At 35.1% G+C, this 71,177-nt stretch overlaps 7 protein-coding genes and 1 long non-coding RNA gene across 10 annotated transcripts in view; 4 read left to right on the top strand and 4 right to left on the bottom strand.

The window, feature by feature from the left end:
- LOC121244095 (ERAD-associated E3 ubiquitin-protein ligase component HRD3A-like) overlaps positions 1-123 on the top strand; it is a 14,956-nt gene extending 14,833 nt beyond the window's left edge. For all 3 annotated transcript variants that reach the window (XM_041142143.1, XM_041142142.1, XM_041142141.1), the window contains one exon: positions 1-123. This exon is cut by the window's left edge and continues 82 nt beyond it. In XM_041142143.1, coding sequence (XP_040998077.1) covers positions 1-110 — 110 coding nt within the window. In that variant the 3' untranslated portion in view covers positions 111-123.
- Positions 124-6,591: 6,468 nt separating this feature from the next.
- On the bottom strand, positions 6,592-11,929 carry LOC121244263. Its single transcript, XM_041142275.1, is given in 13 exon segments — positions 6,592-6,781; positions 7,441-7,557; positions 7,652-7,741; positions 7,860-7,976; positions 8,311-8,427; positions 8,604-8,696; positions 8,698-8,945; positions 9,142-9,259; positions 10,144-10,197; positions 10,317-10,413; positions 10,768-10,891; positions 11,306-11,724; positions 11,833-11,929. Coding segments are annotated over 13 exon segments (1,881 nt in total).
- A 4,749-nt stretch (positions 11,930-16,678) lies between these two features.
- Positions 16,679-20,162, bottom strand: LOC121244098 (zinc finger protein VAR3, chloroplastic-like). Its single transcript, XM_041142144.1, has 7 exons — positions 19,631-20,162; positions 18,629-18,746; positions 18,086-18,432; positions 17,797-17,910; positions 17,346-17,462; positions 17,130-17,227; positions 16,679-17,022 (listed from the first exon to the last, which is right to left on the bottom strand). The coding sequence occupies exons 1-7, from the start codon at positions 19,999-20,001 to the stop codon at positions 17,009-17,011; spliced, it is 1,179 nt and encodes a 392-aa protein (XP_040998078.1). The 5' UTR covers positions 20,002-20,162; the 3' UTR covers positions 16,679-17,008.
- Positions 20,163-27,357: 7,195 nt separating this feature from the next.
- On the bottom strand, positions 27,358-30,806 carry LOC121244683. Its single transcript, XR_005936480.1, has 3 exons — positions 30,550-30,806; positions 27,634-27,705; positions 27,358-27,555 (listed from the first exon to the last, which is right to left on the bottom strand). It is a non-coding gene; the product is annotated as an uncharacterized LOC121244683 (long non-coding RNA).
- A 922-nt stretch (positions 30,807-31,728) lies between these two features.
- LOC121244701 (translocon at the outer membrane of chloroplasts 64-like) lies at positions 31,729-43,809 on the top strand. The gene is made up of 13 exons (XM_041142878.1): positions 31,729-32,091; positions 32,990-33,142; positions 33,483-33,607; positions 35,882-36,007; positions 36,997-37,179; positions 37,344-37,488; positions 39,686-39,854; positions 40,262-40,396; positions 40,555-40,755; positions 41,177-41,304; positions 41,387-41,438; positions 42,414-42,483; positions 43,251-43,809. Exons 1-13 carry the CDS (start codon positions 31,889-31,891, stop codon positions 43,331-43,333), a joined length of 1,773 nt encoding a protein of 590 aa, XP_040998812.1. The 5' UTR covers positions 31,729-31,888; the 3' UTR covers positions 43,334-43,809.
- Positions 43,810-44,289: 480 nt separating this feature from the next.
- On the bottom strand, positions 44,290-47,354 carry LOC121243941. Its single transcript, XM_041142002.1, has 7 exons — positions 46,846-47,354; positions 46,688-46,755; positions 46,236-46,298; positions 46,019-46,120; positions 45,825-45,890; positions 45,145-45,220; positions 44,290-45,014 (listed from the first exon to the last, which is right to left on the bottom strand). The coding sequence occupies exons 1-7, from the start codon at positions 47,255-47,257 to the stop codon at positions 44,509-44,511; spliced, it is 1,293 nt and encodes a 430-aa protein (XP_040997936.1). The 5' UTR covers positions 47,258-47,354; the 3' UTR covers positions 44,290-44,508.
- A 2,329-nt stretch (positions 47,355-49,683) lies between these two features.
- Positions 49,684-52,919, top strand: LOC121244079 (protein C2-DOMAIN ABA-RELATED 4-like). Its single transcript, XM_041142121.1, has 3 exons — positions 49,684-50,215; positions 51,462-51,557; positions 52,380-52,919. Exons 1-3 carry the CDS (start codon positions 50,066-50,068, stop codon positions 52,677-52,679), a joined length of 546 nt encoding a protein of 181 aa, XP_040998055.1. The 5' UTR covers positions 49,684-50,065; the 3' UTR covers positions 52,680-52,919.
- An 8,519-nt stretch (positions 52,920-61,438) lies between these two features.
- LOC121244078 (probable auxin efflux carrier component 1c) lies at positions 61,439-65,504 on the top strand. Its single transcript, XM_041142120.1, has 6 exons — positions 61,439-63,289; positions 63,429-63,672; positions 63,804-63,889; positions 64,246-64,403; positions 64,816-64,892; positions 64,999-65,504. The coding sequence occupies exons 1-6, from the start codon at positions 62,107-62,109 to the stop codon at positions 65,063-65,065; spliced, it is 1,815 nt and encodes a 604-aa protein (XP_040998054.1). The 5' UTR covers positions 61,439-62,106; the 3' UTR covers positions 65,066-65,504.
- Positions 65,505-71,177: the final 5,673 nt, after the last annotated feature.

Below are 71,177 nucleotides of genomic sequence, written 5' to 3'. Positions count from 1 at the left end.
CAACCATTCTGACTCTTTTTGCTTGTTTACTTGCTGTCCTTTATCTTCGTGAGAGGCATCGTAGGCGTGCTGTTTCTGCCACTGCTCAGGTGGCTGTGCGACGATCCTAATGATCATATCATGGTGCACCTATACCCATTGAATTCATTTCACTGGTCTTAAAAAGACTTGCAAGGTCTTTTTGCTCTCTAGTAAACGTTTTTATTCTTTTGGCAATATGATGTACGGATATATGAAACACCATGGCAATGTTGGAAGATTCAAGCATCTAATCTGATCCTCCATTGAGTGTGATGGATTTTTCTATGTAATTTGTGCTCTCCTGATGATAACTTGCACGTGAGCACTAGGTTTAGGAGCCTTTTTTTCTGGCAGTTGCGCTTTTTATTGCTGTCGTTTAGGTGCTCACTCACCAATAAAAAATTCTATTCATCATCTCTATACACTATTTATCATTTTTTTTTTATTTTTTTCTCTAACCAAATATGTAATATATAAATTATGAATAGAAGAATTCAATTAGTTTAAAAAGAATAAAATTAAAAAAATTAAAAGTTAAAAAAGATATGGTGTGTGGGGATATGATGAGTAATATTTGAGTGGGGTCTAAATGTAACGTAGATCCCCACTTGAATCAGTAATATCTGATGAGAGAGAGGGAAGATAGAGAGAGAATGAGGAAGTTGAAAGGGATTTTCGAGATAAGAGAGTATGAGAAAGAGGGAGAGAGAAGCAAAGAATGAAGGATATCAGACAAAACCAATTCATGTAAAATGTTATTACAAAAATTTTTGAAAATCTTAACTCCAAAATTATGATAAATTTTAATAACGTTAAAACTTTAAAACTTTAAAACATCCCCGAAACAATAACATAACTGTTTAAAATCTTTTTTTTTTTTTTTTTTTTACTTTTGATGCTTGTAATATATAAGTACAAAGTATTTGCTTGTAGTTATAAATATGGTTGTGAAAGTCTGTATTACAGTTATGAATATTTTGCAAATAATATATGTGATATGTGTTGTAAGCAAGAAACAAATTCTTAAAATATAGATGAAATATGTCTATTTACAATTAAGAGCAGTGCTACTCTGCCGTCTGAGTAGCACCGCTCTAATTGACCGCTAAATCAAATTGACTTTTTTTATTATTTTTTTATTTATACTTTTTTATCATTTTAAAACATTTTTAAAAAATATAAAAAAAAATATTAATACATTAATAGTTACTTCATTAACTATAAAGTAAAAAAATTAAAAAATTAAAAAAAATAAAATAAAGGAGGTGCCAAAATAAGGTGTTAAATTTAGATGTCAAAATAGTATTTTCCTTGTAGTTAAACATTTAAGACAACAAAAATCATCAACTGGCCCCACATGCACGTGGTGCCTTACTAGTGTGTGTATATCGATTTGTTTCCTCAAATCAATTTCTTAGATAATACTAAAAATAAAAAGGATTTCTCTCTCCATCACTCATAAGTCAATAGATTTTGATTAGGTTTCTAATTGAACCAGTCTATTCGATAGCCTATTTAATATTCATTCAGTTAAACTCGAATCGAACTCGATTCGTGAAAAAAAAGTTCGTTCATGAAAACAGATACCTGCTCGATTTGTAAATGATACATACTCGACAAAACTCAACTCGACTAAGACTCGTTAGCTTAATTAGATTAAAACTCATTCATATATTGATAAATATATACATATATATGTATTAGCTAATAATATAAGCATACTACTTTTATAATTAAATATATAATATGTAATCTAATTACTTATGTCTATATAGTAAATATACTTCATAGGTATATTTTATAATTTGTATAATAATTAATCGATAAAATTTAATAATTGTGGAAACCATATATGAAATAGACATATGCTATCATATTAAATGTATGTATTAATAATATATGTACACATATAATATATTGTTATTTTGAGTAAATATCAACTAGTTAGATATTAATTATTTATAATTTTTAAAAAATTTTATAATTCAATAGAGGTTCTACTTGTTAGTTATATAAATTCAATATTAGATCTTTTATTTTTTTTATTTATTTAATTTATTAATTATTAAATTTTATTTAAAAAATAAAAAAATAAATAATTCAAACTTGAGTTCAAACTTGACTTGAGTCGAACTCGTTTGTGAGATAAGCTCGAACTAGCTTCGAGTCGAGTTTAAACAAAGAATAAAAAAAATATTAAGTCCAAGCTCGTACTTGAATATTTTGAATGGAGACAAACTCGATAGGCCAAAAACCGGCACTGGCTCTATTACAGCCCTGACTTTGACAAGAAGTCTATAATCCAAGTCCAAATAAATATAAATTCAAACCTTAACCAAAGATCACGTCCATCTCTTGTTTGCATTCTTCTTCTTCTTCTTCTTCTGCTACTCTACTCGTTCAACATCAAAATGATGCGTAGTGCAATCCTGAAGCTCTTAGTCCCTCTCATCGTTCTCTCTCTCACTTTCCTCTCTCTTTCACCGTCCAACCATACACCCTCATTCTCACTGGGGAAGACAACAAGCAGTCCTTCTCTTCCGACGACTTCCCCGACTAGGACGAGTTCGGCGACTCCGACTCACCCCACAAATCCGAGGATGAGCTTGACCACGGCTCTAGGCCTGCTGCCCAGGCCCAGACCAGTTCCCAGCCAAGGAGCCAAACAGCGTGGTTCGAGAAGTTTTTTTTTTTTGTTCCTTTCGGTTTCTTCTTCCTCCCCTCACTCCCGATTCCTTCTCCCCACGCCCAGATTTTTCTCCCCCATTTACCTCTTCCAAATTCCATCTAACACTTCTTGATAGTTTCAATTTGGTGTTTCTTCTCACATTCAGATTCCTCTCAAGCCGACGCTCCCTCTCACGTCTTCTCTCTCTCTCTCTCTCTCTCTCTCTCTCTCTCTCTCTCTCTCTCTCTCCGACAATTTTGCTGTGAAATTTCAGGTGGTGCCGCCGAGAACTTCCCACGCCGATCTCCCCCAATAGACGCTCACTCTCTCCCAGCTCTCTTGTTCTCTCACGTCTGCGAAGTGGTGTAATCCCGGTGTGGGTGTTTGATTTGGTGTCGCCGAGCCTTGCCGAACGAAGGTAAGATCCCCTTTTCACTTTCTGTTTCGCACTCACCTGCACACAAACTCTAAATTTTCTCCCTCTCACGTTCACTCTCTCACTCTCTTGCGATTTTAGTGTGGCTTTTGTGCTGCGATTTTGAAGGTGCAGTCCGTGGGTTTTTGGTGGATTTTCCCTACGATTTTGTGTTGTATTGGTACTGAGATCTCATTGTTCTCCTCAGAATCTTTGCAATCGTAGAGCCTCCATACCGGAAATGCCCCATCACTCTTTGTCGTGCATCACCGTTGGTCGAACGATCGACTACCAGCCCCCACTGCATAGGTAAACCTCTGTTGCTTCTATTTCGCTCAATGTTATTTTTCTCCTAATTTTATCTCAGTTTTGCACATCCTAGATTGTTGTGCAAATCCCTCACAACAATGGTCCTTTCAGATCTCCCTCACGCACTCTTTTTTTTAGTAAGCCTCCAAATTATTTTGGAATTAATTATTATTTGGGTTGTTTGAATACTAATCGTAGGGTAGTGATCTAGTCCTAGGCAGCGTTATATCCCTCACAAAACCAGCAGATCATCACTTCGGTATTGTGAAAGGTAATCAAGAACCCCAGTCTTGAAGCTATGATTTATATTAGAGATTATTTTATCTACGTCGATGAGAATTCTTGTGTTGTTATGATATTCATGGAAGAATTGTTGAATTATATGAAATGTGATGATGATGTTTGGTGGTTTGGAATCGTTGTCTGGTTGGAATTTTTGTGGCGGAGTGTATGGAGTTATTATGATTGGTTGTTTTGAGCTGGTTGTTTGTTAAAAATGAATATGGAGATTATTTCAATGTACTTTTGAGTTGTTTGGGTGGACTAGAGGAGTGGTTTTAAGTATGTTATGGGCTGCCCGGGTTAATAAGTGGCTGTTTGAGTTGCGTTAATTTGCTGAAATATGGTTTGGAATTATGCTTTTTTTTTTTTTTTTTAAAGATTTGGTGTGTTGTTGGCCATTAATGCTTAGTGTATATTTTATGAATAGACTAATGTAGGTCGAACTCAAGAATTTGACAATGCACTACGAGAGTCAGGTAAGCGGAATTTATATGTTAGGCTTTATACGAATTGTTTAGACTGAGATTGACTTTCTAAAAATTTTGCATGTTTTCTTATGAAATGAGAACTTAAGAAAAATACATCGGTCGTTTATTTGCATTTCTCTTGAAACCTATATGTAAGAGGGAAGATGTTTTCTAACATGCATTATGTAGACATGAGCTTTATTCTATCTTGCTGTCTCTAAAATGTAAAAAGAAAGAGCGATATTGAAAATCTGAAAATTTGTGCATTAATTAGAAAGATGCTCTAACTTTTGTTTTCAGTATGTGAGAATGATCTGAATATGTTTCGATACTCTGTTTTGTTTTGATATGACATCTTACAACCTTTGGCATGGTGTATTGATTTGGTATCTAACTTTGACTCTGTTCTGCTTGGGTTGGTACCAACTTTTCTGTCTCTGAATGCACCCACTTTAGAAACAAAGTAGTTTTATGTGATCTTTCATGTGTGCACACTCGGGGTTCCGAGAATAATAAGGGGAAGACTCACCTCTGTCTCTACCTGGTTTGGCCACCAAGGATAGCACAATCCTACGACAGGGGTTAAACATGGTTTCTACTTTGTGAGATGCTTTGTTTTGATGTGATGATAATGCCTAGTTTCGTTATGCCAAAGTACTCTGAGTTTTATATGTCCTAAAATCATCGTTCTGTTACGTTTGAAAACATGTCTTGTTTTGTATGCTAATTTTGAAAGATATTTTTGTTCTGGATATTATACTCTACAAATGCTTATGTTTGCATACTGGTATATATCCTCTGTTTACTGAGTTGTTAATAACTCACTCTTTATTTTTATAATATTTTTCAGATGATTTAGACGATATGCTTGGTGATCAGGAATAGAAGTTTGGGCAAGATTAGCTGGTTGTGGGAAGTTGAGTACCTAAGGGTACTTTTATTATTAGAGAGTTATCTTAACTAAGGGTACTTTTATTATTAGAGAGTTATCTTAAGAAATAGTTGGATTTTAGTGTGTAAAATTTAATATCTGAAGACTTACGAATTTCTGGTTTTTATTTTATGATTAATTAAGGAAGACCTTGTAGAAGAATTTATGTGATTGAACTCAATGGATAAATTTATATTTTGTGTGGAAACAGGTGCAAATGTGATTTACATTATAAAAGATGGATGGAATTTTATGTTTATGGAGTATTTAGAAATATCACTTGTATTGTGAAGCTATGATTTTAAGTGATAAGAAGTAACTCTCCAATTCATCCAGGACCCGGGCCTAAAAGTTAATATCAGAGCCAGGTTTGAAGTTCTATAGACTACAGTATGTGAGATTTCGAATTATAGATCAACTTCAAGAAATCATTTTCAGATTTGATGTCTTAGTGGAGCAGACTATAAGGAATAATATTGTTGGTATTGGAGGTTTTAGAATTTACAAACTTTGGAGATAGATCATTACTACTGTTGTGCATACATTTTTCTCTTTATTATAGGTACCCTTATAACTCTAAAGTATTATATATATATATATATATATATGTTTGCTTTACAGGTACCACTATTTATTTATATTTATATGAACTCTATATTTTTGAAACGATTATTAAAGATCTAAGTTTTTCAAGATGCCACCTCATCGTCAAGAATGTAGTATATCGGATCTGAACACAACCGATAATGAAAGGGAAGCAAATCCAAGTGCTTCCGAAGTATTTCAAGCAGCGGCGTATCAATTAATATATGATCTACCGCAGAATCTCCCGGGTCTCCAACACAACAATAATGAAGGAGGCTGTATCATGGAACAATTCAACCGGATGTACCCCCTTCATTTGATGGGAGAGGTGAGCCAACCCTGGCGGAAGATTAGGTTCAAGATATTAAAGAGATACTACGGGTCCTGACCTGCACAGATGAACAAAAGGTGGCGTACACCACATTCAAGCTGACCGGGAAAGTGAAAAGATGGTAGATTTCTGAAAAAACTATCAGAGAAGCTGAAGCAACGGAAATAGTCAGTTGGTTGCATTTCAATCAAATTTTTTTGGAGCGCTTCTTCCCAAGCTTGGTCAGAGATGACAAGGCTATGAAATTTGCCACTTTGGTGCAAGGTGTTATGACGGTACACTAGTATACAGCCAGATTTATCGAGTTGTCACATTTTGCTGCATACCTGATCCCTGATGAGGAGAAGATGGCGCGTAAATTTAAACAAGGGCTAAACGAAAAACTTTATGAACGAGTTAGTGAATAAGGCCACCGTTTTTTAACAAAGCCTTCAAAGAAGCGTTGCACTATATGATCAGAGGAAGATGACTACTCCATCTAGGTATTATTCTGGCATGGACCAAGGACTATGAAAGCCAACCACTCGTTCATAAAGTTTTTCGTTCAGCCCATGTTCGAACTTACGAGCCGCCTTCTCCTCATCAGGGATCAGGTATGCAACAACGTGACAACTCGGTAAATCTGATTGCATACTGGTGTACCGTCATAGCACCCTGGAACAAAGTGGCAAATTTAATAGCGTTGTCGTCTTTGACCGAGTTTGGGAAGAAGCGCTCCAGAAAAATCTGCTTGAAATGCAACCGACTGACTATTTTCGTCCCTTCAGCTTCTCTGATAGTTTTTTTCAGAAATCCACCATCTTTTCACCTCTCCAATCAGCTTGAATGTGTTGTGCTGTATGCCACCTTTTGTTCATCTGTGCAGGTCAGGACCCGCAGTATCTCCTCAATATCTTGAACTCAATCCTCCGCCAAGGTTGGCTCGCCTCTCCCATCAGATGAAGGAGGAGTGCATCTGGTTGTATTGTTTCACGGTACAACCTCTATCATTATTGTTGCAATTGGCGACCCAGGAGATTTTGCACGAGATTACTTGCGTCCAAGCATCATGATCCATGAGTTGGGAAAGTACAATGAAGTCGCTTCTGATACTACTACTACTAAGGCCGCCTCCATAACTGCTCTTCATTTTCAGAAGTTGCTCATTCTCTGGGGCGTTCGCACTTCGCAGTTACACTTCAGGCATGCTATGTTCTTTCTATAATTCAAAAAGTCACATCTACAAAACGCAACCATGTGTCAATACGTTCTTCAGTTATTTTAAAGATAAACATCACCAGCGAGCGCACGCGCGTGAGAGAGAGACGGAGAGATAGACTCACGAGGCTAATTCATGAGGACCCAAGCGTTCATAGGGAATGAAGTGCATGAGTTTAAATGAACAGCAGTTAAAATTTATTTTGATTAGCAAGACGCGTATAGGAAACATACTGCGGGCAGTTCCAATCTCCTATTTTCATTTCCACCTCCGCTGCACTAACCCTCTTTGGTCCCTCTGCTTCGCACTTCAGGCAACGTATATTTCTAGAAAAATTCATGAAATTGCATCTGTAACAAACACGAAGTGCACCAGTCAGAATCATTGAACATATGCAACGCATGGAACACAAGCATTTCATGACAGCAAAGTTCATGAACTCACGAGGGGCATTCCCATTTTCCAGGAATTTTGGGCCGTGGCTCTTGGCAGCGCAAACACTTCCTATTACTAGCAAAGTTCATGAACTCGCACCTGCAGAAAGAGGCTAATTCATGAGGACCCAAGTGTTCATAGGGAATGAAGTGCATGAGTTTATATGAACAGCAGTTAAAATTTATTTTGATTAGCAAGACGCGAATAGGAAACATACTGCAAGCAGTTCCAATCTCCTTCTTTCATTTCCACCTCCGCTGTACTAACCCTCATTGGCCCCTCTGCTTTGCACTTCAGGCAACGTATGTTTCTAGAAAAATTCATGAAATTGCATCTGTAACAAACACGAAGTGCACCAGTCAGAATCATTGAACATATGCAACGCATGGAACACAAGCATTTCATGACAGCAAAGTTGAGAAGAAAAACAAGAGAGGTGCAGGACTCGTCCATAGTCTACCACTGGCAGTAGCATATCAAATATGGATAATAACGTTACATGAATTACGAAACCATATTAGATAAACAAAAGAGAAATGAAATGAAATAAAACCACCACACTAAGCCCTAAATCCAACATGTGTTATGCTCTCAATATATTCCACAATATATATATTCAGGGGATTTATTATTATCATATAAAACTAATATCATAAAATCGAACTTACTCAGGACAAGTCCAGTCCCCCTTTTTCATTTCAACATCACCTGCAGCAACTCCTTTAGAGCCATCTTCCTGGCATTTTAGGCACTCGATATTTCTGGAGAAGTTCAAAAAATTGCATCTGCGACAACATAGCAAGCATAAGTTCATGGACAAGTAACGTCAAACATAACAGATATGGAGAAGATGCCCCCAGTATCCCTTCAATTCCATCAAATGGAAGTATTCGATATATGAGGCAGTTCTACTTCACTCCCACACAAAACTAAGAAGCTTTGAAGTTTGAAGGAAACTCACTTAGAACACATCCAATCCCCACTCATCATCTCAACATCTTGAGACAGTTTATCATCCATGAACTTTACACTCTCTTCGTTTCATGCCCTTGACAGCAGGCCTTGGAAGTACTGGATCAGGGGATGCTTCACTCAGATCAATCAACTCAGAGAACAGTTTCCTTGCAGATGATTCAATTATATCTCTACCAGGCGGTTTCTCTCCTCCTGAAATAACAAGGGGATCTAGTGCATAGAACATCAGTATACGCACTATATCCACAGTACAGGCAGCTGCTTCATCTTCCTTTAAAATCACATAAGCCCTATCACAGGATCCTCGTAGAGTGCAAGTACTACATACCTGAAAATAAGTGAACCTGTCAGATGCTTAGGCAACAAAATGGCTTCCAAAACATAACAGAAAGAAAAATAAACCACTCTGACAGAGTATAGTCATTTCTTTTTCTGAGGAGTGATTTTGAAATTATTAAAATAGAAAACAAGCCAAGAATCAACAAATTTGATAGATAGATGTCATTAATAAAGAAATAACATACTTCACCTTCATCCAAACGCACAAAGGCTCTCAATCTTTTTGCTGAATTAACAGATTTCTGAAAAAGATTAGGACAACCACCCTCAACAACCATTTGAATATCCTTGGTTGATAATGATCTGCATGAGAGGCAGAAAAGGAATGTCAAATTAAAGAAATAACGGCATACCTTAATGCTTAAACAACTACTTCATAGAGATTGGAAGAAATGAAAAAGCCACTGCCAAAAAATGCAAGTTGACATGGGGATCGAGGACAACCTTTATACTACTGAGACATTAAATGTAGGGACCAATATATGGCTAGCGTTGCTAACATTGCTGTGTAGTAGCCATTAAAAACCATAATCCTACATCTACAATTTATATTCTAACCATCTTTCCATACCTAGCCAGACCATTCACTCACCAAGTCCGTCCAGCAAAGGTTAACTAAAGATTAAGCGTTGATATCTATCTAATGCACTATGTAGTCTTTGTTTACGTCGTTGAATGAACCCTCGAGTAATATGCACTATTTACCAATGCTTATCACCAACAGGGATATAACTGTCGAGAATGCAATAAAATAAAATAAAATAATAAAAAAGAGATATTCTAATTTCGCTACTTAAATATAAAGGAAAAGAAAACTTTCTAATACTTTGAGAAAAAAAATTTGAAAGAAATATGCATTTTCACTAATCTAAACCAAATATTTCAGCTTCTCCAAGTCCACATCATGAAATTTCTAATCTTAACAGTATGAATTTAATTTCTCAATCCAAATTGCCTTATGATCGAAACAGAGCAATAATGATACGCCCGAGAAATAAGCACAATATATAGGAAAAATGAAAATTTGAGTTTAAGGTTATTTTTGTCTAGCTAAGATGCCATTCAGAAGATACAAAAACTCAACCAAGATACAGAATTTAAAAAAATAGAAATAAAGATTCAAGTTTTCTTAGCAGAACTTTCACAGGAAACAAACAGAGCAATATAAAGAAAGCGAATAAACCTACTTGAAGACATCGTAGCGGTCACACGCAAAGCTGAGGCAAGCGTCCTTGACCCATCAGCATTTCTTACAAGAATGACTAGAGAAGAGAAAGAAGACTGACTACACCTTATTACCCCAGTTTCAAGTAATTCTTTAACTATTTTTTCAATCTCAGCTTTTTGTACAAAGGCATACCTATAGAACCTAACAGAAACAAGCATTGTACCCTTCTTCAAATTAATCTTGTGATCATGGCTTCTTCTTGGAGGTAATTCTTTTGGTTCTTCAAAGACTGCAGAAAAACTCTTTAAAACTTCTTGTATCTCCCCATCAATTTCTTCCTTAACATCACTTTGCTACTGCTAAATTAACTGAAAGAACATTCCCTTCCTCTCAACTGTTGTTAACTGGCAAATCTGAATGTCTCCAACTATCTCAGATTTGGCAGAATTAATTCCTCGAATGATTATTGGTTTGCTATTGTGCTGAAAAGACATTGTAAGACCATTAAAATCCCACAACACAAGACCTAAAGTCCTTAGCCACTGCATTCCCACCACCACATCACAGCCTCCTAGTGGTAATAAAAAGAAATCAATGTTAAACTGATGCCCTTGCATGTGAAACTGCAACCCTTCTATCATACCTTCACTCCTCGTCCTATCTCCATTTGCCACTCGTACCTCCACTTGTTGTACATCATTAACTATCAATCCGACCTTCTTAGCAACCATGAGATCAAGAAAATTATGCCACGGGTTCATATCAGCCTGTATCCACAAGAATGGTCACAAAATAGTTTTGAACCTTACCATGGATTCTCATGGTTCTTGAACTCAAGAATCCTGCATGTAAGGATATCTCAGGAACTTCACTCTGAGATTTCAAACTGTGAACAACAGTTTCTTCTTCTGTCAACTCACAATCTTGAACTTCATCTTCTTTAAACCACTCTATCCTCCCATCAGAAAAATTCTTGCTTTTCTTCTTTCACATTTATGATTAGGATTCCATTTCTCATCACAGAAATAGCACAAACCCTTTTCCCTTCTCTCCTTCATTTCATCTGGACTAACTTTTTGTATAGGCAAAGAACGCGTAAAACTGTTAGCTCTTCCTACCCCAGTACTCTCCTTCCTTATAGTACTATTATTAAAGCCATTTCCACCAATAGAAAATGGTACCCAGGAATTTTGATAATTCCCTCCTCTACTACTACCACAAGTACTAAGGATGTACTCTTCTTGAATCTTGGCAAGGCCAAATGCAAAATTGAGACTCTGAGGGTGTAGCATCCTCACAGGCAGCCTTATTTTATCTTTTAGACCACTCAAAAACACAGTCAATTTGTAATTTTCAGACAACCCCTTCAATCTATTAGATATCACTTCAAATTGTGTTTTATAGGCAGCCACAGTGGAATTCTGTTTAAGTCGAGTAAGAACTTCCATGGGATCATCATAAGATGAATTCCCAAACCTCAATTGCAAAACATGCACAAACCCACTCCAAGAATCAAAGATACCAGTAGATTCAGCATCTTGAAACCAAATCAAAGCAGTCCCCTCCATATAAAAAGATGACATTAGAAGCTTTTGCCCATCTGGCATGGGGTACAAAGCAAAATAATGGTTTGCTTTATAAACCTACCCTGTCGGATTCTCCCCATCAAACTTTGGAAAATCGAGTTTAATGGTACAAAATTGCATACCTCTATGATCAAACCCTCGCTCAGAATCTTCTTGTCTATTATCGCCATTTTGATAACCTCCTCTTCCACCATTAACAGCTTCAATCAAGACATCCATCTTCGAACTCAATTGTTCCAGTGCTCCTTGATGATCTTCCAAATGCTTCCCTTGTTGTTCTTAGCTCTGCCGCAACCCACTCACCATCTTCTCTAACTCCTTATAACGAGTTCCTTCCGCCATTTTCCCAAAAAAAAAAAAAAAGAAAAAAAATTTCCAGGAAAAATCGAACTATTCTGGTACCAATTGTAAGGATAAAACTCAAGAATGACTCACAAATATGATCTTCGAGGGATCAGTTCCTCCAAATGCACTTTACTAAGCTTTTTTCAATGAATTACATCTTGCAGATCCCTCCCTTTTATATACATCCTATCACTTATTCTATTATGAAGATAAGGGCATTTTGATATATTATGACAGTTAAGTAAGGCTAGTATTGTAATTACAGTGTTTTGCTTACTATCTAACTAATAGACTAACAGAAGCTTTCCTCGAACTCTTCATCTGCTATCATCCTCCTTAGAATACTTTCTTCTGCATTATTGCTCATAACACTATGCTAGTCTTCTCTAATTGTGATTTTCAAATGCTCTATTTCTGTGTATTCTAGCTTGTATCTAAAAGATGAGATCTGCCCAGAACAAGAAATTTGAGAGTAGAGTTATTTTGTACATAGACAAATTCCTATGAACAGATTATATACTCATATAGATTCCACCAATCATGCAGCACATAGTCATTGTTTTTAAATTATCGTTCTTTATTTGCATTCACAAATGGAATAGATAGAGATGTGAAAAAAATTCCAAATTTGACAAAATTAATTTAAAGTTTGATTACTTTTTTTTTCGATTTTTTTTTAAAATTTGAACAACTCTTGGCCAAACTGCTCAACAATGGGCAGTGAATGAGAGAACAGAAGAAATGTTTGATATTTCCCCACACCCCCAAAGTCCTTGTTGTGAGACACCTCACTAAAGTGTAAAACTAGCCTTACATTCTGATAACAGGAAACCGATTTTGCAATACTATACTTGATGCTTGGAAAGAACATTATTTACTCCAACTAATCTCATTTTTTTCCTTTTATATCTAAGCTCCTACCCAGAAAAACAAGCAAATTGTACACCTTACATTATATCATGGAATCTTTTGAAAAGAAAAACGATGTTGAGTTGATTTGTTCTTACTGAACATTTCAGTTGAAACTTGGCAACTTTAGATTATGAAGGAGGTGAGCTTTTTAAGAACAATGTTTCGTTTGTTTGTCCTCCCATGATCAATGTTTCGTTTGTTTACTTCTACTTCTACTTCAATAAAACTTTCTTGGGTTTCCTCTCATGATCAATGTTTCGTTTGTTTGTCCTCAGTTTTGTATACTCATGAAGTTGTTTCAGATCTGTTTGTAGTCTAATTTCAGAGCATGAGCCACAAACTGTTGCTTTCCATTACAGGCAAGAGAGTGCTTTAAGAAGGCTGCTAATAAGAACGATTACAGGCAAGAGAGTGTTTACTATCCTATCGTGGAAATAGGATAGTAAGGCACAAAGAGTTTTTTTTTTTTATCTCAAAAGCTTTTAGAGTCTTTTGGAACTTAGAGACAGAGACATAAAGTTAAGTTTTGAGTTCAATGGCTGATCTAGAAATTCATCTTGAGAGGGACTGAAGTGGTATAACAATAGTTAATTTTCTTTTTTAATATTTTTTCATAATGCATATTTTGCTATATACATAATATATGTCAATATACTATTAATTATCAATTTAGGGATATATATATATAGCACGTTTATGGTAATAAAAGATAAGTATTTTTCCTCTTTAGTAAAAAAATTTAATATGTTCAGTGTTCAATGTAAATTATGAAAGTCTAACATGATTCTTAGATAATATATATATATTAAAAAAAAAAAAACCAAATAATCCAAACATGAACCATAAAATAATCAATCTTAGTTATTGGATTTCAGGCAACTAGATTATACAAAGTAGTTGCTGAACTTGGACCATGGACTTCCTTGTCTAGATGGGCACTTGAGTCATACTTAAAAGGTGATGTGGGTAAGGCATTCCTCTTGTATGCAAGGATGGCTGAGCTGGGGTATGAGGTAGCACAAAGTAATCCTGCATGGATACTTAACAAATATGGGAAACGTAGCATGTGCATGGGAGAATCTAAGTTCTGCACAGATGCAGAAAGGCATCGACTTGAAAATTCTTTGTGGTGGCAAGCTTTCGAGCAGGGAAATGAACATGCTGCGATGTTGATTGGGGATGCATATTACTATGGTCGGGTATGTATCTCGGATGAAATATGCATATTGTTCATGTTCAAGGTTCGGGAAGATGATTTAATTTAGATCATGCTCTTGGATCTCCTTCTCCATGATTTGCTTAACCTTTCATCTTTTCCCCTTTTTTTTTCTTAGGGTATTGAGAGAAATTATCAACGTGCAGCAACAGCTTACATGCTTGCCAAAGAAAAATCTAATGCACAAGCCATGTTCAACCTTGGGTACATGTATGAGCGTGGCGAAGGACTTCCAATTGATCCATCTTGCCAAGCGTTACTATGATCAAGCACTAGAGAGTGATCCCAACGCAAAGTTGCCTGTAACACTTGCCCTTTCAAGCTTGTGGATTCGAAAGAACTATGCAAATAGTTTCTTGGTGAGTCTCTTGTCTGTTTACCAGCTCATGTTCTTGAGCTGTAATTGCAGAAGCAAATATAGAATGTTATGTTCTATTAAGTGCAGCAAAATGCCTACCATGCCCAAATGCTGGACTTTGCTTTTCTATCTAATTATTGGTAAGAGCAGCTTGACAGAAATTGACATGTATGATAACCCTGACATGCTCAGTCAAGGTTACAAATGGCTCATGGAGCAGCGATATCTTCCTTTGAATGGTGACAAAAATATGTTAGGCCCTGGCTCTCAGTACGAGATATATGGTCTTTTTTTTCTCTCTGGGCCACAGGAGTTCGGGTTATGGACTAATTTGACACTTTATAACATAGAATTAGTCCCGATATCGAGAGTCATGGAGAAAATCTCAGCATTTTCTGATGCAGAGTGTTATTTATTTGTTGTTATTAAGGCCTCTCTGAAGGACCATAGTAAATTGACATAATTTTTGGGTGGAGGGAGTAGGGCCTCTCTGAATAAAAGAGGAAGGAAAAAATAACTGTAAGCCACTAATTTAAGCAAGTGCCAAGTTTCAGAAGTTTTGCCCTTATTGCTTGCTTCATGTACATTTTTTATGAGTCAAAGGAGTGTTGGACTCCATACTATAGAAACACTCATTTCTCCCCATAAAAGGCCTAATAGGAGGAGTGGGATAACTCCTTATAAATCTCAAGATAAATTTGTTCCCAAGTCGTGTGAGACATCTCAATACATACTCCACAGGCACCAAATTGGCTTAGCTCTTCTGATAGGGGTGAGCACCAAAAGGAGGTCAGTGGCAGAGACAAAGGGAATAGAAGACTTGAGGGGAAGTGGAGGACTCTTGGGCCTGCTGAAAGAGCCAACCTAGTATCCTTAGAATTTCCAGAAAAACAAAAAAGAAGAAGAAAGGAATGTCCTTAGAATACATTATTAGGCTTCTATTTAACTTAGTATCATCTCATCTCCTTCTTTAATTCAACAACACAACGTTTTTACTGCTTTATTAGCCATGCATAAGATTCTGGCTATCCCACACTTAATAGGAATCGTTGGCCCTTGATCAGCACTTACTGTGATACTGAGCTTTTGGATTTGCTCATAGCAATAAAATTATTATGGTCTTGTTTCCATTAGATTATAGATTGTAGATTGTCCACAAGCATGCACATAGCAACTGGGCCCCTTTATCTTTTTGTTTGCTGTTTTCTTGTCTTATATATTTTAAAACCAAAGATGAACAGTAGACACTTGCGCCTTCTATGAACAGAGGCAGTTCTCATTGTAAAAGGATAGTCTATTAGCCATTTAAGCTGAAAAAACTGAGATAGAGAGAGAAGAAAATACATGAAGTCTTGATGCAGTTTGTTATAGTTTCGTCATGTAATTCTAATAGTTCTAAATGTCTTGTTTGTAGGATGTATAGGGATGCATAGCTGCATTGAGAAGAAAACCTGAGAAATAATAAGGGTAGGGGAAGAGAATAATATCAGGCCGTGACAAGAGAGGGGGGTTTGTTGGAAATTTGTCTTTTCATATGTTTGCCCGATCTTAAGCTGTTTCTAATGTTTAAACTCTCTCTGTTCCATTAATTTTTGGTTGTTTTCTTCTTTCTGCTTGGTCTTGAGGATTACAAAAATTAAATTTTTAAAAATAAGTTCTGCCATTAAATTTTTGCTGAGCTAATTATGGGTTTTGTTTTGATGAAATCTAGGTCCATTTGATTGATTCGTTGCCTGGAGTCTATCCTAAAATAAAAGCATGGGTGGAGAATGTGCTCTTGGAGGAAGAAAATGCAACAATTCTGACTCTTTTTGCTTGTTTACTTGCTGTCCTTTATCTTCGTGAGAGGCATCGTAGGCATGCTGTTGCTGCCACTGCTCAGGTGGCTGTGCGACGATCCTAATGATCATATCATGGTGCAATATTAACCAGTGAACTTTATTTATGCATTCCTCATTACTAGAAAGTATTTCTTTTTTGTTAACACCTCTACAGGCACATTTCCATCCAGTCAATCATGCTTCTTTATCAAATCATTAATATTGGCCAGCCATGTTTAGCAGAGCAGAAAACCTTGAATAGAATATTGTAGCCGCGGTATTGAAACAATGAACTATAGATTCCGTGCTCAATTCTATAATTGCAAAGTACAGATTCCTCTTTCTATCATTGATTTTGTAAAAATCCTGGGGAGAATCAAAATTGACAAAATAGAGTGCAATATCAGGTTGCAGTGAGAGCAGAGAGAAACATCGGAATGAACTTGATGTTGCTCCCTTTTTGAACACCAACCTGAGATTACTTGCGTCCAAGCATCATGATCCATGAGTTGGGTAAGTACAATGAAGCCGCTTCTGATACTACTACTAATAAGGCCGCTTCCATAAATGCTCTTCATACTCAGAAGTTGCTCGTTCTCTGGGACGTTCGCAGTTACACTTCAGGCATACTGTGTTCTTTCTATAATTCAAAAAGTCACATCTACAAAACGCAACCATGTGTCAATACATTCTTCAGTTATTTTAAAGATAAACATCACCCACAAGCGCACGCGTGTGAGAGAGAGAGAGAGAGAGAGAGAGACTCACGAGGGCATTCCCATTCTCCAGGATTTAGCTGTCTTTTAGGCCGTGGCTCTCGGCAGCGCAAACACTTCCTATTACTAGCAAAGTTCATGAACTCGCACCTGCAGAAAGAGGCTAATTCATGAGGACCCAAGTGTTCATAGGGAATGAAGTGCATGAGTTTAAATGAACAGCAGTTAAAATTTATTTTGATTAGCAAGTCGCGAATAGGAAACATACTGCGGGCAGTTCCAATCTCCTTTTTTCATTTCCACCTCCGCTGCATTAACCCTCTTTGGCCCCTCTGCTTTGCACTTCAGGCAACGTATATTTCTAGAAAAATTCATGAAATTGCATCTGAAACAAACACGAAGTGCACCAGTCAGAATCATTGAACATATGCAACACATGGAACACAAGCATTTCACGACAGCAAAGTTGAGAAGAAAAATAAGAGAGGTGCAGGACTCGTCCATAGTCTACCACTGGCAGTAGCATATCAAATATGGATAATAACGTTACATGAATTATGAAACCATATTAGATAAACAAAAGGGAAATTAAATGAAATAAAACCACCACACTAAGCCCTAAATCCAACATGTGTTATGCTCTCAATAAATTCCACAATATATATATTGAGGGGATTAATTATTATCATATAAAACTAATATCACAAAATCGAACTTACTCAGGACAAGTCCAGTCCCCCTTTTTCATTTCAACATCACCTGCAGCTCCTTTAGGGCCATCTTCCTGGCATTTTAGGCATCGAATATTTCTAGAGAAGTTCAAAAAATTGCATCTGCGACAACATAGCAAGCATAAGTTCATGGACAAGTAACGTCAAACATGACAGATATGGAGAAGATGCCCCTCTATCCCTTCAATTCCATCAAATGGAAGTATTCGATATATGAGCCAGTTCTACTTCACTCCCACACAAAACTAAGAACCTTTGAAGTTTGAAGGAAACTCACTTAGGACACATCCAATCCCCTCTCATCATCTCAACATCTTGAGACAGTTTATCATCCATGAACTTTACACTCTCTTCCTTTTGTTTCATTCCCTTGACAGCAGGCCTTGGAAGTACTGGATCAGGGGATGCTTCACTCAGATCAATCAACTCAGAGAACAGTTTCCTTGCAGATGATTCAATTATATCTCTACCAGGCGGTTTCTCTCCTCCTGAAATAACAAGGGGATCTAGTGCATAGAACAACAGTATACGCACTATATCCACAGTACGGGCAGCTGCCTCATCTTCCTTTAAAATCACATAAGCCCTATCACAGGATCCTCGTAGAATGCAAGTACTACATACCTGAAAATAAGTGAACCTGTCAGATGCTTAGGCAACAAAATGGCTTCCAAAACATAACAGAAAGAAAAATAAACCACTCTGACAGAGTATAGTCATTTCTTTTTCTGAGGAGTGATTTTGAAATTATTAAAATAGAAAACAAGCCAAGAATCAACAAATTTGATAGATAGATGTCATTAATAAAGAAATAACATACTTCGCCTTCATCCAAACGCACAAAGGCTCTCAATCTTTTTGCTGAATTAACAGATTTCCGAAAGAGATTAGGACAACCACCCTCAACAACCATTTGAATATCCTTGGTTGATAATGATCTGCATGAGAGGCAGAAAAGGAATGTTAAACTAAAGAAATAACAGCATACCTTAATGCTTAAACAACAACTTCATAGAGATTGGAAGAAATGAAAAAGCCACTGCCAAACAATGCAAGTTGACATGGGGATTGAGGACAACCTTTATACTACTGAGACATTAAATGTCGGGACCAATATATGGCTAGCGTTGCTAACATTGCTGTGTAGTAACCATTAAAAACCATACTCCTACATCTACAATTTATATTCTAACCATCTTTCCATACCTAGCCAGACCATTCACTCACCAAGTCCGTCCAGCAAAGGTTAACTAAAGATTAAGAGTTGATATCTATCCAATGCACTATGTAGTCTCTGTTTACGTCGTTGAATGAACCCTCAAGTAATCTGCACTATTCACCTAATCTTATCACCAACAGGGATATAACTGTCGAGAATTCAATAAAATAAAATAAAATAATAAAAAAGAGATATTCTAATTTCGCTACTTAAATATAAAGGAAAAGAAAACTTTCTAATACTTTGAGAAAAAAAATTTGAAAGAAATATGCGTTTTCACTAATCTAAACCAAATATTGCAGCTTGTCCAAGTCCACATCATGAAATTTCTAATCTTAACAGTATGAATTTAATTTCTCAATCCAAATTGCCTTAAGATCGAAACAGAGCAATAATGATACGCCCGAGAAATAAGCACAATATATAAGAAAAATGAAAATTTGAGTTTAAGGTTATTTTTGTCTAGCTAAGATGCCATTCAGAAGATACAAAAACTCAACCAAGATACAGAATTTAAAAAAATAGAAATAAAGATTCAAGTTTTCTTAGCAGAACTTTCACAGGAAACAAACAGAGTAATATAAAGAAAGCGGATAAAGCTACTTGAAGACATCGTAACGGTCACGCGCAAAGCTGAGGCAAGCGTCCTTGACGAGATTCATGTCGATGTAAAGGCTCTTCGCATCACCCGGACCAACGTCAGCCCCGGCCTCTTGTTTGGCCTCGGGAGGGAGCTCGACAAAGTAACCCTTGGTCTTCAAGCGGTCGACGAAGGTGACCCATTCAGGCCACGGGTGGGGTTGATGGTGAGGGGAAGATGTTGTCACTGTGGTACCGTTTGTGAGAGGGTCGACGGCGGCGGAGGAACTGAAGCGGAGGAAACGTAGGGATTTGAGGGAGACAAGTGGGGAGGGAGGTGTAGGGGTACGGAGGAAGAAGGCCGTGCCGAAGTGTAAGAATTTGGAGGCTGACATTTTCAGTGGTTTTTTGTGTGTAGAGTTCGGGACTCGGGAGAGTAGCGAAAGAGAAATGCGTGTGTGTGAAGTATTTGCAATACGTCAATGAAGGCTCTGATAAGGATAGGGTTTTGCGACTGTTCCGGGCCAAAAATCTAAGGTTTACCTTCCCAACTTTTTATTTTAGCAAAACTATTTTTTCATCTTATATATTACTCTTCCTATTATATTTTATTATTTTCATTATTTTTATAATGAATATATTTAAACCCTATATTTTAAATTATTAATATATAAAATTACTTAAATATGTTCTATTCTTCAGAATAATTAAGTTACAAATTTTAAAATGAAAAAGAAACTATTTATAATTCAATTTATATCTAAGACCTATTAACTCATATATACTATACTGGTCCGTTTGGATAGTGAAAGTGTTTCATCTCATCTCATCTCATCATTACAACTTTTTCAAATTTCCACACAAAATGTAATATATAATTCAACTTTTACAAATCTCAAAATAATAATAATATTAAAAAATAATATCCTAACAATATTTTATTTAACTCTCAATTTTCATCTAAAATCATCTCTTTTCATGTCACTATCTAAATGGGGCTTATAATGCAACAACAAATTTTCTATCACATTTGGAGATGGGCAATAACCATCTAACAAAGAGGGCAGGTGAAGTAATAAAAAAATATTTTAGGAATCATTTGGATTCGAAGATAAGTTAAGATGAGTTGTGAATAGTAGTGAGATTGTTGAAATGAGTTGAGTTGAGATGATTTTTGAAAATTTGTGTGTTTGGATTAAGAGTGAGTTGAGATAGTTTTAACTTTTTGGAGATGAGATAGATGTAGGTCCCACAAATTATTACATAGTATTTTTAATAAATTTGTTTTATTTATAAATATATTTATTCCTTAAGTAATAATAATTTATAAATTACCTACCCACTTTTTATTTTTTATAATATATTTTATAATAATATTTTTCGGGGTACAATATTTTTTTCTAACGGAACTTTTTTGTAAAATATCAAATAAAAATTTATTAATAGAAATTGTTTTAAAAATGATTTTTAAATTGTTTCCAAAATTGTTAAATAATAATTTTGACTATTATATATAAAATAATTTTTTATTTTACACCCTGTGAAGGGGCTGGGTGAAGGCGTGAGGTCCTTCTGTCTTCGGAGCATTCATTACACCAGTCCCTTAGAAAAGTAAAAAGTAATAGTAAGTAAGCTATTTGTCGTATATGAAAACAAATAAAAAAAACAACCAATAACGTCAATACACCATTTGAATTGGAGAAGAGTTTACCATACGAGATGAGTTGAGATGTTCTGAAGTTATCTTCGAATCCAAACCACGCATAAAGTAATAAATGCTTTTGTTATAAGAAAATTTTACAAAAGTAAATTCATAAATTGACGTGATTTGATTTAATACGTCAGATTGTAAAATAAATTTTATTATAAAATTTAACGTGTTCTATAAAAACATATCATTTTATGGATTTACTTTTATTGAAAAAAACAAAGACCATAACATGGGTCTCTAGTCAGGTAGTTACTCTGTCGGATATCTAGTAAGCAACTATCATGGGAATAAAGTTTCACATTTGGCTCTATATTAGCACAATGGAGTGTTTTCACAAACTAGAGACTTGTGGGTCTTTGTTTGGGTCCATTGACTTTTATTTTGGGTTAAGTATTCTGGTTTGATCTTGATTAGTGGGAATTGTTCTTGATGGTGGGAGGCTTAGCCAATGGGTGTGTCAAATCAACCTATGGACATTTTTAATAGTTGGGGCTCATAAGAGTATTATGAAGAGTGAGGGATGGCTTTGACGCTTACTTGGAGGCTCAAAGTGTAAAATGTAACAAGCGTGTATTTCTATAAAATTAACGCGCGATGAGGTACAAGCCTTTTGAGACCTCAGATATATCTATGGATCGTATTCGTTTCCGTGAAAAAGGCCAACCTATTGAGGATACGGAACTTGAAATAGAGCATAAGTTGAATGAGATGCAGTTGAACATGTATTTTGATTATGACCTAGATGCAATATTCTATTTTTCACAAGATTCAGTGACATAAGAGGATGGCGTGCCACCCCTATCGTCATCAAAAGATTCCACAACAGAAAGTGTTAGAGGTATGGAGTTCAAGTGGTTAATATTATTTTGAGTTTTATCACGTGCCAATTTCGAGAATGAAAACTATTTTTAAAGAGGGAGGATGTGACACCATGGATTTATGCTAAGATTCCATTCGTAATTCTTATAGATATTATTTATCTTTTTATTTATTTATTTGGATTATTGGCTAAGTATTAGAATGACCCTCTATGCCACTTTCTATTTTGTTGTATTGGATCTTTGAGATTTAAGTTAAAAATGCCCACAAGAGGGAAATAGAAGAAATATGCCCATAGGAATTCAGCCCATTAAAACATTCCACAATTAATATATATCAAAGAACCATATTATATAAAAATATTTACAAGCAATACCACAGTTGATTGAACAATAGAATCTAGAGCGAAATTAAGCATGGCCAAGTTAGGTGATCCAAACTTGGGTCATATAGTTGAATTTAGAAGCGGCCTATTTTTCTATTCAAAATTCCTGCACAAATAGTTAAATTCGATTATAAATACCAAATACAAACAAATTGACTTTGACGAGACTATTGAGTCTTCCTTTATTTTAATACAGATTTATTGCTTTCTCAACCAATGACTATTTTTACTTAGAAAGTCGCCTCCCTTTTCCTAAGCCGCGATAGGATTTCACAATTTTTCGTTGTCTTTTGTCACCCTAATGCCTCGGCCAAACGATTATAAATTGGTATACTACTATCACACATTGGCTGATTGATCAACTCATTCCAGTTTCAATTTACTTAATTGAGTCATTAACTTCAAGCAATCTTCTTCAATATTTGATGCAATTGAAGATATTTTATAAAAATTCTTGTTCAATTTATTCATTCAGTGTACATTTAGATTACAACGAAAATTATTGTATCTACTTCAGACGAGCATGTAATCTCGTTTCATATATTTTCTTCACCTATCAAGGATTTATTTCGAAGATAACTCATCCTTGTTATTAAATGTTAACACATGGAGGGCATGTCTATACAAAATGTCTTTGAAGTCAAACAAATGACATGTGCAGCTTATTTCACACTCTTCATCATTAAAGTGCACAATATAGTTTGTCATTTTAATGAATCATTCCATAACTTTGACCTGATCAGCCAAGTGATATATAAAAATTGAGCTTTCGCACCTAATCATCACTGCGCAACAATATACTAAACCTTTGAATTGTGACACCCCGAATTTTTGCTAAGATTTCATTCGTAATTTTTGTAGATATTATTTATCTTTTTATTTATTTATTTGGGTTATTGGCTAAGTATTAGAAGGACCCTTTATGTCACTTTCTATTTTGTTGGATTAGATCTTGGAGATTTAAGTTAGAAATGTCCACAAGAGGGAAATAGAAGAAATAGACTCATATGAATTCAACCCATTAAGAATTTTGGCCTTGGAAGGCCCAAGTTAACCCATTGGATGAGGAGGTGCCACTTGGCATTTGGAAATGAGTTTTTGGTCTTTCTGGAAAAAAGGACTAAGGTGACACTTGTCATCTATGTGTTGGACCCTTAGATGAAAAAGTGGAAGAGGTAAAAAGGGTATAGGGATTTTCGGATGATGGACTTAGGTGCCACTTTTTGTAAGACATGAGCTTCTCATGGACACATGTCAAGCTAGGATGAAGGGGCTTTTGTGAGTTTCAAGATGCGTCATACTAGGGAAGACAAAAAGTGAGCTTCGAGAAGACTTTATTAGGAAAAAGAGAGGCATGTAGCCGACGGAAAAAGAGGGAGAGAAAGAGACCCAAAAAGCTACCTATGGAATGACACAAAAATCACCTAAGGAGGCATGTCAGTTTCAACACCCAAGACCCACACACACTCCTCACGCCACATGTCATCCATGCATTGGAAGAAAATCCTAGGAAGATTAAGGTTTTAAGGAAATGACCCTTTTGACCACTAAGTACATTGAACTAAGACAAATGAAGAATGACAAGATGGGAAATGGAGGCAAGATGAGTTTTGGATTTGAGGGAAGAAGAGCACATGCACAAGCCACCCTTTGGTCTTCCCCATGCCATCCCATCATGAGGGAGATGGAAGAAAGTTTTGCCACTTTTCCTATATGCGTTGGTTGGTGAAAAAGCAAGGAGATGTACTATATATAGAGGAAGCCAAAAAGGAAGAGGTCCTTTTGCCCAAAAAGTTTTCTTGTCTCTCCAGAGTATTTCGGCCAACACCTTTTCTCTATCAAGTCTCCATTTTCTCACATTTTCTCACTAGTTAAACACCATTAAATTTATCACCATTTTCGCATATCATTCTCAATATTCCGAGTAGGAGAATAACACTTAGAGGTAAGGATCTTTTCAGTCTTTCATGATGATCATGCACATAACAAGGCGAAGTGAAGAACTCATCTAGTCATTTTCGGTTTTAGGATTTTTTTTTCACACAAACACACATTTTCACTCTAGAAACTTTGGTTTTTCTTCATGGAAGATGGAACCCGAAATGTTCTTGATGCTTTGAAGACGTGATCTAGGGTAGTGCAAGGTTCGGTTTTGGCTTAAAAAGAAAACTAGGTTTTGAACCTCCAAAGGGTTTCGACTCTAGCTTTTTTGGCATAAGAAAAAGATTTTAAAATTCTTAGACACTCACACCCACTAATATTTCAAGATTAGGGTTTTATTTGATGTCTTCTAATACGTCACACTACACTTTTCAGATTCTTGCTAGTTGTTCATTGGACTTTTGTAAATAAACTTTCAACTTACTCTCTTGATAACACTTGTATATATTGTGTAAACTCTTTCTTGTATTTTATTGCTTGAACTTGCCACCCTTTCAGGTTGCTGCTATATTTCACAAATTGTGGACTAGAAGGAACTGCTTTGTTTTTAATAACAAGTTTAATAGCCCATCTGCTCTACTTAGATTTGCATTAAATGATATTGAGATATTTCATGAAAAAACATAAGTGCTCAATGTCTAATGCTGATAGTATTCCTTGACAGGTAACTGAGATGAGGTGGAATCCACCAACTAACCCCTTTTGTAAACTCAATTTTGATGTTGCTTATGATTTTGAAAAACAATTAATGGGCATTGGCATTGTGGTAAGGAATAACAAGGGGAGGTTGAGACTGTGGTGCCTACTCCAAAGTTGCATGTCTGTTCTACATTCTCAGCAGAGTGTTATGCTCTCATCAAAGGCATTCAACTATGCCAAGAGATGAATTTGCATCAGGTGCTTTTCGAGTGTGATGCAAAACTAGTTGTTGATGCTGTTAATGGGAGCAATGATGATTTCTCTTGCAAGGGTCAACTGATTGATGACATACAACATCTAATTCCTACTCATGTTGGTTGGAAACTATGCTTTGTAAGAAGAGGTGGCAACCAGACTGCTCATATTACTGCAAAACTAGGCACGTGTTTAGAAAATGAGTATGTGTGGATTGAGGATGGTCCCAGGAAGTTATGTATGTGATTCAACTTGACAAGTCATGTATTATTTCATTGCATTAATGAAAGGAAAATGTTTAGGAGCCCGATTTGGGCTCTCGTTTGCTTTTCCCGTTTGACGTGGAAAGGCCTTCCCGTCTTTTTTTCTTTTTTTTTTTTCTTCTTTTTTCTTTCTTTTGTTTTTTTTTTTGGTCTTTTTCCCTCCCTCCCCCAGATCTCTCTCATGAAGACTCCCCCTAGCCACTAAAACTCATTCGCCATCTCCCCCGTGTCTCCATCTCCCCTACCCAATGAACATGTCTCCCCTGCTTGCCGATCACTGCCCAATTCTTCTCCAAGGTAAGATGCCGATGCCCATTTTTTTTTGTTTTGTTTTTTGGCTTTAGTTATTTTGGATTTTTTTTTTTGTTACTCAGTTTTGAGTTTTGTTGTACCAATTTGAGACTCATTTTTGGGAGTTTTTTTTTTTTTTTGACTCAGTTTTGAGTTTTAGAATTTTGGAATTTTTTTTTTACTCAATTTCTGGCTCTTTTCGGTAGTTGAAGGATTAAATGAGATGAATTCAGAAAATTGGTCTTCTGAGTGTTGGTGGGTTTGGCTATGACAGTTGGTCACAATGGTTGGTGATTTTCTGAGCACCAAGTGCTCTACAAAATGTCACAAAGAACTACAAAATGAAATGTAGTTGTTTCTTGGTACTGAGTTTTAGGTTGCAACAACAGCTAGAATATAAAGTTGTTATTTCCTTTTGGAGTACTGGACTTTGTCTTCCTGTTTAGTGTAACATTTTCTACTAGTTTATTGTTTCCCTTGCATACATCATTGTTACTACCTGTAGTTTTCTAGATTTTTTTTTTCTCTTTTATGGTATTACTTGGGACAGAATAGTTTTTACGATTGTAAGGGCATACATTATATCTATCACCTCTTTGTTTTAATGTCTCAAACTAGTTGAAGAAAATGTGCTAAATTTCATCACAGGCTTTTTGAGAAAATTAAGCAGTTGGATATAATGTACATTCGTATGAGGGCAATGAAAATGTCAATACACAAAACTGTTATATGATCCATCTATTTTATTAATGAGAGAAAATGACATTTTAGATTATCCATTTTAAAGGTAGTGACATAATAAATGTAAATATTGACACAATGTCCGAAGCACTTAATAACACTAGCAATATCTAACGCTCAAAGAACTCTTGGCAAAATGAGTACCCAATATGCTTTTGTGGTATTAAAGCATGTCGATGAACTGCGCATACGAAGGATAATGACGAACGTCGATTTTTCTGTTGCCAAAGTTTTGAGGTATGTTATTTCCCTCTTGTTTGCTAATAAGTGAATAGTAATTATTGGTTGCTAATGTGTTGGTTGGTTTTGCAGTCTGGTCATTCTTGCGGATATTTTTGTTGGTATGACCAGGAAATATCATCATATGGTGAGAAGAAAATCAACCATTTAAAAACCGAGATTCAAAATATACAACTAGCAATAGATGTACAAACAACTCGACATTGACTAGAAATAGAGATTAAAAAGCGCAAGAGAAATATTGAGAGAGTCATTGTAGTTTTAGTAATTTCAATGTCATAGGTATTTTGTTTAGGCATTTTTTTTTTTTGGAAAATTATAAGACAATATGTAATCTATGAAGTAAATTTAATATAATCTTGTTATTTCGTGTAGTACTGGGTACCTTAATAACATTTCGCAATTCAGTATTTTTATTCTAATCCAAATTGCATAATTGTGATTATGATATTGCATCAACAAATAGTTACAAAAACCACGAGTACTTACATCAATTGAGGAAAACCACGAGTGCTTACATTAACAAGGAGTTACAAAAACAGGTTCAATAAAAACCCAAGATTTCAAAATTACAAAACAAGTAATAATTGACACAAATTTGTCTCATGGCCTCTACCAATCAGAACGCATTGAAGTCTTGATGAAAAGCCTCTGAAGTTGACTCCTATAGGGGCATAAAAAATGTTAATAGTAGCAACACAATTCACTAAAAAGATTACCAAAATAAGTTAGTTTACATTACATGTGAGTGATGAATAGTCGAAGGAGTTGAAAAAAAATCTGGCGCATGTGTTCAAACTTGACTTTGTTGATCCTAGTGTTAAAAATATAATTTTAAAATAACTGAAATAAAAAACTGCAAAACAATAAATGAAAAATATGTTGAATCATAAATGAATTAATAAAAAGGAACCTTAGTTTTGTTGTGGTGTAATCGTCTTTTCGTACTAGATTTCTTATAGCTCTTCTCAGCGGGGTGCACTTTTCTCTTAGACGGTGGTCTTCCCTTACTTTGAATTACCAATAGACTAAGAACTCTACATGTCGTGCCCTCCATAGAAGTAGTTGTATCAACTGTGTTGTTAGTATCATGATCAGCAATACCAGGGTATTGTGTCTTCAACTGTTCTATCTAGCTAATCAATTTAACACAATTGCTCTTGGCCTTTGAAGCATTGGAACATAATTCATAGAAGCAATTTTGGATCCTAGCGTACCTTCACGCATCGTCGATGCTACTAGTGTCATAACTACTTTTCACGAATGTGTATTTTCGCTTAACATCTTTCCTCCACCGATGTAAAATATATTTTGATGGTATTGTATGTTGGCCCATCTGAGCTAAGATACGGAAAGCGTGCCCGCACAAAATACCCCTAAACTCAAATAACTTACAATTGCATTTCACATCAAGGGGATCTTGAACAATTTTGACATTAAAGATTACATGTTTTAAAAAGTCATCACCAACTTGAACCTCATCCACAACATCAAATGTATATATACCATCCTCACACCCCATCTCCTTATTAGTCAAATATAGAAATCCTTACAATTCCTCTTGTACTTTTTTGAACTTGGCAAGAGTATATGCACTTTGAGATTACTTCTCAAGAGGATAGCGACTAATATAAGGAATGTCTGTGTTAAAGGATTTGAAGTTAGCAATTGCCTCATTCTCTACCTTCCTCCTAAGTGCCGAATCATATTGGTCAACAAATTGCTTCAGAGTAGTTCTGGAGTGAACGTAATCGTCGAAAAATGCATTCATTCCTTCACTTCACTGTGCAGTTGACATTCATGCCCATAATGTGTCTTTAACATAGGCCGGGACCCAAAAATGACGATCACTATACAGTAATACCAACCATACATTCTCATGCAAATCATATGTATCAAGCATACATCACCAATGTTCCTCAAACTCATGCTAACTGAAAGAGTCATAAACACACCTATGTATAGTACTCTTGATATCCCCATATTGATAATGTGATCCAAACTTCTTAGGAAGATTTTTCATTATATGCCACAAGCATAATCGATGCCTAGAAGTTGGAAACACCCTCGAGATTGCAAATTTCATGGCCTTGTTTTAGTTTGTGATGATTGCATTTGACGGATGGTTATTCATATATTGCAATCATGACTGAAATAACTACTCGAATTTATCTGCGTCTTCACTGGATATCAATCTGCATCCGAATAGGATTGACTACCCATGGTGGTTCACACCCACAAATGGTGCAAAAGATATTTTATACGCATTAGTTAGATATGTTGTATCAAATGTAATCACATCCCCGAATGATTCATACACAACTCTACTTCGGGCGTTTGCCCAAAAAAAATTCTTTAACTGCATCTCATTATCAACGTTTATCTTATAATAAAACTCCGGATTTCATTTTTGCATATCTTTGAAATAGTTACATAGAGCTACACTTCCTCCAACCCTGAGACGAAGTCGTCGTGCATTGTCAATGTAGTTTCAACACTCATCCCCGAATGTTACATTCTCATAACCACCAGCCTCAACAACCACAGACCTGAAATTTTTGGACAACCTTATTCATACCTCGTCATTTATTTTAAGTCTCTTAGCAACATGAGTATCAACCTTCTTAAGTCATCTGAAATATCTTGACTTTCTCGGACTACATTCGTGTGTGTGATCCAATATCACCATAGATATAATATATCTACCTTTATCATCGAATACCGCATTAATCTTAGCCTTACACTCCATCTTTAATGTTTGTCTTAGTTTCATAACATTGGCAGCCTACTCTTTGATGTGCGTCCTCGCGCACATGCCAAGCAAAACCATTTTACTATTTCATCGTCATCCTTACTAGAATTTCTTTTGGATACTGTAAACCCCTTCTTTTTACTATACTTCATATAGTAAGCATGTACTTATTCTACGGATGAAAAGTGCATTCCAACAGTTGGTTCTCCAATAGTTTCATCACCTCCAATCTCCTTATCAATTTCTACATCATCGTACTCATTATTTGAATATTCTATGTTGGCATTCATTACAACATTCTAATTGTCTACAAAAATACAACATGTGAAAAGATATTAAAATAAAAATTTTTATGTTGTAATATATTAGTAGTCAAACATGAAGCAATGGTGCTTAAAAAAAAAAACTCATATTGTAATGAAGAACTACATTACATTTTGTACTTCTTAATCGGATCATTTTTTGTCTTTAATATGGAAAGACCAAATTTTTTGTGGAATTTTGTCGAGCACTTGGTGCCCAGAAAATCACTACAATGACCAACTACATTTCAGAAAATCATTCCATTCTTTTTTTTGTGGTATTTTGTCGAGCACTTAGTGCTCAAAAAATCACCAACTATTGTGACCAACTGTCATAGCCGAACCCACCAACACTAAAAAGACCAACTTCCCTAATTCACTTCATTTAGTCCTTTAACTACCCAAAATAGCTAGAAACTGAGTCCAAAAAAATTTCAAAACTCAACAAAATTCAAAACTGAATCCAAAAAAAAAAAAAAACAACAATGAGTCTCAAATTGGTATAACCAAACTCAAAACAAAGTAAAAAAAAAAAAAAAAAAATTCCAAAACAACCATAGCCAGAAAACAAAACTAAAAAAAGAAATGTGCATCAACATCTTACCTTGGAGAAGAACTGGGCAGTGATCGGCGGGCAGGGAAGACGGGTTTACTGGGCAGGGGAGATGGAGACGTGAGGGTAGGGAGATGGAGACGCAAGGGAGATGGGAGACGGCGAATGAGTTTCACTGGGCAAGAGGGAGTCTTTGCGAGAGAGATCTGGGTGAGGGAGGGAAAAAGACAAAAAAAAAAAAAAAAAAGGACGGGAAGGCCAACCCACATCAGACGGGAAAAGCAAACGGGAACCCAAATCGGGCTCCCTAGCATTTTCCTTAATGAAATTCTTAATTCCTTTCAGTAAAAAAAAAAAGCCACATCAATTGATTGTAGACACGTTGTTGCTAGGCTACTGAACCAAATTACAAGTTTCATAGTTTTCTACCAACAATAAGAGGAGCCAAAACTTTATTTTATTTTTTTATTTTATCAAAATTAAAAAAATAATTCTATTTTATCATCCTCACACACAAGAATATGTGCTTAAAATTGAAAAGCAAAAATAACAATCATGGATTAATTACGTTTTCAACGATAAACTATAGTTTTATTCTTACCTACCTACATATAATTTGATTCAATGCAACTTGAACTAGATTTTAAAATTTCAATATCAATTATCCTCCACATAAAAATATAATTAAATTAATAAAAAAATATATTACAACATAATTCTTCTTTTTTAACCGTATTCGTCCAATTAAATAATTAACACAAAAACTTGAGATAACATAAATAATGGATATAATGATAATAAGCCAATAATATATAAAATATATATAACTAATCTTGGAATTAAATTATTAATACTCTTTATGCAACCCTCTTGCTATTATATTATATTACTTAATATTATTATTTTTATCTTAATTTTATGCTTTTCATTCAGACTTAATTTGTGTACGGACATATAAAATCTAATAAAGATCGACAAAATTAAAAAATAAAATTGAGAAGATTTAATTAAAACTTATTAAATTTAAGACTGATTTAATTACATAAAATTAAACTATCTCATCTTATATAATTATTATAATTTTTTTAAATTTTAAAATAAAAATTATTTAAAACCTCACATAATTTTTTTTTTTTATTTTTATTTTTTTTCACAGGATATGAGATGCTACGGCTACAGACTGATGTAAACATTAATTTTTTTTTTCCTTTTTTTTTCCTTTTTTAGGCGAATTGCTTTATTATTAAGTTTGCTACACAACAAAGTACTACTGTGTTATCCTCTCCCAGTCCCTCCCTCTCTCCGTCTCCCTGTCTCTGTTACTAAAACCCTCCTGCGTCCGCCATTCTATTATAGGGTTTAGAGATTAATCATCCGAAATTCAATAGACATGGCCTCTCAATCTGCCAACCTGTGGGTGCTGCTGGGATTGGGCTTGGCTGGAATTCTGCTTGTAACGAGAAAGCTCAAGAAAGCCGTCAGGGAAGACTTTGGCGCATTTATTGAGAAGCTTCAGCTGCTTCCTCCTCCTCCACCGCTTCCACCCAAAGCTCCCCACCCTCTCACTGGCCTCACCTTTGCTGTTTCCGACGTGTAATCTCATTTTATTCAAACTCAAATCTTTATTGTTTTAATTGATATTGTTTTTGTTTGTCTTTTTTTTTTCTCTTTTTTTTTTTTTTTTGGGGGGGGGGGGGGGGACTGAACATATAAAGTAGGAAGGTATGCTATGCTTGTGGTTTATGCTGTTCGTGGGTCTTGAAGTATGTAAAGAGTTAGCTCCATTCAGGGACTCTTTTTACTTCACCGTTCTGCTTGGTTGCTGAGAAAAGTTCGGAGGGAAGGAAAAAAGAGAAAAAAAGTGGTGAAGTTCTGGTCTTTTGTGTTACTATCGTTTGAATTAGTGGAAAGTTTACGGAGTAGCCTCCGTGATTGTTTTTTAAGGTCCTAGTAGACTTAGTTGAATTGAGGTTTTGTTTTTGTTTCGGGTTCCTGCAGTAAATAATGCAACGTCAACTTTTGGAATCGATTTCTTATGGGATGTTAAATCTATCACTTGAATAAAAAAAAAAACTATGAGAACATAAATTTTAATACATTTTATGCTATTTGGTTTTATTTCAATTTCCAACTACGCCATGTAATTGGATTTTTAGCTGAGTTGAGTTGGGGATTAATTTAATTTAATTTAATTTTTTTAAACAGCATCATATAAAAGAATAATTTTTTTTGCGACCAGTTAAGCAAGTTATTTTCAGTCCTGATCAAAGATGCTGTTAATTGGGTTTGTCATTCTTTAGTTTTAACTCTCTTTTCTGGTTGCTGAGGAAAGTAAAAGAGAAGTTCATTGCTGTTTTGGCCATAGTCATGAACGTTGATTGTATTTGCACTACTGATTTCTGTTTTATTTTATTTTTTGTGCTCTTGTGAACACTGACCATAAGTGGCAAAAGCCTTTCTAACTTATTAAATCTTTTATCGTAATTATCAGATTTGACATTGATGGACATGTGACTGGATTTGGCCATCCAGACTGGGTGAAGACGCATGAAAAAGCTTCCTGGACATCTCCTGCGGTTACTGCTCTTGTTGAAGGAGGTGCTACTTGCATTGGAAAGACTGTTGTGGATGAACTAGCATATGGGTATCTGCCTAGTACTCAATTTGTTGCAATTCTACATTGGGCTGTGTACTGTTGATCCTTCCTGTTGCTATGATAAACATCTATTTGAACTTACTAAAAATGTATATTGCTTAGGGTACAGTTTGTCTTCATCTGTCTACTTATTTTTATTTAATCATACCTCTCTCTCTCTCCCCCTCCCTCCCTCACTCTCCTTGAGACTACTCTGGGAGTAGTATCAAATATGAGGATGGTGAATGCAACAAAAATAAAAATATGAAAAGTGCCATTCCAAACTCTCCCTCTCTAGCTTTTGTTTGGATTTTAGTAGTGACATCTTTTTGGCATGTCTTATTTTCAGTATTAGTGGAGAAAATAAGCATTATGGTACACCCACCAATCCTGCAGCACCCGCAAGATTACCAGGTGGATCCTCTAGTGGGGCTGCTGTCGCTGTGGCTGCTAATCTTGTTGACTTCTCATTGGGTGAGCAGAATATCAACTCTCAACAACCGACTGCCCTTCCCTTGATTTTTTCTTAAGTCTTAGCACATACATTATCCATGTTTAAAAAATTCACTAGAAGCCTCTAGCGGTAAACTTGGTTATTTGATTGCTTTAATGCTAATGGGTTCGATTTCTTATGTTTTGATTTCCATTTCTTTTCTTGTCATCCTAGTTTTTTCCTCTTATTTTTCTTTTTGCAAAGATGAAAGGCAGGTAGAATTATTACACTGGTTTGGTTTATATAGTTTCTTTTGTTTCAGTTCTAAGGTCCATGTCCCATTGTTGAAAAGCCAATAATGTACCAGATCAGTGTGATGTAGGCATATTACATTAGTCTGGGATTTAACTATGTAAAAGACATGTTCCATCTGTACGGTCACTAGGATTCCTCGTCATCAAAAGTTTCTTTTGTTCTAGTTGATGCCCAAATCCAAATAGAAGGCCTAAGCTATATGACCGATACTCCAAAATGACTAGTCAATGATACAATTGGAGCCCTATTGAAACATTATAAAGAGCAATAACTTCTCATTTCCAAGTAATGTGAGATCTTATATACCACCCACCCTTATCGCTTATCAGAATGGGGTATCACAATCTCCCCTCTTATAATCCCAATGTCCTCGTCGGGCTAGTCTGTCATAAGTGGCACGGCTTAAGTCCTACATTTCTGGTTGAGATAGGCTCTGATACCATTTATAATACCCCAATAGAAGGCCTAGGCCACATAACCTATATTCCAAAAGGACTAGTCAATGATACAATTGGAGCTCTATTGAGACATTATAAAGAGCAAGAACTTCTCATTCCCAAGCAATGTGGGATCTCATATACCGCCTACCCTTATCACTTATCAGAATGGGGTATCATAGTATTTAACTGGTTGAATTGACTGTAAATTCTATCTAGGCAGGCACAATTTAAATTATGCTCAAAACAACCAAAATACCTATAACAATTTTTTAACAGTCAAAGGATGTGTTCTGCACCCGTGGGAATTTTAGGAACTAAAATATGTTTTGTTTCCTTAGGAAAAAAACAAAAGAAAAACTTTCTTTACATTAATAATAAGAAGTCGTTTGGATTCGGAGATGAGTTGTGAATAGTAGTGAGATTTGTGAGTTAAAGTTGATGAATAGTAGTGAATAGTAGTGAGATTTGTGAGTTAAAGTTGATGAATAGTAGTGAATAGTAGTGAGATTTGTGAGTTAAAGTTGATGAATAGTAGTGAATAGTAGTGAGATGAGTTGTGAATTCAAACTGGGCCAAGTGTGAAATACCAGATGCTAACGATATTATTATTTCCATTTGCCGCATGGTTTGTAGCTTGAATATGAATACTAGGTAATATTCAGTTTTATCTTTGTTATTTCAACCCTTGAAATTCAATTTTGATATGTGCTTCTGCAAATACGTTTATATGGGTAATTATGGTGGAGCCTAGTGGAACTTAAAAAGCAAGTGTTGCACTTTCAACTAAAATCATAGAATTACTGATGCTAAGTTACCGAATTACTGGTAAGCTATTTATATTTGCTGTGAAATATTTATCTGCTTACTTTGAATTACTCCATACTTATGGTGACTTTAGCAGATTAAACTTTGAACTATCTCTTAATAATGGAAATTTTAGTTTAATCTCTGGGCCAGTATTGATGTGCGTGCTGAATGGGTATTAATTAGTATGCTTGCACCAGCAATTTTAATTATGCTTTGATCGAGTATCCTAGTCTGGAAGTCTATGTCTGCAAGATCAAATTTGCTTTTGGAACATGGTCCTTTTCATGGTTATTGACTTTTATCATTCTGTGTGAATGCAGTTATCATTTTGGAATCTGTCAATAAATTGGATATTAGGCATTAGTTTTTGTCATCTTGTTTTTTAGGTGTTTCTTTTGTATACTTCTCAAGTACTTAATTTTCAATCTCTCTGGCACTCTTATATTTTTTCTGCCAAAAGCTATTTAAAATTGGTTGATAGATCTTATCTGATGCTTGATCATATTTTAACTTCTGGAGCAATCTAATTGTTTTAGTATAGAGTAATGTTATACACCACATTCCCACCCCACTATGTAAGATGTGGCACATTTATCACCATTGGATGATCCTTTATTTTTTTTAAAGAATAAATATGAAGATTGATGGGCAATGCCACATCACCATAGTGGGCTGAAAGTGGAATGGTAGTGTGGGGTATAGAATTTTCCTTTAGCATATGGTCATGCCTTTCGTACTAACAGTATATGGCAGGTGTTGATACGGTTGGTGGCGTGAGAATACCTGCTGGATTTTGTGGCATTTTAGGATTCCGACCCTCACACGGGGCTGTTTCTCATGTGGGCGTTATTCCTATTTCAACAAGCCTTGATGCAATTGGTATGCATGGCTACAATCCTGTATACTACCTTACTGTAGATATGTATCATAGTTTTTATATCCTGGCCATTTTAAGGAGATGCATATCATGTTTTCATTGTCTGGGTTCTGTTAATTTGTGTCAAGTTGATGAGAGAGAGCCCTTTTACTTCTATATTTAGTTTTCCTATGACTTGTGATTTGTTTTGTCCTTTTTTCCCCTTAGTTGGAGAAATGGAACATATGTATGGACTTTACTGTTTGCATATGATAGTTTAGATGTGGATAAAAGGTAGTAGTTCTATTCTGGTTTGCCTTCTGTGTTCAAAATATTGGTTCAGCGAGGAAAAGATTTCGTGTATGAGGATCTAGGTTCAGTTTGCTCAAGTCATTGTACATTGGGATTAATGGAGATGGATTCGTTTCACACACAATTTATGCCTTTCACTCCCTATATTTTTGAAGTCAAGTTAAATTATCAAAAAAATATTTTTGAAGTTAAGTTTTAATGCTACTTATAAAAAAAAAAAAATTTCAAGTTAAGATTCCATGCATCTGTTTTAAGCCTTATAAAATGCCATGAGTAGTTAATTTTACTTCTGTAATAAGCGACCGTTAATTGAATTTGGACACTAAAAGCTATTCATATAATTTTTGCACCATTAATAGGTGAATGCCATTTTCGTTCAAGTGCATGTAACTTCTCTGTAATTGAGATAGGCCGTGGGTTTCTCATTTATACTCTTTGAAATCCCAGTTTAAGAGTGATTATAAGAAGGTATGCCTTGAGTTACTTAGTCATTACATGTGATTTAGCATGCAGTCACCATGGCTTGGTAGGTGTCATACTTGGTAGTTTAGTTCTATTCTGGGTTTCCTTTTGGCGATCATATGTAGTTAACTGCCTTTTGCTTGGCTGGAAAAATAGATTTCTGCAGTTAGCCATCAATACACTCTGTAGTGCTCTCATGTAACTTCATTTTACTTAACCTATGCAATAACTTTGGCAGGATGGTTTGCCAAGGATCCTAATATTCTACGCCGTGTTGGCCATGTGCTGCTGCAACTTCCATATGCAGTTCAACGCAGTCCCAGGCAAATTATCATTGCTGATGATTGCTTTCAACTTTTAAAGATTAGTGTTGACAGAGTTGCTCAGGTGGTCATCAAATCCGCGGAGAAGCTTTTTGGAAGTATGTCAATTTGCTGCTTGCCCCTAAGCAAAACCTTCTCTATCTTCTTGCTGTTGATGTGTCATAATTATCATTGCTGCTATTGCCTCATGTCCTTTTTTGTCATTTTTTTCTACATTCAATGGTATGATTTCAGTACATTTTGCCTCATTAAACTTCTTCAGGACAATCATTGAAACATGAAAATCTTGAAGACTATCTCAAGTCTAAAGTTCCAAGCTTGAAAGAGTTTCACAGCAAGAAATCAAATGGTGAATTGAAAATTTCTTCCTTGAGATTGCTTGCAAATGTTATGCAGTTTCTTCACAGGTTAGCTTGCTTCTTTTTTCTTTTTCTTTTTTTTTCTTTTTATTTTTTTTATAGGATATAGACTTCATTTCATCCATAAGGAAGTTACAGCTCTGACAAGTCAATGTAGAGAAAAACTTCGAATACAAGCCAAACTACACATCTGTTGTACACTTACTTGCACACAAATTTCTTTGCGACGGGCATTGTCTTAACTTCTAGAGACTTTCATAAGAGAGTATCACTTTCTGTAATAAACAGAGATAAAACTATCCCCCACCTCAAAAAGACGTGGGGTATCCAACCACCCCATCCAAAAGGAGGGGTATCCAAACCACCCCATCCTCCAAAAGAGGAGGGGTTTCCCTACTATGGACATAAGTCTAATAGCGTATTTCTTTTATTAATAAATAAACATACCGACATTACAAAATTACAAAAACCCTCATCCTCCAAAAGGAGGAGGAGGAGACAAAACACACCAACTCTAAATAAACAGCACATGGACTGAAGAAACACATGGGCCCAGCCTAAACAAAAGTCCAGCTTGTTTGTAAACAGTGGAGGGTAGCCCTTAGGGTTTCATCTCTTACTTTAGCCGCCGCCCCCCCCACCCTTTTTCTGTTCTTTTTTTTTTTTTTTTTTTTTTTTTCCCTCCTTCCTTCACCCGTGCTCCTTCCGCATGAACATTGGCCTCTGCGACCGCATCCCACCTCCCGCATGAGCATCGGTCCTCCACCGTCTCTCCCAGCTTCTCCCACCATCTGCCACCACCGTCCCTCTCACATGAGCATCACCTAGCTTTAGCCGCATGAGCATCGCCTAGCTTCCCACCACCGCCCCTCTCGCCCATCCCCCACCATCGGCCACCTCCACCCGGGTTTCGAGTGTCCCCTCCACCCTCGCACAAGCACCGGCCACCTCCAGCTTCCTCCATCGTGGCTCATCACCGGCTCAGGGATCGCAATCCTCAAAATGAAACAAAACAGAGGCTTATCACCTCCAGTGGCTCTCGAGATTTCTCAAGGAATCGCGAGGGAGAAGTTGAAAAACAGAGACTAGAAGGAAAAAACAGAGAGGAAAGAGCAACCAAAGAGTATTCCTTCTTTATTAGACCTGAAAAAAACACATAAATACAAACAAAACAAAACAAAACACAGACTGAAAATGAGGGCAGGAAGGAAGTGAGCGGGGAGGAGCCAAAGCTCCCACCCCCCTCAAGCTAGATTCGGGGTGAGGAAGGTTTTAGAGAGAAGTTTGAACTTCTCTCTCTAAAAGGGAAGTCCAATCAGTCAGGATATGAGAATCTGGTTAGCTGGCTTCTTGATTACATATAATTGTTATTATATTGATACAAAGGTGAGAAAGATTACTTATAAATGGTGCTTCATTAAGCTAGAATAATTGTCTATATATATAAGCTCAGTTTTACTTATAAAAAAAAAAATTGTCTATATTTATAAGCTCAGTTCTTCTAACGGTAGAGAATTGAGACTCAATAGATCTTTACAAATCCAGAATTAACAACTACTCTAAACCACGGGTAGAAGCCCGATAAGATGAACAATTATTTAAAAAATTAAATGAAAAACAAAAATAATTGTCACTCGAAGAAAAGCCTAATAACACGAGTATGTCCATATAGGACTCATGGACCATTATGGAAGCCCATGTCCTGCAATTCCGAGATTACTACAATCTGCCTAACCAACAAATGGAACTGAAAACAAGAGTATGAATAAACTACACAAGCCTACACAAAGTGTCAAATGGCACCAGCATCATCTGTTGTAAGCGAAATCATGCATGGGTTTTCAATTAGCCATTGCATGACTTTGTAGGTCTTCAAAGGCAGTGGGCTGCGTCCCTTGTTGAGCTGTCCCGTATAGGAGTTGAATATGATGTGGTTGCTTATGCCAATTGTTGCTGTGCCTTTTTCATGATGTGATTAGTAAAAAGAGATGGCAGCTATTCTGGTGACTCCCATCTGTACTCTGATCCACTCTTTCTTTTTGGAGAAGGAGGATGTAAATTCACTAGTCAAATATTTTGTCCTGATATTTAATCCAACAAAGGATATCTGTATATGTTGGCATCTTTTTACTCGGATGCTGCATTCTTCTCTAAGTAGTATGTGTTGTCTATCATTTTCTTTATATTGGTACTGTTCCCTGGAGAATGTGTTAATGGTGGTTCATCTTTACCCATTTTGATGCAGACACGAGTTCAAACGTAATCATGCGGAATGGATTAGTTCGGTAAAGCCTGTTTTGGATCCTGCAATCTCATCACAAATATTTGGAACACTTGAGATGCCAGATACAGTTTTTGAAAGCTACAAATCAATCAAAGATGAAATGCGGTCAGCTATGCACTCCCTTTTGAAGGTGATAGCTCTACAGAAGTAGAAGTGTCTGTTTCTATTTTTTTTTATAGGTAATAATAGAATAGTGTCCGTTTCTAATTTGGACACTTAAATTGTACATCGCTGAGATGAGTATCGACTTTTTAGTATCTATTCACGAACTTCCAATTGATATTGCTTTTAGTCATTCTTTTTTGAGAATAAAGCTTTTTTATTTGTTATTTATCTATTTGTTTTTATTTCTATACAACTTTTTGGGGGCAATTGGGTTTTTACCAATTCAAGTGGAAGAACGGGTATTGCATTTTTTGAACTTTCTGCGAGTAAATTAGTGCCTTGTTACTTTTTATTGGTATTTTTTTTTTTTTTATAATTTTCTTTACAGTCACTTTTATTTATTCTTCTTTCGATATTTGATCTTTCCTTTAGGATGATGGAATTCTGGTAATCCCTACCATTGCTGATACTTCTCCAAAACTTGGTGGGAAGGAGATTTTGTCAGAGGACTACCAGAGCCGTGCATGTAGTTTATTGAGTATTGCTAGCATATCAGGCTGCTGTCAGGTGATTCTCTCTCTCTGAAAAGGTTTGATATATATAATTTTCCTGTGTCTTGAACCTTTAATATCGAAAATTAATTGCTTGCTGTTTGTTACTTCTCTGTTATATAGTGTTGTGTGCTGCTCAAATATCATCTCTGTCCTGTTGATGTCTCCTTTCAGGTCACAATACCACTAGGATTTCACAACAAGTGTCCTATTTCAGTATCCATGATAGCCAGGCATGGGGGTGACCGCTTTTTACTAGATACAGTGCATACCATGTATACATCTCTGCAGGAGCAGGCTGATACTGCTTCCAAACTTAAATCATCTAGAAATGTTCTGAGCAAGGAGCAGTCTGCTGAGATTGCTAAAGAAAAGGTAAAGGATGATTCATTCAACTAAGCTTTATTCCCCAACTAATTAGGGTGGCTATATATGTCTAGTATTCATTATTTTCTAACCCCTAGGGGTTGGCTCAAGTGGTAAAATCCTTGGGCTTGGGGGTATGCTCCCACTAGGTCTGAGGTTCAAATCCCCTTGGGTGCAAACAATCTCTAGGGGCCATCGAACTGGGGGATTTTCCCATTGAATTACCCGAGGTGCACTTGTGGGAAACTCCTTGCCGAGGGCCTGTGTACCCCCAGAATTAGTCGAGATGCTGTTCCGGATGCCTGGTGCTAATAAAAAAATAGTATTCATTATTTTCTTTCTTTCTTTTATTTTCTTTTCCGTTTTTCTTCTTAATGAATCTTGGATATGTTTTTCCTAATTGTATGTGTTATTGGGTTCTATGAATTAGGGCAACCAAGCATTCAAGGATATGCAGTGGCAGAAGGCTATTGGTTTTTATACAGAAGCTATCAAACTCAGTGGCACTAATGCAACATATTACAGTAATAGGGCTTTAGCATATCTGGAACTGGGGAGGTATAATTATATTCTCCTGAGTGGAGCTTGATCAATGTATTATTATTAAATGTGATTGACCAACTCCTTTCTGTGCATACAGTTACCTTCAAGCTGAGGCAGATTGTACTCAAGCTATCACTCTTGATAAAAAGGTAGAATGTTTCTTCTGGAAAAATCTTTAGTGTGAGGGTTTAGGGCTTTACATTGTCTTAACAAGTAAAATAGAAATATACCCAGTTTGTCGATGCTAGCTCTCCAAGAAAGGTTTATACTTAATATGGTCAGGTCTTTTAAGTTCAGCACTGATTTAGGCTGTTTGTCTTTGACCGACTCATCTGTAAAAGGTTTACTTTTGACAAGTAGAATAAAACTTTTCTCTGATAATTCACTCAATGACTTAATGGTAAATATGAATCCCTTGATAAAAATTCTGGTTGTTTTGTATCAGTGATAATTTGTGGTATACATAATGTAGTGTAAAATAGTAGGCATAATGTTTTTCAGGCTACCATTCGGGTACGTGATTGACCTGAAAAATAAAGTACAGCACCAGCCACAGGAAAGATGACTATGAGGGTTATGCTCCCGGTTGACCCACAATGTTCTGTCCATTGTGTCATGTTGCCAAATCCTAATATATGTTGGATTTCAAGTTTGGCAGTATAAATAACTTAAAAGGACATTGCCAAATCCTATGAGTATGAGGCATACCTTCTCTTTTTTTTATAAGTAAGAAATTTATTGAAACCACATAATTAGGCATAGTCTAAGTATACAGGAAGTATACAAGAGTAAAAACACCTGATTACAAGCTAAAGCTGAAAAACAGCATGAAAGTCATTAGGACTAATCCCATCGATTACAATAACCGAAGCCCTAAGCAACAACGTTTGAGAAAAGAAAGCTCTAGCTCCTAGAGATATTCCTTAACCGTGCATACTTTGGAAGGTTCAATATTTATGTAGCTGGACAAATGAGACCTTCATAGCAACTGTATCATCTTTAAAATTTATTCCATGATGCATTTTAGAATATTGATATTTTTTAATCTACTAGAGATATTCCTTTATATGAGTGCTTTCTGTCATTTGATATGCTACAACATTTGTTTTCTGCTCTTTCTTCAGAATGTAAAGGCCTATTTACGAAGAGCCACAGCAAGAGAGATGCTAGGCTATTATAAGGAAGCAATTGAAGGTAAACTACTCCCCCTTTTTGTAGAAAATAAAAGTATCGGTGTTTCTTAAATTGGTTGTGACAGAAGAATGCCCATCATTTGTTCACTAGTTACCATCTGAAGAATGCTTTTTTTATAAGTAAAATTTTTTATTAATATAAAAAGAAAAAAGGCATTATCTAAGTACATGCAAGAGAAACACCTAGTTAGGTAAAAGAAATAGATACAAGAAAACCATGAAAGTTAAAATCAACAGTTAATGCCCATAGGAATAATGTATTGAAGAAGAGAGATCTAAGTTCCTCCATTGAGCGTACCTTATCCTTAAAAAAGCCTTTTATCATTTTTTGAGGGCATATTTTGGAAGGTGGTAATTTCTTGAACTCCATTCCTGTAAGTTCTTTTTAATTAAATTTGCGCTTCCCATACTCAGCTTTGGTCCTACTTAGGCCATGTTTGGATACCAAAAATGTTTGGAAATATTTGAGAATTTTGTGAATTTGTTTGAGATTAGGTTTTGGGAAAGGATAGAAAAATTTGAATAAGGTTTTTCATTCAAATTTATTTGGAATCATGGTATTTCAAAGCTAGAGTCAGAGGGATGAATGTGCTTCTTTAAGCTACTTGCAATGAGATTGCAAGTTACTATATAACAGCTAAAAACCATGTGGAGAATAACAATGAACCAGAGCTGTCTTCACCTGGCAGTGTTTCTAGTTGTGCATCTCGTGTTTTGACTTGGTTTAATTTTTCGAGTCATTTGGTTGATCTTGCTTTTACCCTGCAGATTTTAGATATGCGCTTGTCCTTGAGCCGACCAATAAAAGAGCAACACAATCCGTTGAAAGATTAAGGAAGCTATTTCAATAGTTATTCAAGATTAAGCAAACTTCTTGGAGGCTCAAAGAATTGGTTCCCATCCTGCAGACCTGTGTATCCTTTCAGAAGGTTGATGATTTGCTACATCCTGCAACATTTTTATTTGACAATGACTTTTTTTGGGGTCTTATTTACTAGTTAAGAAGAGAATCTATACCTTCCAAAAAGAGAGAAAATACAAGAACCTTTTCATTGTTTTTGCGGTCCAGAAATGATTTTGCTGCTTAATGGAAGTGTAGTTCAGTTTTGTTTATTTTAGAGTTTTTCATTCAGGATGTAGTGACGATGTACTACTTGTAAGGCCAGTTTTAATTCCTCTTGTGGAATTAACTCTTCGTGATGGTAATTGCCAATTTGTCAATTGTTGTCCTCCCTCCACCCAACAAAATACAGAACATTTTTTTTTTATTTGTATTTTTATTAATAAGCAAGAAGATGCTGTCGAAGTGCTCTGGGCATTTTTTCTCTTTTCTGCAATTCAAATTCTCTTCATTGGTTGTTCCAACTTGTCCCGTTTGGATTGAGAAGTGATCTTAACTCATCTCGTCTCATCTTAGTTCACTATCCAAACGGCACTTTAGTGCCCTTAGTATTTCTTGCGCCCAACAAAATTTGCCCCTAGGAGGGTGTAAGGCTCTGTTTGGGTAGCTACTATTATTTATTATTTCATTATTATTTTTTCGCTTAATTTTTACTAATTTTTACTATTATTTAATATTTTATTATTAGTTTTTAACTATTATTCACAAAATATCTAAAATCACCTCACTACCAAAACACAATCTAAATTTGCATGTGGGGAGTGTTGGAACAACATTTGGGCTAAGCACGCTCAGTTTTTGGACACAGAAGGGCGTGTTGGAACAATGTTGGAGTTTATACAGGTGGACTTTAGATACTCCGGCCGGCCCTCCGCCTCTAGCATGGACATAAAAGCTGAATGCAGATTTACATTGACTGTCTTTCTTTCATTTCTATGATTTTTCTTTGAAAAGAACACGAGAGATGGAAATTTTCAAGTTTTTCATGTCTATCATTAAAGACATGTTATCACCATCAATGGAAAACAGTGCAAGAACGTGATCTATGTACGCTTTTGAGATCAATTTCATCTTCCCTGATTACAATTATGCCAAACTGAGCAACCATATTTGAGATTCATCACCTCAGTCAAATGCCATTAGCATATCCAGCTGTTCATCTGTCCACTGTGGAAGTGAAGTCCTCGAAACTGCTGGCTGACTGTTCTTGTTAACTCCATTTGTCCCACTACTTCCTTGATCATCAATCAAGTTAGCTGTTTCACCAATGCCATGGGTGTTGCCGGATGTGTTGCCTACTTCAGTCTGTTTACAAGGTTGGGACTCCTCACTCGACACATTTTCTTTATCTATACCAATGGTGTCTTTTCTTGGAGCCACTTCAGTCATACCGTTGGCAAAACCCATTCTCATGAACAAGGACTCTTTCTCTTTTAAAGCATTTTGGGTTCTGCTCTTTCCATTGCCAAGGCAGCCACTTTGAGGTGCTGCATTCCCTTTCTCCGCATCCTTATCACTCTCTGTACTTCCTCTCAACTTAGAAGTTTGTCTGAAGCTATTCATGGTTCTTTCAGCTACTTCCTGCGATGGAGAAAACGTCCACCTAGGCATCCAGGACTTTTCACATGTTTCTGTTATGAAAAAAAAAGTGGTAAATGGACAGTTAAACTAAAAAGTTCTTGAATGAGAGGATCGCATAGCTAGTAATGAAGGCAACACATCGTAAAACCAGAAGCAGGAACAAAAAACTACACCACCTACCAGGAGCAGGAGCAGTATGTTTGATTGATGCAGGATATGCTTGTTTTAATGGGGGTCCACTATCCTTCGAGATTACCTGTAAACTTTAACAAAATTTTGCATCACGGTACAACAGCAAACTTAGTGTTTTTTTATTTATCACAATGTAAGATAGATTGAAGATGGATGTTGCTTATTTTTTTCTAAACATACTATTGATGAAAAAAGAAACTTGAAAGTCATTTGTTTCTGCAAGGTTTTTTGTGATCTCTTAGTCGTCACACGCGAAACAAAGATTCTAACCCCCCACCCTGGCGCATGCGGAAAAAAAAAAAACAGGAAACTCTTATAATTTGGCAGAGTTATTATCCAGTATAGACCATACACCACCAGGCAGTAATGCCATATTTCCAAGAAACAGTGCTTACTATCCCAACTTATTATTGTATCCACATTTTTAAACATTCATGTCTATATAGGCTGGGGATATGAAATATCCCAAGCACATTCAAAATATAGATAGGCAAGAGGTAAATACTTATGTTCCCTACTACGTGAGAGAAGCCGGAAAGAAAAAGGACGAGATGATGTGGGCAAACCATAATCCAATATCGTCCAAAGACTTCTTCCCCCATATTGTAAGGATCTATAATAACTTGATAATAACTTGGCTCATTATAAACACCAGAAAGAACATGTACCTTGACCAAGTTGCTAAGGGTTACATTCACGTAATGTGTAGAGCGTGAAGGGGAGAAAACAGCAACCTGAAAATAAACAAAAATTTAAAACACGCTTAACCAACCTGCAATGTTGACAACATCGTCATAGCCTCAAATTCAACACTCATTCATGGCGTAAAATGCTCTGAATCTCCTAAACATCAAAATCAAACCTTCTGGAGTGCTAAAACTGCTCCAACAGATATGTCCTTCCCAAACTCACCCTCAGTAAAAACTTTGTGGTGAATGCTGGCACCAATTGTACCCGTTGGATCCTGCAATCAAAATTTGGGTCACACCACTAATTATAAATGGTCAAAGAAAGTAAAAAACTGAAGGCAAAAAAGATCAAAGTATTGGAGTTATAGCCACATTCCAGTATAATTTCACCTTCAGAGTCACCATCATGTCACCAAGACCATTTTGGGTGCATGATTTGATAATGGCAATAACCTAATTACAAGCAGAGACAAAATTAGAATATAGCGTAATAAGTCAAAGATCGTCGATCATCAACTTCTAATAAATTAATCACGCGTGTGATGGATGCTACGGTCAGGAAGCCTATACTTGGTTGCTAATTCAAGGGAACGAGAAAGCAATATGCAGTATAGAAAAGATTAGCATCAAATCGTCAACAAAAGTAAGCTTCATTCAGAACAAGCACACACGCAACTCTCTAAATTAGCAAAAGTTTTGGGTTGGTTCGTAAATCACGTGCCGCTAAAATCAGTTGCGGTCATTTTCCGGTGCTTTCTTCGAAACAAAACAAATCCAAATGGTTAATACTTTACACATGTCCCCTGATTCAGACTCATTTGCAAACTCGCAATTAACAATACCTGACCCACTCTCTCGCAATTAATCCCGTTCTTGATCGAGCTCAAAGGCGCGGTGGCAGCACCTTTACCTAAAAAAGAAAGCCCCAGAACAACTCGTACAGCAGCAATTCATATTATAAAATCCAACTATATTAGAATCACAAATCATCAATCAAAACCTTCACGGCTGATAAAATCCAGAGCACAAAGCCAAGGATTGCAGGCGAAGTCGTCATCGTCCTCATCGGGGTTGCCATTTTCCACAACTCTCCTAAGATACTCCTGAGTAGGGACAGGCTGCTCTTCCCCGTCCAACAAGCTCTGATTGTGCCGGTTTCTTCGGTGCATTGCTGACTGAACCGCTCCAGCAGGGCCCGGAATGAGTCGTGGCGAGGAAGTTAACGGAGACGGGGACTTGAATTTTTGGGATTGAGAAGCTAGGGTTTGGGAGAGAGGGGGGCGGGAACAGCGTCGGAGAATGGGGTTTTCGGGGGAAGAGAAGGCGCAATCGGCGGATTTGAGGAAAGAGGAGAGAACTGAATCGTCTACGTCTAGTGCTTCCCACGGTTCTTGTCGTTCTTCGTCTTCCATAGCCGATCTCTTTCCGATCTTCCAGAGCTAAGCGCGGGAACGTGGAAATTTGAGAAGGGATGGCAGGCTGGGCCTGACATTTAATGGGCCTTTGAATCATAACTTTGTTCACCCATAATGGTTTTTAAAATTTTTTTACTCAATTATTATTCTTTTAGGAGAATGATAAAACTATTATTATACTACAAGTTGTATATAAAACTATAGTGGTTTTTAAAATTTTTTACTCAATTATTATTCTATTTTTTTACTCTAATTTGGGCGGCTAGGATTTGAGTATGAGAAGTAAAGTTTTTTTGTACAGACGGGTTGACACCGAAGACAAAAACCAGTTTTTAGTTAGATCGAAGATCCAATCAAATAGTAATCCGAGAAAGTCGGGTCGGATCGGATCATTTTAATCGAGCCCTTCGGTTTATCTGGCCTTTTGCACCGCCCTAACAACAACTATTTTATAATTTAATTAATTATATAAACTAAAGGGTGTTTATGTAAAATAAAATTGTCATAGTTCTATTGGTTGATTTGAAATGAGTTATAAAATAATTATTAAAAAGTTATAGATATATCATTTTCTATTTTAAAATTAATTTGAAGAGATATATATAGTACGATGAAATCCACTATAATTTCAATGAACTATAATACCCTATCCGATGGATTTTATTTAGTTCAAATAAATAATGAGTAATATTAAATAAATTTATGAGTTGTGTAAGCAATGCACACTTTTTAGAAAAAATAGTGAGGTCCATTAATAAAAAAAATTAATTTTTATGTGGACATCGTATTTATTTACTTTTTTTTTTTTTAAAAAATGTGCGGTATTTGCGCATTCTATTACTAAAATTATCATTTTTCATGAAAAAATAATTGAGACAATAGATAATGTGTGTTGCCATTGTTGTTGTTGCAACAATAATACTATTGAAATTTACTTCAACACCATTTTTATTTAAAAAAAAAAGCTCCAAACTATTCATTTTAAATATGTACAAGTTCTAATATGAAATATAAACCAGCACTTACCACTCATATGTATCACGTGAAAGAAGAAAAAGAAAAGGAGATAGGCTATAAGTTGTCTACCACAAGAAATAACCAAAAAACGTACTCACAAAAACATATCTAAAACAACAAAAGACAGAGAGAAAGCTGACTTCTTGTTATCTTGGGACTTGTACAGCTTATTACTATGCCATTGCTTCTGAATTCTAGGATGTTTTGTCCATTTTAGAGATTCACTGCAACAACCAATGCATTTGACATTTCCCTTTTGTACAAAATGATTGCATGTTTTTTTAACTTATTTTTTCAAATGATGCATGTGATTAATAAGAGCTCTTTGATCAGATTTCACATTATGTCCTTCATGTATGGACAAGTTCTATTATATTTTGTGACTTATCATACCTAATCACATGTTATTCACAATTTGTGGGTCGCGAAGAACATGATATCTTTGGTGTTGATGTTTAATCATCACCTAATGTTCAAAGTGCCAACAAAAATATGTTTGAGATGTCAAATTTAAATGTGAAATAATAGAAATGTGATTGCTTATAAAAATATCCAAAAATGCACTCAAAAAAAGAGTAATATTAAAGACAGTTCTAAAGTGTGCAAGTCCCGTAGCTCATTTAAAAGGAAAAAAAATAGAGTCTATCATTAAAAAATAATAACAATATCTTTTCTCAAGGTAACAACCAGTAGGATTGGGATATAAGGAGTTGATATCCATTGATAACCACAATAATACTAGAAATAAAAACAATCACAACAACAATACCAAATTCAAGAAAAAGAATGAGTTATTTTCTTCAATCTGTTTATCTTTGATTTATATTAATTATCTTTGTGACTTTGAACTATATATATATATATATATAGCTATGATACATATACCATTTTATGATCCATTCCATGTTAATATTTTCACATATTGTAATACATACTTCCTGTCTTTTCTTTTGGACATGCTATTTTTTAGAGTCTTGCTAGCGTTCTGTCCAGCTTTTACTGCTAAGCATGCCCTCTAGCATAAAATCACTTTTTTATTTTTATCATTTTTTATATATTTTTTAATATATTTAAATATTTTTAAAAATAAAAAATATACTAATATATTAATAATCACTTTCTTAATCATTAATAAAAAAATTTAAATACATAAACAGTTAAAATGTGAGTATAAATTCAGGCAACATACTAATATTTTCTTATTTTTTATACAACACGTGTGAAACTTATGGGGAGTATGTTGTCTCGAAATAGGGACGAAGAGCTATCTTTATTCTAGTTATATAATTAAAATCAGTAATGTAAATATTAGTTTTAATTAAATAAAAATAGCATATATTCATATTTTGAAAATATTTAATAATTAATTAAAGAAGTACTATGATCGGAAAAAGATGTATGGCCCAGGTGACTACGTTCTCACAGACACAGCATCATTCGCGGTCCGCAAACAACTCTTGTCCAACTGGCTATCAAACCGGCTACCGTATCTCCCGGTCACCTTCCTCGTATCTCCCGGTCACCTTCCTTTCTCTTTAATACAGGAGAGAAGCAGACCCTCCTCAGCTCGCTCTCTCTCTCTCTCCCTACCTCCCTCTCTTTCGAGTCTCCAATCTCCCTCCCAACACCCAACGTCTCAATCCCCGCACAAAGAGAATTGAAAAGTAATTATTTTTCGAGTTAGATCAGAAATTTTCTTTTTGGGTGTTAGAGATTAGGCCATTTGAGTTGGAGTACTGATTGGTCTAAGTCGGTGGGGGAGGAGGAGAGGGAGATATATAGCAGCAGATGAAGGATCATTCATCAACGACAACATCGTCGTCCCTAATGGAAAATTTGCTCGGACTCCTCAGAATCCGGGTCAAGCGTGGCGTCAATCTCGCCGTCCGCGACGTCTCAAGCAGCGATCCATACGTTGTCGTCAAGATGGCCAAACAGGTTCTTTCCGTTGTTACTTTCTTCTTTTTTCTTCCTCTTTCGATTGTCTTCTTTTCTTTTCTAGTTTTGTTGTTTAGAATCTGGGCACTTTATCGTGCGGGAGGAAAATACCTGAGGAAAACTATGTAATAGCTATTATTGTTCTTACTTTTCGTTTTCTGCACATTAATTGTTACAAGATCGATAAATTTCTCACCCAGAGTTAAGAAGAAAACGTTTGAGCTAGCTAGACCATGCATGCAGCAATTGGAATCTTATGAGAAGGATGTAACGTAATTATTCAATTTTTATTTTTTAATGATATCTTAACTTTTTATTTTTTGGTTAATAAATAAAGGAAAAAGGCAGGAGAAAGGCTCTTTAATCTTAACTCAAGAGTCAAGAAGGCTTTATTTTTTTCAATGGTCGTAAACGTGCGAAACCTTTGCAACAGCCTAAATTCGTAGTTATCTTGTCCACTTTTGTATCCCTCTTTCCTTGCTGGTCCTTCTCTTCACACGAGGGTGCAAAATGTGCTTGTTGCATGTTTTGGCATGGAAATGGCAGTAAGGTCGTCACAGATTTGGCAGTCCGAGATAGATGATCTTGGTAGTGATAGCACTCATCGTTCCCTATTGCTAGGCCCTCATAGTTTTGACATTTTACCTTCTTTTTTTTTTTTTCCTCTCTCTCTCTCTCTCTCTCTCTTTCTCCCCCTCCCTCCCTCCCTCTTTTTCAATGCTTTAAAAAACAAGAGCAGTTATTTTATTAATTTCTTAACCAAGACATCTTAACCATCTCCATTTAGTTTTTAAAAGTTTAGGGAATATAGTAAGTTTCTTGATTTTTGCTTTGGCATTTCGGATCAAACTTCATCTTAAGATCCCGATTTCATCGGACCAATGTGAATGATTGAACTTCTATGCTGTTTTCACAACAAAAACTGATGTCTACTAGAACCATTTCCTTGTCCGTTTAATTTTTTTGCCACATAGCTGCTCTGATTGCTTTCTGAAATGAGTACGATACTGGTAATGAATCTGAGTGCATAGAATCTATCTGCGGCTTGAAATTCTAGATTTATTATTATTTTTAAATACAATTTTTTGTTCCATACATTTATGGGTTAGTTGAGTAATATGTGGTCAGCAATTAGCAACACGGTTGTTTGTTTAAATGGTTTCATAAACTTCTACGTAGTCAGTCATTTTCAACTATTTTCTGTTCATTTCTTCTAATTGAATATAAGTGTGGACATTTGATGCAGAAACTGAAGACACGTGTTATTAAGAAGGACGTTAATCCTGAGTGGAATGAAGATCTAACTCTTTCTGTTACTGACCCTAATCTTCCAGTAAAGCTGGTAAGTGTTTTGTTCACTGCCACATGTATTGCATATGAAATCTAAATTAAACGACAGGCATTTTCATAATTTCATGTGTAAAAACAATAACCTTCATTTTTTATCTTTTTCCGTATTCTATCTGAAAATTATCTTGAGATAGACTAGTCCTTACAGTTATCTAGATGCTATCTGAAAAATATGTTTGGAAAATTTTAAGCTTCAGGATGTATTGTGCTCTGGATATTTGCATACACGATGAATTGTATGGTGACTTCACCTTTTAATGCTCCTCTTATAGTGCTTTTAGAATTTTGGGTGACTGGAGCAACATTCTGGAGCTCAACTTGTCCTGTACATGTATATATCTAAGCTAACTTGACTGCTGTCTGTTAGTTCCTTGAAGAATGCGGGACTCTAACTTGGTTATAAGACATATTTTATGATAAGCAACTAGTAATTAATTCATATGTCTAGTGGCTCCAGTCTCCTATATAGAATGCTTTCTCATACGTACTTTCCACCTTTTTTTATGATCATATCACATTTATAAAGCTTTACTGTAAAACTAGAAGGAAACCAACAAGTCAACTGGTTCGCTAGCCCAAAATCTGATGTAATAAAATCAACCTTTTAGGTCGAAATGACTTTTGTAGAGTAACATAGACTGGGAGCCAATGTCCTTTATGTCCTAGATGATGAAAAATATGGCAAATCCACTTTATGAATGTTCATTGTTTGGTGCTTCTATGTCTCCCCCCTCCCCTTCCTCCTTTTTCGATGTTGTTTCTAACGTTTTCCTCCTATTCGAATGTTGACAGTCATTGTTTCTTGTGATTGCAGACTGTTTATGACCATGACACATTCAGCAAAGATGACAAAATGGGAGATGCTGAATTTGACATCAAAGCGTACATAGATGCCTTGAGGATGAATTTGCAAGGCCTCCCAAATGGCACCATAATCTCAAGAGTACAGCCATGCAGGCAAAACTGTCTCGCTGAAGAGAGCTGCATAGTGTGGAACGAGGGCAAGGTGGTCCAAGATCTCTGCCTCAGATTGAGAAATGTGGAATGTGGGGAAGTGGAAATCCAATTGCAATGGATTGACCTTCCTGGTTCCAAGGGTTTAGAAAGTATGTGACTGCTCCTTTATGCAAAGTTTATGGGCTGGCCTTAAAGCTTCTACAACCCTGCGTCGGGTGAGCTTCACAGTTCATAGAAGTGTAATGAAGTGACCTTGTATTGGTCTTACTGTTACCCAAATTAATATTTTGTATGTTGCACAATCATCATATGCCCACTTTAGTAGTATTTCGATATTGTATTTACAAATTTTCAGTAAAAAATGAGATAAAGCTCATGAAGAAACATGTTCAATTTCTTTGTTTTTTCAACCGAAGTGTGGTTGATAAGCACGAGTTACAAGTAAGCGTTTCCTTTTACTTCTGTCATTGAAGTTGATCCTCTGTTTCTAAAAAAAACTTTAAACTATTTCACTACATTTACAATTTTTTAGTAATGCTTGGCTTACAAAATGTAAATAAGAAACTGACGTAATTATAGTATATTCATGCACTCCTTCAAATGTGTTCATGAACGTGCGTTGAGAAGAGATGCCCCGTTTGGATAGTGAAAACGTTTCATCTCATCTATATAATTTTTTAAAATTTTCACACAAAATATAATAAATAATTCAACCTTTTCAAATTACAAAATAATAATTATATTAAAAAATAATACTATAATAATATTTTATTTAACTTTTATTTAAAACTATTTAATCTTATTTCACTGTTCAAACCGAACCAAGAGTTTCGAACTTCCACAACAGTATAAGAGTTTTGTGCATTATTGTGTAATGTACAAAGAATTTGGGCTCTAGTGGGTCGAGCCAGCTCCTTATACAGTTATGCGTAATGGTTCTGGGCTTTTAGGCCTATAATACTTGGGCGGAGAGCTTCTAATGGAAAATGTTTTCGAGCCCTTTTAGATTTCAAACTAGATGAACCTTGTAAACCTCACTCGGAAAGTCCACTAATATCTTTGATGCATAGTACTGCTAGATATAAGTTTAAGACATTCAATTTCTTTAAATAAATAGGGCCTATTATTAATTTTTTTAGATGGTCCTCACTTTTTATTAAAGGGTTGGGCTTGCACAAATTACTTTCCTTTAGCCTTAAAAAAAAAAAAAAAAAAGAAAAAGAAAAAAACTTTCCTTTAGGGCAATATCTGGTTTTTAAAAGAAAAATACTTTAACTATAAATGGATTATATAAAAGTAATTCCACAAACTGGCGTAATTCCGTATGATTTGTTAGATTGTAAAGTTACTTTTATTGTAAAGTAAATCTAACTGATTACATGAAACTACGTCAATTTGTAGAACTATTTTTCTATAATCTCTTTGTAGCTATAACAGTCATCTTTTGAAAATCAATACCACGTTGCTAAAAAAATCTTAACAGAATATAAGGTTTTAAAAATCTCAACTATTTTTGAAAAAAAAAAATTAAGGACTTAGGTGTATGGCGATCTTTGGACATTAGTAGAGAGAGGAGACAAGTACCATTAGGTCGGAAGACGATCGGCAAGTGATAGTCTCCTTGACCCCTAAGAATTGAACAAACTTTTTGGTTCACTAGTTAACATCAATGGATTCCATTTCTCTTTTTATTTTTCTTTCCTTGCCTCCAAAGTCTCTTTCATGCATGTATGATTAAGAGAATTGGAGTAACAAAAATTATTATTATTATTATTTCAATCCACTCAACATTCAATCCACTTGCAATGGTAGGGTAAACAATCTTTCAATGTGGAACCCAGCCCTAGTTTCTTCATCTAGTCCATCTCTAGATATGGGCCCATGCACAGCTCTATTGTCATTTGTCACCATAAACTTTTTCTTCTAGGCCATCCATTTTATATCAGACACAAAGATAGCACACAAAAATAAACTCACACACTGATAAATTTTTATGTGATCTGTTATATCTATTTTATAATAAAAATAATTTTAGAATATGACGTATTACATTAAGTCATATCAGTTTGTTGGTTTACTTTTGTATAATTCCTTTTGGCTAAAGTATTTATCTTTCTTTGGCATTAATACTCCATAAGGATTTGGAAAGAACCAATACGGATGTTGGGATGCTTTGGCTTGTTCCATTGCAATATTATATGATCACGAAAACTGAATATTTCACATATTACTACTCCAACCTATTTCAAAACTCATGATTTTGAAAAGAAAAATTATATTTATGCCAACAAAATATCGATGTGAAAGTCTTTTACATCAATTAACATAAAATAATATTTATATTTTACTTTCTAGCCAAAATATAAAGAATCTCACATGTTTTTGTGAGTAGCAAAATCCCATAATTTATAGAATTTTGTAGTATAATGGTTTTTTGAATTCGTGACTTTTCAATTATCCAGTTTTGTTCTTGATAAACACAACAGAATTTCACAATTATTTTTTATAAAATTATATTTTAATTAAGAGATATTTGTATAAAATAACTTACAAAAATAGCGACATTTTACAAAATTAATTATAAAGAATAGCTGTCCTTGATTTGAGGGCCAATCGCATTGCTCAATAAAACACATGCGTGTGATATTAAATATTGGTCAATTTCTATGCAATTAAACGCATATATTTATGTAGATAATTCTCTTCGACTCCCCAAGCAATTAGGTCAATGCATGTTGGCTCTTTTGAACAACTAAATTAATGTGCTCTCCACACAAAATCAATGCCCCGTTCTCCATCAAAGTAGAATTTCGCTCCTAAGCGAAAAAGGCGATGGGGGCGACCAGCGTAGCAACCTTCCCTGGACGTGATCATAGGAGTCCTTCCCTGCTGCAGAATGTCCAAATTTGAATCATAACTACTGCCCTAAGGACGAGCCTATCACCACAGCACCGCCAAATTATCAAGCTAGTCCAAAACTTATCCCATAACTCAAACGTCAGGCTTTACTACCACAAGTGGTTTCAACTTACGTCCTGACTCGAACTCTTGACCTCAAAGTCATGAAATATTAGCTCATACCAACAGAGCTACTACCTTAGTGGTAGATAACATCATTTCTAACATTTAATTTGTACATTTTATAGACTTTTAATTTGCACATTTTAAATTTTTATTTTAAGAAATTTCTTTTCATCCCATGAAAATGGGTTTGGCTTATAATTTACACATAGGGATCTCATTCAGCAATATATAGCATGTGTTTAAAAAGAGGCAATCCATTAATTAAATTAGTTTATCTATTTATTAATGTTCTTTTGTCTATTAAATTAGCTCCATAAAAACGATCATTTTATAATGTGTAATGTTTTAATTTCTCACATTTTCCAACCCAGAAAAAGAACAATTGATTCCGGTCGAACAAAAAACTGAAATGAAAGGAATGATCCCAGTCTTTCTTGTTTGTCAATTGTTGGTCATTTTGTTATTTGTTCTTTTGTTTTTGTAATTATTCTTCACTTAAAAAAAACAATAGTAAGATAAATTATTAAGAACAGAGTATTGCTACTAGGCCATATGAAACTTACCGCTCAAGATGTCGAGTTGTCGACTCTCTTGAGGTGACATGTGGCGCTCCACGGGTTATTATAAAAAAAACATATTTAAAATAAAAAAACATTCGAAAACACAAAAGCGGAAAACTGAAAGTCTATGTTCTCTCTATTCCTTTTGTATTTATTTATTTTTTATTTCTTAATAAACCATGTGGCAATATGTGGTGGTGCCATGTCAAGAGATATTTGAGCAGTCATTTGAGCAGACAATTGTCCATAACTGTTTATTTCTCTTATAATTATGCAAAAATAGGGAGATGCGCATATTTCCTGCAATTTGCAAAGAAGCCACCATAAATTTTATGGTCCTATTATATGAAAAGTTTATATATATGACTATCCCTATTATAACTCTCAAGAAAATATTTTCTTGGCTCGTTTGTCAAGAAATGGATGAATCGCGATCTCTGGTTTTGGATTAAGATGGTTACATATTAGATGAATAGTCAAATATCTTAGTAGAACATGATTTAGGTCTGGTTTGATAATGAAACCATCTCAATTCATCTAATTATTATAATTTTTTTAAATTTTTAAATAAAATATAATAAAAATTCAATTTTTTCAAAACTTAAAATAAAGATAATATTAGAAAATAATATTTTAATAATAATTTACTCGACTTTCAACTTTCATTCCATTTCATCGATCACTAATCAAAAGCCTTAGTCAATTAAAAAATGAAAATTATGGTTGTCTCTCAATATGACCTCGCAAAAAGAAATGGTGGAGAGAGTGCTATTCCATTTATTCTTCTTCGTCTTGAACTTTATCATCTTTAAATACATCGATTAATGTAACACATTTTTTTTTTTTATACAACATTTTAAATGACTTTCAATTATTTAAATAAAAACTACTTAAAAAACAAAATATTTACCTATTGTTTAGACAAAATATAAATGATTAAAATACCATATGAAATTGTCACTTGTTCCAAAAGTTTAATATAATAGTTGGAAAGATGTAGGCTTTAATAATTTTTATATATTAAAGAATATATAAATTAAAATAAAGTGTAGGATGAGAGTTTGAACTTAATATCTCTGGTTTGATATTACGTGAAATTACCGTTTGCTCAAAGATTTTAAGTTGATGAAAAGAAATAGATTCTAATCACTTATATTCTATCTTAAATTTCGAGAAAAAAAAATTGCTCTAGTAATTTAAGAAAAAGAATTACTACAGATATAAAAAGATTACATAAAAGTAAATCTATAAACTGATATGACTTTATGATATCCATTAGATCTATTTTACAATAAAAATAATTTTACAATCTGACGCATCACATCAAGACACGTCAGTTTGTGAGTTTACTTTTGTATAATATTTTTATACCTATTTAAAAAATCTAAAAAGATGTTAACGACAAATGCAAAGCAAAAAGACAAACAAATAATTAATTAAACAAATCAAGTGCACGCATTGCCTTTAAATACTCATAGAAAACATAAACCCTATAGCAGTGCGTGCAGTTAAGCATGGTGTTTGGTGTTTCGAATTTGAACTGACTGACACGCCAATCCCTGTCCCATATATACATGATTTTGCTTTTATTCTTTCTTTGCCACCCCAAACCCTTCATCATTAACTTCAACGCATGCTTGTTTCTCATGTGTTTTTAGCACTTCTAGGGTGGATTATCTATCCATCTTCTCTCCAATATTGAAGAAAACCTTAATTTATTTTCTCTCAAGCCAATCATATCTTAACGTGCTAATATTTGCAAATAATTTTGTCGTTCTTGTGAGTGTTGAGATCGAGGAGGATAGATGCATTCATTTCCATTTTTTTAAAATCTTTAATTCCAAACCTATATTAATCTTAGGCTCATTTGCACTGATCTCCAAGTGGATATATTAATATATATCCTTTTGCATTCTTCTTTTCCCCATTATTTTGGTTCTTTCTATTTACTAATTAGATTTCGAAATAAACTTTTATGAGACATTTCACCTATTATATATAATTATTGAAAAATTTTTAATTTTTGTTTTAAATGAACTTGATATATCAAATTATAAGTGATTTAACTAAAAAATATATAAATCCATGACATGTTTAAGTATATAACTATAAAAAAAATAACACTTATTTGCGGCAAGTATTTGCGACGGATAGGCGTTTTTCTTGTAATTATATTTTCGAATCAAATATGCAATGTAATCCCTTAACAAACTTATCATCATCATCTTCATATATTGTAGTATAGTAAGTTTTATCACCTCGCTATTATCATTGAGTAATGCTAGACATAGATCCGTTTAGATAATGAGATGAGATGATTTTAGATGAAAGTTAAATAAAATATTATTAGAATATTATTTTTTAATATTATTAATATTTTAGAATTTGAAAAAGTTGAATTGTTTTTTATATTTTATGTGAGAATTTGAGAAAGTTGTAATAATGAGATGAGATGAAACTATTTCTGTATCCAAACGAGGCCTAGTGTTAGGGTGTGAAAATTTCATAAACTCACTAAAAAAAGTGCGACATACCATTAGAAAAGAGATTTTTTCATATTGGTCCAAAAGAGATTTTTTCACACTGATCCCAAATTTATCTATTTTTTTTTTTAAATGAGTGTACAAGTCATAAATTTACAAATTTAAAACGGTACAAGTCATTTTCCATTAAATCATTTCATTACGATTATTCTTTGCACTTTATCTATATATCTCTCTACTAAAATGCAAAAATATATATAAATTATCATATATATGAATGAGTGAATGAATGTTTCAATCTAGTGGGGGAACAAGAGACCAGATATTGGAAGACATGCATCAAGTTTATATGGTATGCGTTCCTTCGATACTTAAGGTAGCTAGTATGAAAATAATTTATAACTATAGAGAAAAAAAAATTATTTATTTATTTATTTTGTTCCCTGTCTTCTACATATCTTACATAGTCTACATATTTATGTGCATGGCATTGACATCCATATTCATCACTCGAGATGTGGCGACAGGTTGTAATTAAACCGTTGAATATGACAATCTCATCACTCTCATATCATAATCGTGCCGATGGATTTTAATTTTTAAAAATATTTTTGCAACTCTGTTTTAAATGGAATATGTTTTTATAAAATATAGTTATAACAGTATCAGTATTTTCATAAATACTATCTGTTTAAGATTAAATTGTAAAAGAAATTGTAAAATATATTTTGATTTAATTCTTATTTGAGAGTTCACATTGTTCTCGCTACTCTTGAGTAAAATTTTATAATATGTTTTCTATTGGGGTTGTCTCACATCTCTTGTGGAAAGTGTTAGTGGTCAGTTTATAAGTGTGAAGAAAAATCTCACCTCTTAAACTAGCTTTTGGGGTTGAGAAACGCCCAAAACCACTCAACACTGGTATTAGAGCCCAGGTTTACCAACAACCTTAGGCCCAACAGTCTGTAAAAGAAACGGGTTGTCAATGTTCTAACCCAAGGCCCGATGTGTAAGAGAGAGATTGTTAGGGTTGTCCCATATTGGTTGTGGAATGAGCTGGTGGTCAGTTTATAAGTGTAAGGGAAAGCCTCAACAATGAATACTATAGGAACATCTATGAACTTTGGCCTTGAAAACTTAGGCCCGGTTTAGATGCCCTATCTCATCTAAACTGTACGACATGCTTCGTCTGCCTATCCAAACTGCAGAATATAGAGTTTTGTCTCATCTCTAATTTTTCAACCACCGCTACAGTTCTCCACAATAATGCTATAGTACCGCTACAGTACTGCTACAAAGTTTCATCTGCTTTTACAGTACTGCTACAGTAAGACTAACTATCACTTTTTTAATATACATAATTATCTATTAGAATTTTTTTATTTTATTGTAATATATAATTATAAAAACATATTTAGAATTTTATAAAATATAGTATAAGAAATTGGGCAGAATAATTTTGTTTAACAAATAAACGCTTTCATATTTGGGAAGATTGAAATAATCACGATCAACTACAAAATATATATTTCGGGAAAGTCAAAATATTTATAGGTTTTTAAATTAATAATAAATATTACTTATTTTTAATATATTCATAATATTTTCCACCCAATAATTAAAAATACTTTTCAATAATTGGCGGGACCCATCGCTTTATCAAATTCCTAAAAAGTTAAAACTATCTCATTTCATCTCACTATCTAAACACACTCATTTTTACAAAATATCTTATCTCACCTTACTATCTAAACACACTTACAAACAATCTCATCTATATTAACTCAAAAATTTTACTACTATTTAAAATATCTTATCTCATTTTAGTTAAACAACGTAACCAAACGAGGCCTAGTGGGATGGTTTTGATGTACCAACAACAAAAATTTTCATGATGGGGATTTCAACTTTCATGTTTTTAGAGTGTTTCATTTAACCGTATCACAGACATTACGAACCATCTAACTATTGGAATACCTGAAAGTAGAACATACAAAATAATTGTTCAAAAATATTGGTGCTCTTGCGATCGAAGACCAAAAGATTGTCTATATCAAACATGGGTCCATTACAGGTTTTATAGTGTTAAGAACTTGTTATCAAGTATGTTAATTAAGCCTCGGTTTGAAAACTTATCTCAACTTATTTCATCTCATCATTGTAACTTTTTTCAAATTTTTACATAAAATATAATAAACAATTCAACTTTTTCAAATCTCAAAATAATAATAATAATATTAAAAAATAATATTATAATAATATTTTATTCAACTCATCTAAAACCATCTCAACTCATCTATGAATTCAAACAGGTAAGTTTTACATATGATTTACAAAACATCCATTCAACACCTCCTATCTGTGATGTTGGAGTCTTTGGAAATGGGAGACAGATTTCTTTACTTCCATAAACCCCCCTTTTACTTTTGATACACATGTAACACAAGATCAGATCGAAGATCTCAGATCTCTCATGTAACCACAAACAAATCCTAACTCAATTAATGATGCTGATCAAAAGATAACTATTTCAGGTACAATCAAAAGAAGGCTGCCAAATGAAGAGGATCCCAGTTGAGTTAAGTTATAGGCTATAGCTTGACACGAATAGGAAAGGTGTGGCGCTATGCAGCAGCAGCCTAATTAAACCGTCGAGTCAATGCCTGGATTTTAACGCTTTGAGTTGGAGGCTTTGCAATTGCCAAGTATTAGGATACGGTTAGGAATGGACAATTTAGGGTCCACGTGAAGGTATCACTCTCCCCATCCATCACTGCTTCCCATAATGATGATAATTTCACCTATGAAACACCCAACTTCAAAAAGATCACTTGAAAATTGGGGTTTTTTTTTGCAAAATTGCTAGAAAACTTTGACAGATAGAAGGAATAGAACACAAACATGTGGCCATAGCTCATCTACAGCCCATGAGCATGAGAGCGAATCCAAGAAGAAAGAGGGTAGGGCTCTTTACAAAGCCTTAAAAAAGCTCTACAAACAGGTGCTTAGGGACACCCAACCAAAATGCCTTTTCTCTACTTTATGCAACCAGTAGTCCCATAGAAGATAGAGCCACACACCAAAATCCAAGTTATCAAATACCACCCCCCCTCTCTCTCTCTCTCTCTCTCTCTCTCTCTCTATCTTTCTCTCTCTCCCCAAAAACCCAAATCCAAACATAACTCAATTCAAAAGGGAAACAAAACAAAGCAAAATAAAGAAAGCAAGAAACTGTGTGTGCGTGCTTTGGGGACTGCAAGTGCAAGCTTGTTCGCAACTCTCAAAGCTGAAAAACTATTTGCTGTATTCTGCTTATTACCCACTACCCCAGAAAGAAAACCAAAACACATGCTCGTTCATTTCCCCAACTCTTTTTATCATCACATCCACCACCAAAATCTCCTTCTTCCTCTTCCTCCTACTTCCTCAACTTTCATCCGATCTTTTTGAACTTCACCTTCTTCCTCAGGTGTTGGAAACTTTTTGTTGAATTGGGTAATACAAGGAATTAGCAAATATGATCTCGCTAATAGACTTCTACCATGTTATGACTGCAATGGTGCCACTTTACGTGGCCATGATCTTAGCCTACGGCTCAGTGAAATGGTGGAAGATCTTCACCCCAGACCAGTGTTCCGGTATCAACCGGTTTGTCGCTCTCTTTGCAGTCCCTCTCCTCTCGTTTCACTTCATCTCCACCAACGATCCGTACACCATGAACTTGAGGTTTATTGCTGCTGATACCCTCCAAAAGCTCATCGTTTTAGCTGCCCTTGCGGTTTGGACTAAGGTGAGCAAAAGGGGCTGCTTGGAATGGGCAATTACTCTGTTCTCAGTCTCAACTCTACCAAACACTTTGGTCATGGGCATCCCTTTGCTCAAAGGAATGTATGGTGACTTTTCTGGAAGTTTGATGGTCCAAATTGTGGTCCTTCAGTGCATCATTTGGTACACTTTGATGCTCTTCTTATTTGAATTCAGAGGCGCCAGATTGCTCATCTCTGAGCAGTTCCCAGACACTGCGGGCTCCATTGTCTCAATCCATGTTGACTCTGACATCATGTCACTTGATGGAAGGCAGCCTCTAGAAACCGAAGCTGAAATCAAAGAAGATGGAAAGCTTCATGTCACTGTAAGAAAATCTAATGCTTCAAGATCAGATATCTTCTCAAGAAGGTCACAAGGTTTGTCATCCACAACTCCCAGACCCTCCAATCTAACCAATGCAGAGATATACTCCTTGCAATCCTCAAGAAACCCCACTCCAAGAGGTTCTAGTTTCAATCACACAGATTTCTACTCCATGATGGCTGGTGGGAGGAACTCAAACTTTGGTGCCTCTGATGTTTATGGCCTCTCAGCGTCACGAGGGCCAACACCAAGGCCTTCGAATTACGAGGAAGATGGTGGCGTCAGTGGCAAGCCGAGGTTCCATTACCATGCTGGCACTGGTGGGGCAGGGCATTACCCCGCACCAAACCCGGGCATGTTCTCACCAACGGGATCAAAAAATGTTGGTGCTAATGCAAATGCAAAGAAGCCAAATGGCCAAGCTCAACAGAAGAGCGAGGATGGTGCAAGGGATCTCCATATGTTTGTTTGGAGCTCTAGTGCTTCTCCTGTTTCAGATGTCTTTGGAGGGCATGAATATGTTGCTCATGATCAGAAAGAAGTGAGAATGGGCGCTTCTCCAGGAAAAGGTAGTTTCTTAATATTCACTTCTGTTTCTTATAGAAAAGCATTTGAAGATTCATTTCGTTCTTGTTTCTTTTTACTTTCCAGCATCTGTTAAATGAGGTTTTAATCGTTGATCCTTTTGTTTTGCATTTGGATTATCAGTGGAGGGTCATAGAGAGACTCAGGACTATTTAGAGAGAGACGAGTTCAGCTTTGGGAACAGAGGTTTGGAAGGAGAAATGAACAATCTTGAAGCTGAGAAAGTGGGAGATGGAAAACCCAAAACCATGCCTCCAGCAAGTGTCATGACTAGGCTTATACTCATCATGGTTTGGAGAAAGCTGATCAGAAACCCCAACACATACTCCAGTTTAATTGGCCTTACTTGGTCTCTAGTCTCATTCAGGTATCTGTCGTTTCTTCTCAGTCCAAACCATGAAAATCTCAAGTATTTTTAGTTTCCAGTTTATGAATTCTATTTATATTTATGCTTATATATCTATATATATTTTGATCATTTTGCATATTTCCTTGCAGGTGGAATATTGAAATGCCTGCCATCGTAGCAAAGTCCATTTCCATACTGTCAGATGCAGGGCTTGGCATGGCTATGTTCAGTCTTGGTCAGTACCAACACCCGCCTTGTATTACAGATTTGCTATAAAATATTTCCCCATTCTCTCATATTTTTTTGGCAAGTCAGTGTCTCATATTTCATTATTAGAAGTATTCAGAAAGCAAGCAAAAACCAGTAAACAAAAGCAAAATAAAGAAAAACGACAGTGTTGTTATGATAATGTCTTGGTTCCTTTATGGATTTGGACTATACGTTGTCTTTCACTTTTTGCCGTGTCTATGTTGGGATCGATATCATGTGTGGCGATGAGTAGGAGTGTTGGTGATGATGTGATCACTGATGAAGGAAGGTTGGTGATGGGCATGCTGATGTTTTCTTTTTTCTTTTGTATGTGAATGACAGGTCTGTTCATGGCTTTGCAACCGAGGATCATAGCATGTGGGAATTCCATTGCAGCTTTTGCTATGACTATTAGATTCCTTGCAGGTCCAGCTGTCATGGCAGCAGCTTCCATTGCTGTTGGCCTTAAGGGCGTTCTCTTACACGTTGCCATTGTCCAGGTCACCTCTCCCTCCCTCTCTCTCTTCTGCCTCTTCCTGACAAAAATCAATCCTTCTTAACTACATAAGCTCGAAAAACTCCCCATTGAAAAAGTATTATATATATATATATATATTGATCTTGATAAGATTCTTTATGCTTTTTCCAGTAAAAGTTTTGCATATGATATTATAATCACAGAACCACGTTTGAGTCTTCAGAGTTTTTATTTTCTAAGACTTTCCTGGAAAATCCATAACATGTGCTGGAAAGAGCAATGGGAATAAAGCAGTGAGCTTAGTACATTGTCCAACCATTATTAAGAACTTGTTTGGCAGAGGGAAGGTGTTAATGAACAACAAATATCTGTACCATTATTAACATGTTTTTTTGCCCCTGATCATGTTCCCTGGATTGCCAAACAAATCACAGGCAGCTCTCCCACAAGGAATTGTCCCCTTTGTCTTTGCCAAGGAGTACAATGTACATCCTGACATTCTCAGCACAGCGTGAGTATATATTTTCCTGACACTTTAAAATCCTTAGATTTTTCTCCTACATTCTTTTTGTGTGTCATGTGCTGAGGGATTTGTCTTTTTTTTTTTTTTTTTGCAGTGTTATATTTGGGATGCTAATTGCATTGCCCATAACCCTTGTCTACTATATTTTGTTGGGGCTATGAATCGGTGGAAATCATAAGAGAACAGGGCATGCATCCATGAAAGCTCAAGCAGGCCAATGTAGTTCAATGAAAAGCCTGACAGATGATGGTTAAAATCAAAAGCATAATGAGGAATAGGATCGGAGAATGATGAATCTTTTCTTTTGAATTCATGTCTTGGTAGTAAAATTGTAAAATCATGTTTGTAGTCAATTTACATATATATATTAAAAAAAATGTTGCTTTAGTTAATTATAAACCAGAATTTCCTTCTGTTCTCTTCCTAGAATTTAGCCTTTCAGAAAAAGCAACAGAAAAGAAAGAAGAAAAAGGAAAAGAAAAAGGAAAGGAGGAAAGGAAAGTGAGTGGATGTAATGATGCCCTCATGTTATAATTGTCTAATGCTCTACTTGAATGAATGAATGCTAGCTGAGGTTTCAAGCTTTCTTTTCTTTGACCATTTTGTTTGTTTACTGAGTTTTGCTATTTATAAATTGACATGTAAAACATACACAGAACTAGTACTTACTGTATTTGGTAAGTTTCTATATCAATTATGTCGTATATTTGTTGTGTCAATAAGCAGACTCGCAAATTGGTTTTTTCCTACCACAATTTACTAGTGATACATGCAAACTTGTACCTAATCAGAGTTTTGGGTGAGGTAAATTTAGGCCCTGTTTGGATACAGAGATGGTTTCATCTCATCATTACAACTTTTTCAAATTTTGAAGACCCGTTTCTCATCTCATCTCACTATCCAAACGAGCCATAATCAAATTTGAAGACCCGTTTCTTCGTTCACAACTTGTTAACCAATAAGTCAAAAGTCGAGAAAGTTGATTCCAGTTATATCTAATCCCATATATAAGCCTTACTTTTTATGAAGATTACTTGGGCCTTCTAGCTAATTGATAAGAAAGAAATATTGAGGGATTTAGGGAGGTTTTTGAGGGCTATATTATGGATGCTAGCTATGGTTTTCAGAAGGTAAATTAAGCAGATAGTGCAGAAAGGGACCCTCCATTATAAGATGGGGTTTGATTTGATTTAGACCTCTTTGGAATATTGGGGGACAATGGTCACAATCCAAAGTTTCTCTTCCTTTTTATTTTTCTCTCGTCCCTCTCATTCTTTTTTAGTTACACAATGCCTTTTCTTGACAACTTTGCTTTTCACTGTTGGTCTATGTTTGGTGCTTTGGATGACATCCTTTTTAACTCTTATGAATTACCAAAAATAAAAAAGGTTAAATAGAGGAAGGTCTCTTCCTATTGGTCATTCAATACATGATATCTTTTTAATGAAGTACTTCCTTTATTTTATTTATCTAATTTTTCGAGAGTATATATGGGGAATATTCTCATTCAATATTATAATTGAGACTTGGTTTAATTTGGTTTTAAAGATACATATTAATACTTTATAAACACCATATATAAAGTATTTTGGTTCATGTGTTGAGACTAATATCAATATCATTAGTAATGGAAGCTAGGTCGGATATCGATACAAGACGGACGTTGGTGGGGGGAGAGAGCAGAGGCTCATGAGGAAGCCATACACAGGCCAGGTCCCCCAAAAATCTTGAAAACCCACCATCCCTGATCTTGTGATGATCCCTCCGTGAAAAATTTATTTTAAAAACTCTAATTTTTGTCCCCTATAATTTAAATTAACTCCCTTTGCCTCTTGAAATTATAAAATGTAGATTGCATTTTTGTTGGATTTGTGGAGTCTAGTTTATTCTTGTGGCAACCAGATTTGGCCTAAGTCTTGTGTGGGTATCGCCCTTGGGAAAATTTTTGTGTGACGTAAGAAACGCCAGACAAAAAGTAAGCTCAGATAGAGAGTTCGCTCGAAATTCGTTCAAATGAATAAAGCATAATTGAAAAATTAGGACTTATGCTGTGTAACCCATTATATATGTTTATTACTAACAATATGGACGTTCAGAGCATTGTAATTTCTCCCCATAGTGTATTTTGACATTTCTCAAGATATAAATCCCCTGTAACTCTGTGAATGTATGCACATTGTCGAACCATGTAAATTTTTGTGTCACGTCATTGATATCATTTTTTTTTCTTTTAAGTTAAAAGTTTTGACCTACAAAATTTTCAAAAGCTAAAACATCCATTTTAAATAAAGAGCATTAATTATAGCACATGAATTTTTTATCCTCCCTTTGATTACTCCTAACTTCTTGCTTGTCCTAGTTTGCTTTGTTGTTTTCCAAAATCATTTTCAAGCAAACTCACATGACCGTCGTGAGAGATCATCAGTTGTGATTGGCAACAAGAGAAAATTGCTCTTATATTGCTACTATATATCTAAACAGCAACAGATAAACCCTCCACACTTGAGCCAACACTGCCTAACCACCTTAAATTCAGCCGCAGGTGAAGTCCTAGCAGCTCTTTTAGCAGTATCTCATTCCCAAAATTCTCAACTAATAGTAAAGAAGATCAGCTACATATAACTCTCATCGAGACAACTCTTGTGCACAAGATTTGGCAGCTTGGCTCATGCGCACATGACATTCAAATTCAGCTCATGTTGATTCAATCATATACAACTCTTTTAAAAAATGCATCTACATTAGAATGAATTATATTCTATTCTTAAGCCACGGAACGTAGAGCACATGACCATATACATATATCACTTAAATGGTAAGATTTAATTTATAATATTCAAATTTTAAAATCTATTTTTCAAATCAAATTATGCCACATAAGCAATATGTAGTGTAGAAACTTTAGAATAATAGTACTAGTTATATGAAAATGTTATAATATTTCATATAGTAAACTTGTTTGTGCACATGATTTGGCTAAATCGCCGTTGCCTCCCTTAGAGGAAGCACTCGATCTCATTTGACCCTGCACACTACAAGAAAACTGCTTATTTGATCTCTTCTGCCTCACTTGTAATAACAATGTTGATTATATATAAGAAAACTTGATTAAAACCTATATATTCTTTTGCATTTTGGTTCTTGATGGCAGGGGCTTCTACTCCCCCAAATCTTCCACACTCGCCATCCATTTTTTTTTTTTTTTTCAGTTTCTACACGCACAAGGTAAACTTGGTAAAGCGATCAACTTGCATGTAGTAATTGATCAGATTAATTTCAATGTGGAATGAATTGAGAATGATCAACTTGTAGCCATGCTTGCCAAGGTCCTTTGAATCAAATGGCATTAGGTTTGATCTTCAAATGAAAGAATCAGGTTTAAACCCTCGATCCCTGTATAAAAGAAACAAATAAAAACTTGTACGTAGCCATGCCCAAATATATATATATATATATAGTATCATGCTTGCTTACCTATAATACTTAAAATATCATGATGTGTTTAGCACTAGTACTGATGGTTGTACATGATCTTGAGCATGATCACTTAATTAATAATCTTTAAGCTAGCACGTGCTTAAATGCATGTGATCATAGCCCCCACGCACAAAGGCGCATGCAAGAGGTAGCTAGATTTCTTTCAGGAGCTTGATTAATATTAGGTACTTGTCGTATTGTATGGGGCTTTGTTTCCTAGGGCGTGCCTACTGGGCATGCAATATGGGCAAAGCTGTCAGCATGCACTATGGATTTGTACGTCATGAGTTTCATTATTCTGCCCATTTGCCTCTTAGACTTTTCCTCCTCTATGCCTATTGCCTGCCCTGCATGATAATCAGCATACTCAAGACAACCAGCTGCTAGCTGGTCAAGATGCCTCTCCATTGCTCTTCAGAAACTGAATTGGTATTTATTATAGTTATTATCAATTGATATATACGGCTAACTTAATTAGAATCAGTTCTGATTATTTATTCTACATTTACTGTATAAACCCTACTTTTTTAAGTGTTTAATATTGACAAAGTTCATGCATTGTGGAAACTTCTTCATATTAATTTATCACTTATTCTTCCTTCAACTTTCCTTCATATTTTCATCAGGTTGATCAATTTCAAGTTATTTATGTTTTTTAGGAAAATATTTCAACCGATTGTTAGCAATGAGTGGCATGCCAGATTAAGAAAAATAAGCATTTGCGACGATAACAACTATTTGCAATAAAAAAAGACTTATTTTGGCATGTAATAGTCATTTTCGTTAGAAATAACTAGTCACAATTAATAAGCATTTTTCTTATAGTGGCAGAACTACCAAGCTAGCTCTTAATTATATATATAATATTCATCAGTACTGTTAATGATGTAGTATTGTCGATGAACATTAATTTTTAAGAAAAAATAAGAATTTATCTACGGTGTTGATAGACAAAACCAGTAAATAAGTACAATAAATAAAAGTATTGCTATATCTACAAAAAAATTACACAAAAACAATATCATAAACTGACGTGATTTCATATGATCCGTTAGATCTACTTTACAATAAAAGTAAATTTATAATATGACGAACCACATCAAACCACGTCAGTTTGTGGGATTACTTTTATATAATCTTTTTGTGACTAGAGTATTTCTCTATAATATTTTCCTTTCATACGAGTCTGATCATGATATTATCGCAAAACTTGTTCACAAGATATAGACAAGCGCCGCGCAGTTCTTCTTCTCGTGACATCAACAGGCACAAAAGTTTTCAGGAATCCCGGCTATGAAGCTCATATAGTATTTGACTCATTCATCTATCAAATCCTAGCATGACCATGGAAATGCAGGTGGCTTTGTGGAAAAGAAGTTCAAAACAATCATGAATGATAGCTAGCATTGTGTAGTAGTGCCTCTGATCCCACAGCTCCAGGTACTACCTGATGGACAAACAGCTAAAACTCTTTTGATTTGAGACACACGACACACATATCCACTGCCTGCAAGAGATCAACATGATGCAAATAAAGACATGAAATCTCATCACTATCAATGGTTCACATCAATCAAGTCAAAGTATTATATATATATATATATATATGTATGTATTTCATGATAATAATGAAGATATATATGCAAGTTTTTCGAACAAAAAGAATCAATATTGGACTTGATCTAGTAGTACTTCTAGTTCCATCACGCGTGGACAATGAATCTTGTAGCAGTACTGGCAGATCATTAGAATATCAAATAGGAATGGATGTCTGAAGAGGAAAAACTAAAAATGCAGAAGAATTATCATTCGATATTCTGCCATGCATGCATTGCACCAACAAGAAAAGTTGTGTGTGAAATGATTCTTCTTAGAACTATCATATATATATATATAGAGAGAGAGAGAGAGAGAGAGAGAGAGAGAGGTTAAGGGTTTCCAGCATGGCTAGCAACATGCACCTTGAATAAAGAACCTTGATAATAACGAAAGGGAAGATGTGACCTGAGTGGCCGACGGGGAAAATAAACTGATCCATATATACATATATGTAACGGTTAAAATGGACATCAAAGAAAAGGACAAAACTTAGTTATCATTAGTTAGCTTTCTTTTTCTTTGTCCTCCACCATAAAACAAGCCCTACTTCCTATCATTAAGCTTTTGTGGGATTGTGATCAGACAACTCTGGCCTGCTAGTTGCGTGTTGTACAAATCGATCTATAACATAGAGAGAAATACTTTAATCATACAAAAATATCTACAAAAGTAAATTTATTAACTGATGTGTCATGATGTGATATATCAGATATATAGTAAAGTTACTTTTATTATAAAATAAATTTAACGTATTATATGAAGTCATATCAATTTATAAATTTACTTTTATAAGATATTTTTATGAATTTATCAATTCTCTAACATATATATATATATATATATAATTCTCGAAATATGAGTTTTGCTCTTGTTGAGTCATGTAATGATCTATTACTATGTTCAATATCCATAAATTTGATAATCTAAGTTTGAAGTGATTTAAAAAAATCATGTCAATAAATATCATGCAATTTTAAGTTGTAAATATTCGAGAAACTTATTTTCTATATATAACTCTGTGATCCAATTAGTCATTATCAGAGAATGCTACGTTCAAATTAATTAGTACTCTTCAACCAATCACACATCAAGTGGGTGCATGTTCAATTCGTGGATAAGAACGGTGTGTATATATATATATATATATATATATATATATATATATATATATATAGCCTCCGTCAGACCCTTTTTTTT

This window comes from Juglans microcarpa x Juglans regia, chromosome 8S, assembly GCF_004785595.1.
Source record: "Juglans microcarpa x Juglans regia isolate MS1-56 chromosome 8S, Jm3101_v1.0, whole genome shotgun sequence".
NCBI classification, from domain to species: domain Eukaryota; kingdom Viridiplantae; phylum Streptophyta; class Magnoliopsida; order Fagales; family Juglandaceae; genus Juglans; species Juglans microcarpa x Juglans regia.
This window is presented reverse-complemented; position numbering and strand designations above follow the sequence as displayed.

Excerpts from the sequence above, each read along its gene's own strand:
- LOC121243941 (XM_041142002.1), bottom strand. The coding sequence starts at position 47,257 with ATGGAAGACGAAGAACGACAAGAACCGTGGGAAGCACTAGACGTAGAC. Across the intron at positions 46,756-46,845 it reads GGATTTTATCAGCCGTGAAG|GTAAAGGTGCTGCCACCGCG; the intron begins GTTTTGATTGAT and ends TTTCTTTTTTAG. Across the intron at positions 45,891-46,018 it reads CAGTTTTAGCACTCCAGAAG|GTTGCTGTTTTCTCCCCTTC; the intron begins GTTTGATTTTGA and ends GTTTATTTTCAG.
- LOC121244079 (XM_041142121.1), top strand. The coding sequence starts at position 50,066 with ATGAAGGATCATTCATCAACGACAACATCGTCGTCCCTAATGGAAAAT. Across the intron at positions 50,216-51,461 it reads TCGTCAAGATGGCCAAACAG|AAACTGAAGACACGTGTTAT; the intron begins GTTCTTTCCGTT and ends CATTTGATGCAG. Across the intron at positions 51,558-52,379 it reads CTAATCTTCCAGTAAAGCTG|ACTGTTTATGACCATGACAC; the intron begins GTAAGTGTTTTG and ends TTGTGATTGCAG.
- LOC121244701 (XM_041142878.1), top strand. The coding sequence starts at position 31,889 with ATGGCCTCTCAATCTGCCAACCTGTGGGTGCTGCTGGGATTGGGCTTG. Across the intron at positions 37,489-39,685 it reads GTTATGCAGTTTCTTCACAG|ACACGAGTTCAAACGTAATC; the intron begins GTTAGCTTGCTT and ends ATTTTGATGCAG. Across the intron at positions 39,855-40,261 it reads CTATGCACTCCCTTTTGAAG|GATGATGGAATTCTGGTAAT; the intron begins GTGATAGCTCTA and ends TCTTTCCTTTAG.
- LOC121244098 (XM_041142144.1), bottom strand. The coding sequence starts at position 20,001 with ATGTCAGCCTCCAAATTCTTACACTTCGGCACGGCCTTCTTCCTCCGT. Across the intron at positions 18,747-19,630 it reads GACCGTTACGATGTCTTCAA|ATCATTATCAACCAAGGATA; the intron begins GTAGCTTTATCC and ends CCTCTCATGCAG. Across the intron at positions 17,911-18,085 it reads GGGGATTGGATGTGTCCTAA|ATGCAATTTTTTGAACTTCT; the intron begins GTGAGTTTCCTT and ends ATGTTGTCGCAG.
- LOC121244078 (XM_041142120.1), top strand. The coding sequence starts at position 62,107 with ATGATCTCGCTAATAGACTTCTACCATGTTATGACTGCAATGGTGCCA. Across the intron at positions 63,290-63,428 it reads GGGCGCTTCTCCAGGAAAAG|TGGAGGGTCATAGAGAGACT; the intron begins GTAGTTTCTTAA and ends TTGGATTATCAG. Across the intron at positions 64,404-64,815 it reads TACACGTTGCCATTGTCCAG|GCAGCTCTCCCACAAGGAAT; the intron begins GTCACCTCTCCC and ends AACAAATCACAG.